This window comes from Lampetra fluviatilis, chromosome 65 (assembly GCF_964198595.1).
Source record: "Lampetra fluviatilis chromosome 65, kcLamFluv1.1, whole genome shotgun sequence".
NCBI lineage: Eukaryota > Metazoa > Chordata > Hyperoartia > Petromyzontiformes > Petromyzontidae > Lampetra > Lampetra fluviatilis.
Window position 1 is genome coordinate 2,065,201 of NC_136339.1, and position 72,089 is coordinate 2,137,289.

The following is a 72,089-nucleotide window of genomic DNA, read 5'->3' on the forward strand; positions in this document are numbered from 1 at the left end:
TGTGAGCGCGGTGAGTGAGTGAGTGAGTGTGAACGTGGTGAGTGAGTGTGGTGAGTGAGTGTGGTGAGTGAGTGAGTGTGAGCTTGGTGAGTGAGTGAGCGAGCGAGCGTGGTGAGCGTGGTGAGTGAGTGAGTGAGCGAGCGTGGTGAGCGTGGTGAGTGAGTGAGCGAGCGTGGTGAGTGTGGTGAGTGAGTGAGTGTGGTGAGTGAGTGTGAGCGTGGTGAGTGAGTTTGCTACTCACGAAGTTGCAGTCCGCGATTTTGGCTATCGGCGAATCGCATCTGGCACTCTGCACGACTGCCGCGTCGAGAAAGATAAAGTTACGAGAGATAAAGTGATGAGAGATAAAGTGATGAGATATGGTTCATGGATTTAATATCTTATTTAAGTATTTTTATTTAAGGTAATTCATAGAAAAAAAAATTTCGTTAGCCAAATATCATTATACGCAAAATGTGAAAATCACGAGCACCTCCATAAGGTAAATCCCCCTGCAAATATCGAGGGAACGCCGTAGTGCATGCTTGTATTCCCCCGCGAATAGCGAGAGAATTCCGAGTGTACTCAGGGAATATCATAGTGCACTCTGGCACCCCCCACCCCCTCCCCGCGAATAGCGAGGGAATGTTGAAGTGTACTCAGGGAATGCCGTAGTGCACGCTGGCATTTGCCCCGCGAATAGTGAGGGAATTCCGGAGGGTACTCAGGGAAACGGTTACAATTCCCCCTGGAGCGCAAATGCTGGTGCCTTTGCGCCTCAGGAGGCAGCTCGATCAGGATGCCACCGAAGGAGGTGTTCTTCTAACACCATCCAACAAAGTGAGCCAAGGCCTGACGTTGGTAGGGGCCCAAAGTATCATCAGGAATGCTCAGCAGCCTTTTATTCAAATGTTAAATGCTGGACTGTGGCCCACTGTCATACAGGCGGGCACGGTCCTAGCTCACGCATCGCCAGCAGATGGCGATGTAGTAATGACGGACCTCGTAAAAATGGCCGCATTGCGTGCGCTCATTAAGGAATTTTCGGACTTCTTCAGTAAAATACGACATTTGCCGTACGTCATTGGTGCACCATCATATCGACATAGACATTCGGCCCCCATTCGTCAGAACCCGTACAGCCTGAGCCCGACTGAGAAGGAGCATGTTCGCTATGCAGTCGGGAAGATGCTGGCCACGGATATTATCGCCCCTTCCAACAGTCCGTGGGAGGCTTCAATTGTCCTTGTCAAAAAGCAGGATGGCACCTTGAGGTTTTGCGTGGATTCCGAAAGTTAAATAAGGTATCTGTTTACACTATGAGACCTCATTTACCAGTGGCAAAATATAGTAATAGGTTTTTACCCTTTCAACTGGTACAAAACTGACACCTTTATACAAGGCATCATGTTTGCAATAACCACAACACAAGCAGTCATAATGCAAACAAAGGCGTCATCTGGTCCAACACCAATAGAGACTAGGCTCTAAGAAAAGCTGTCTCGGGTGTGGACCAATCAACTTCAAGGACAGTGCATATCATTATCAGAGTTGTTTCTTTTTGTTTGCATTTTGACTGCTTGTGTTGTGGTTATTGCAAACATGATGCCTTGTATAAAGGTGTCAGTCTTGTACCAGTTGAAAGGGTAAAAACCTATTACTAAGGTATCTGTTGCCGACGCGTGCCCGTTTCCACAGATGGATGATTCCCTGGATGCCGTGTCGGGGGCACGGTCCGTGTCAACCCGTGACTTACTTTCCGGCTTTTGGCAGTTGCCCTCAGACATTGTGAGTGAATCCGGAATAGCGACGTACCCCGACAAAACGGTGTGTGTGCGTACGTGGCCGACCCCCAAGACGGTAGGTGAAGTGAAAAGTTTCATCGGGTTTGCCTCCTATTACCGTTGATTCATGCCCGGCTTCGCGATGATTGCAAAACCTCTGCATGTCCTCACTGCCAAAGGCCAGAAATGTCGATGGGGGACGGAAGAGGAGGCGGCGTTTGTCACGCTGCTGGAGGTTTTGGTCAAAGCACCTCCTCTCCGATACCCTAATTTCTCCCGACCTTTTCTCCTCGACACGGACGCCAGCGACACTGGGATTGGCGCCGTGTTGTCCCAGGTTGTTGACGTGGTTGAAAAGGTCGTGGCTTACAGTATGGGGGTGAGGTGTTATCCCTTGCGGAACAGCGGTATTGCGTAACGTGACGAGAATTGTTGGCCATCGTCTATTGTATCCAATTGTACCGTCCGTACCTCTATGGGATGGAGTTTGAGGTACGGTTGGATTACGCGGCTCTTCATTACGCGCTGCGGGTCGAACAACCGTCCGGGTAGCACTCGCGGTGGCTAGAGGACCTTCAGGACTATGCCTTTAAGGTATCCTACAGAAAGGGCATTCACCATAGTAATGCGAGCACACTCTCGAGGCTGGCACCTCGAGACTCATGTGCGTGCCTCACAGGTGCGGAACGCTGCAAACCCCGTGCTCTGGAGTTGCCTCAGGCTATGGCAGCGTCTGTGGACGTTCCACCTCTGGACACGGTTCAGAAACGTGATAGGACGCTCGGCCTCACACATGATGAATGGGGGCGCCTCCAGATGGAGGACACCTCCCTGCTCAAATTGCGGCACCGTGTCGGCAAGGCAGAGGGTCAGAGGAACAGACGAGGGGTGTTGCCGGTGATCCTTGACGGGGGCTTGCTGATGAGATGGGATGAGGAATCCCATCGATACGCCATCGTGGTGCCATTCGTTCTGCGGGGGAAGGTTATGCGTGCGGAGCACGAGCGGTTAATGCACCTTGGTATCCAAAAAACATTGGCTACTCTAAAATTTAAATTTTTCTGGCCCGGCATGGCCGACGACGTTTATAACGTGCTGCAAGATGGCACAGAATGCGCTCCCCGCAAAACTCCGACGAGAACGGATCGCCCACTGCTGAAATCCATCTGGGTGAACGAACTCGTCACGCTCGATGTTCTCAGTCCGTTTCCCACCACTCCGAGGGGGAATACATATTTATTGGTGGGGGTGGAGTATTTGTCGTGTTGGCCAATGGCCTGGCCGCTACCACACCAGTCGGCTGAAACCATCACGGACACGTTCCTTCATGGCTACGTATTGGACAAAGACGCCCCTGAATGTCTCCTGACAGACCAGGGCAAAACATTTTCGTCCAAACTGTTGCGAGCAATTGGGTACCAAAAAGGTGCGCACTTCACCTTATCACCCCCAGACGGATGGCATGGTGGAGAGGTTACACAGGACCCTGACTTCGATGTTGTGCCAACGTGTCAATGAAGCCCAGTCGGACTGGGACTCACATGTTCCGGGCGTGCTCGCTGCATATAGTTCCGCCCCGCACACTTCTACCGGGTTCTCCCCGTTCTTTTTAATGTTTGGAAAGGGAGCGTGACCCACCAATTGATGTACAGCTCAAGCCGCTGGAAGATTGTAAAAAGATACCGAACCCCATACGCCTTACCCTACAGCGATTGGCAGAAGCTATGGAGGCGTCTCGGGGGACCTCGGCCTTGCGGCAGGCGGCCAACGAACGGCTCGTCAAGCCCAGCCAGTCCACAACTCAATGGATGCCAGGGGATAAGGCGTGGCTCCACTGTCCCCATGTCCCGATGGGTACCTCCCCGAAATTACACAAACCATGGCAGGGCTCGGTCGAAGTGGTGGTGGTGAGGAGTCCGCAGTGCGTGCGGATTCAGTGTGGTCGCAGGCGCTGGTTTGTGTTCCCGTCGCGGCTAAAACGTTTTTTGCCACCTGCCGTTGGTCTTTCATCTCCACTTCCCGAGGGCCGGGTGTCTGGTCAGTCCGATTAGCTGGGGCGCGCCTCGGCTGAGGTCCTTCCTCAGGACAGTTATATTGTTCCGCCCACAGGGTCCAAGCGCCTAACGCCCTCAACGTCACCGGTCGTGCCGGCCCGGGGTGGACGGGGAGTCCGAAGCTGCCATCGCCCGACCCTCCACCGCATGACGATTTATCGCCTCGGGAGGTGCCTTGCTCATCGTGTCATCCACCCACCTCGCTTGACGGCCCGGCATCAAGGACACGGTCAAAGACTGCTCGATTTAAATAACTCTCCTCAGGCATCAAGTGCACCTAAAACCGTGGTTGGTGGTCGCCGCTCGAGCCAGATGGGTCAATGGCTGACCCGGGCTCATCTTGTGTTCGTGTGCGGCGTTATCATGCGGGGTGTAGAGGTGTGCTTGTCCAGAGGGTGGCCATTGTGAATTGTTACATCATTCTTCTCTCACTCTACCACTCCCTGGTCCTGTATATATTGTAAATATCATTTTATTGCTCGTTCGGGATTAACGATCGGTTCCGTGGAACCAATCACCCTCGTTAAGAGGAGGGGGTTTTACTGAATATCTATTTTTGTGTGTGATGAAATACCCACGGTGGAATGTGCCAACAACATTTCGCAATGCGACTCTGAATATAAATACATGTATACGTTTTGACTCTTGAAGGGTCTGTCTGTTAGGGGCCATCCATAAATGACGTCACGCACCTGGGGGGGGGGAGGGGTCAGACATTTGTGACGATGTGTGACGAGGGAGGGGGGGGGGGTTGAGAAATGTCACAGCTAAATAAATATAGACAACACGTTCTACTTAATTAAATAGACTTTTTGATAAATGTTTTTTCCTACAACATCAGAGTGCAGCGCCACATTAAATACGCACTACAATGACAATAGTTTAAAGCGATTTGAAGCATGCTTTATTTTCAAAATGGAAATATGGTTTTGGGGGAGGGGGGGCAGAGCTTTGTGACGTCATATTTGAGGGGTGGTCTGACCTTTTTGTGACGCCGTGTGACGAAGGGGGGGGGGGGTGGTCAAAAATCGTCCAAAATCGCGTGACGTCATTTATGGACGGCCCTGAGGCACTGATAAGGGATTGAGAGCTGTGGTGTTATCAGACCCCACGGTGGAAGCAAAGTGCAGTCCACAACTCGCATTGCTCACTCTTGGCCTCCGTGTGCTATGGAGAAGGGTTGGTGCCCGAAACGTCAGCTATCATATATCCCTTTTATACCTTTTTATGGCCACACACACAGGTGTTATTGACCTGTTAAATTCTACGGCATCAATAAAGTGGCTGTCTTTACCTTGCGGTGCCAATAAAGTTGTTGGGATTATTTAACGGTGACCAATAAAGTTGTTCAAGTCTCAGACACGCAACGGTGGACGTGGTCCAGATGTTAACTCCCTCGCCTGGTATACAGGAGGTCGTGGGTTCGATCCCGACCCCTGACGCCTGCTGCTGTATATTTGGAGTTTGCGTGTCTCTCTCTCTCTCATCATCACGGTGGCTAGGAGATGTTAACTACCTCGCCTGGTATATAGGAGGTCGTGGGTTCGATCCCAACCCTGACGCCTGCTGTATATTTGGAGTTTGCGTGTCTCTCTCTCATCATCATCACCGCGGTGGCTAGGAGATGTTAACTACCTCGCTTGGTATACAGGAGGTCGTGGGTTCGATCCCGACCCTGACGCCTGCTGTATATTTGGAGTTTGCGTGTCTCTCTCTCTTATCATCACGGTGGCTATGAGATGTTAACCACATCGCCTGGTATACAGGAGGACATGGGTTCGATCCCCACCCCTGACGCCTGCTGCTGTATATTTGGAGTCTGCGTGGTCGCGTGGATTTTTTCCTCCAGGCCCTCCGGATTTTCCCTGTGCACATTGATAGTAAACATGCGCTTAGAATATTCAGTTCATTTGGCTGCTGCGAAACACCTCAAACGTGACGACGATAAGCCACTTGGCTGAGCGATCATTTGTGACAGGCAGGTCGCTTCTACAAATAAGCTCAGTGGGCCTTACCTGGTAAAAAGAAATATAGTTTACTTTAATAATAATGATTTGCTTAACTGTCCTGTACTTTGCACGCCAATGGAGCCGGCCATAAATGACGTCACGCACCTGGGGGGGTGGGGGTCAGACATTTGTGACGATGTGTGGCGGGGGGGGGTTGAGAAATGTGACGTCACATCACAATGCGCAACTTTAAATAAATATAGACAACACGTTCTACTTCATTAAATAGACTTTTTAATAAATGTTTCTCCTACAACATCAGAGTGCAGCGCCGCATTAAATACGCACTACAATGACAATAGTTTAAAGCGATTTGAAGCATGTTTTATATTTTGGGTGGGGGGGGGCAGAGCTTTGTGACGTCATATTTGAGGGGAGGTCTAACTTTTTGTGACGTCGTGTGACGAAGGGGGGGGGGAGTCAAAAATCGTCAAAAATAGCGTGACGTCATTTATGGACGGCCCCTATCGTGTTTATGCAGTGCCGATAGCAAAGTAGCTGCACATGTAGTAGTAGCTACATATGTAGTAGTAGCTGCACATGTAGTAGTAGCTACATATGTAGTAGTAGTAGCTACACATGTAGTAGTAGCTACATATGTAGTAGTAATAGCTGCATATGTAGCTGTTACATGTTTAAGGTTAGCGATTTGCCGTATTATCTGGCTGTATAGCAAATGAATACATACAATTACTTTACTATGCAAGTTAAACATTTATGTGTTTTAATATTTAAGTTTTTTTTTTATTATAATTTAGGGCCCCTTTATAACCTCTATTATGGACATGCTACAGGCCCCGCACGAGCTTCCTCCGGCATTGTGGTTATGTATTGTGTGTTGTTGTTGTTGTGTTATGACTCCGTGCCCCTACTGGACACATCTGTGTGCACAAAGAGCTTCATAGCTCATCGGATTCCTCCTGCAATCTAAAAACACATTCCTCCTGCGGAGGGAGCTGGTAGGAACGTTGGGTTGCTCGGTCAATGGACAGGGTCAACGGCGGCGTGAGGGCGGGCACAAGCCCCACCCTCCTCTCCCCGCCCAGCCCCTCCCTCCCCACCCAGCCCCTCCCCTCCACCCAGCCCCTCCCCACCCCCCCCGCCCAGCCCCTCCCTCCCCACCCAGCCCCTCCCCTCCACCCAGCCCCTCCCCACCCTCCCCTCCCCGCCCAGCCCCTCCCTCCCCACCCAGCCCCTCCCTCCCCACCCTCCCCTCCCCTCCCCACCCAGCCCCTCCCTCCCCACCCAGCCCCTCCCCACCCTCCCCTCCCCGCCCAGCCCCTCCCTCCCCACCCAGCCCCTCCCTCCCCACCCGGCCCCTCCCCACCCTCCCCTCCCCGCCCAGCCCCTCCCTCCCCACGAGTAGCTGGCTGAACTGCTACACGCACCTTTACATCTACCGCACCTAGTTTACACAACAAAGGCTCTTTCCTAGCAGCGTCCTTCAGCCGCACCGAACCTCACAAAAATAATATCCAGGGCCTACCTTGGCTCCTCCCACCCTCAACCAGTATATATACAAGGACTGTTTTCTTGGAATGTTTCTCACTTGATACATCAACTCTCTTTACTTGACACAGCTATCGTGCTATAACGGTTCCACCTGAAGACGGAAGCTTGTGTTGCCTCCGAAACGTCGTGATTTTTATTTTAGTTTACTTTTATTAATACAATTTTTTTACCTACGTGACTTTACCGAAAAAAACCTAAGAATATGGTGTCAATAAAGTTTTTTGTTAGACCGTCGTGGGGGGGGGGTGTCAATAAAGTTTCTTTGTTTCGCCGCTACGTGAGTGGTGTGGTGGGTGGGGGTGGTTGTGTCAATAAAGTTGTTCGAGGCGAGTATCTGGCGCGTGATTGGACGCCGCCAGCGCTGGGCTCAGTGACCTCCCCCCACCTCAGCCCCTCCCCCCTCAGCGCCCCCACAGCGCCCCCCAAACTCCCCGCGTCCCGACACCTCGGACCCGGGTCCCCCCCCCATCCCCCCCCTGAGATTCTAGCGACGTGGAGACGAAGTAGATAGACGAAGACAAGAAGACGACGAGGAGGAGGAGGGGAGGAGAATAAAGACGCGCCATGTAGCGGTGAGAGAGAGAGGCTGAGCTGAGGAGGCAGCGCACAAGGCCTTGAAGCCTGCGGCAGCGGGCCGCACTCTCAGTGTTGTCCGTTCCCTAACGTTGTTTCAATGTCTCTTTTTTACTTTCATCATCGTCTCGCTGGAGCAACCGTCGTAGTTTAATTTGTTTTGTTTTTAACGCGAGAGACGCCTCGTCGATAATGCTCGAGAGAGTTTAAATCAAGCGGCGGCGACGGCTGTTGGGGGGTAGCTCTCGGGCCTTCCTTCGTTGTCGGGGTTGTGCGAGAAGCCTCGGTCTTGCCTAGGCCGCCCTGCCGAGGCAAGGCGAGGCAGTCCCCCCACCCCCGAGTCGAGGGAGCGAGAGGCCTCCGAACAAACCCTCCGTGTCCCTCGCTCCCATTCCTTCAAACAAGTTGTGCTTCGTTGTGTCGCTCCCGTCACGGTTCACATCGTTCTTGTACCACCGTCGTTTCTCGGCTCACGTTGAGGACTCGGGTCGGGTCTAGCGGACTGGACACGCTGTTCGACCACCACACGGGCAGGTTACAACTTACACCACACCACCATACTCACCACTCTCACCATACTACACTCACCATAATCACCACACTCACCACGCGACACTCACCACACTACACTCGCCATACTTACCACACTACACTCACCACACTCACCATACTACACTCACCACACTCACCATACTACACTTAACACGCTACACTGACCACGCTACACTCACCACACGACACTCGCCGCACTACACTCACCGCACCACATTCACCACACCACACTCACTACACCACACTCACCATACTACACTCACCATACTACACTCACCATACTCACAACACCACACTCACCACACCACACTCCCCACACTAAACTCACCCCACCACTCACCACACCATACTCACTACTCTACACTCACCCCACTACACTCAACACAACACTCACCATACTACACCACTGACCATACTCACCCCACCATACTCACCCCACCATACTCACCCCACACACACTCGCCACACTTTTGGACACAACACACCCACACACAGACTCACTCACCACACTACACTCGCCACACTCAGCCACCGCACTCGCCACAAGAAAACAACCACTCGACACCCTCATTCACCACACTCACCACACTCGGCCACAGCACACCTGCACAGTGACCCACTCAACACACTCACCCACCACACTCGCCCATCAAACTCGCCCACTCACCACACTACACTCAACCACTCAACACACTTTTTGCTCACAACACTCCAGGCCACAACAGAAACAAAGATCCCCCGTGTAGCCTTAACAGACTGTTGGGGCACGTGATGTTTGCGAGCACCTATGAAGGCCGGAACGGCACACGAGGGGGTGGGTGGCCAGCACCACGCTCGGGCGCCTTTGTCTTCCCAGTGGCGATGCTTAATACACACCGCACCAGGTACTCATTTGAGGCTAAGTCGACCTAGCGGACGCCCAGGACTGATTCAGATAAACCTCACTGGTGTTAGCCGCGAGCGGGAATCGAACTTGGGGAGCCGGGTTCGAAGCGCAGTGCCCTAACCACTACACTACCGCTCCCCGATATAGGCCACCACATCACACACACTGAGCCACTCAACGCACTCGCCCACCAGACTCACCCACCACATTCACCCACCACATTCACCCACCACACTCACCCACCACACTCACCCACCACACTCACCCACCACACTCACCCACCACACTCACCCACCACACTCACCCACCACACTCACCCACTCGCCACGCTCCAAGCCACAACACACACACACTGAGCCACTCGCCACACTCACCCACCATACTCACTCACCACACTCACCCACCACACTCACCCACCACACTCACTCACCACATTCACCCACCACACTCACCCACCACACTCACCCACCACACTCACTCACCACACTCCAGCCCACAACACATGTAGAGCCACTCAACACACTCGCCCACCACACTCAACCACCACACTCGCCCACCACACTCGCCCACCACACTCACCCACTCGCCACACTCCAGGCCACTACACACACACACTGAGCCACCCACCACACTCACTCACCACACTCACCCACCACACTCGCCCACCACACTCATCACACTCACCCACTCACCACGCTCACCACACTCACCCACTCGCCACACTCCAACCCACAACACATGCAGAGCTACTCAACACACTTGCCCACCACACCGCAGGTCCCTACATTTCTCTTTCTGCATCTTCCCTCGCACCGCTCCAGACTTTGGAATTCCTTTCCAGCGTTTCTTTACCCCAACCTCTTTATTTCAGGTCACGACTTTCGCCCATTCACCCACGCGCACCCATCCACTTATTAACCACTCACCCACCCACCCCACTCACACAGTCACTACACACTCACCCACCCACCCCACTCACACAGTCACCACACACTCAAACGCTGCCATTGCTGCTTCTGTCTCCCTCCTGGCACTCTTCCACTTTGGCATTTTCTCCCATCGTATCGAAGTCCCTCGCAACTTTGTTTAATTTTAAAACGCTTTCTGACTCTTGACTCATTGGTGCTGTACCCTTTTTGCCAATAAAACAGGAGGTGTTAAGATGTTCAAACACCACATTTTTTGCAAGGAATCAAGTACTGCAATAACCACCCGCGGTACTCGTGGTGAATATGCAAACAAACGCGCTCTGATAATATATAAGTTGAGCGAATTCTCTTTTACAACTTCAACGCGACCGTTTGTTGCTGCCCGCTTGGCATTTTTGGTTCCCTTTTGGCCCTGCGCTCGGCAACTGCGATATACAAAGCTTCTCACCACCTCCCCCCACTCCCACGAGACCCGTGGACCCTCCTCCCCAAAGTAACACCCTCCCCACTTCCACCGGGACCCATCCATTAGCCACGTTGGCGAGACCTTGACTACCTCGTGTGGCACGCAGGAGGCCCTGGGCTCGATACCGACCCTGACGCCTGCTGTATATTTGAAGTTTGCGTGTCTCTCTCATCATCATCACGGTGGCTAGGAGATGTTAACTACCTTGCCTGGCACGCAGGAGGACCTGGGTTCGATCCCGACCCTGACGCCTGCTGTATATTTAAAGTTTGCGTGTCTCTCTCTCTCTGATCATCATCACGGTGGCTAGGAGATGTTAACTACCTCGCCTGGCACGCAGGAGGCCCTGGGTTTGATCCCGACCCTGACGCCTGCTGTATATTTGAAGTTTGCGTGTCTGTCTGTCTCTCTTTTCCCGTGGTCGCGTGGATTTTTCTCCGGGTCCTCCGTTTTTCCCCCTCCACGTTTAGAAACAACGTCACGCGTTTAGAGTATTTGGCTGCTGCTATAAATGCCCACTTGATGATAAGCCACTTCGTTGAGCTATCATTTGTGGCCGGGTTGCTTCTGAAAAGAGGTACGTAGCTCAGTTGGGGCCCTTACCTGGTCAAATCTTCAGTTTAGCCCCTGAACGCAACCATCCCCTGGTTCTCTCCCAACCCCCCCACTCTCCGTCCCCCCCCCCAAAAGAAATTTGAGGGACCAAACGGAGCCCCCCACCTTCCCCTCTCTCTCCCCCCCCTCGTTCCCTACGACCCCCTCAATACCCGTCCGGTGTCTCGCAGGGACGTGATGTTGCGGAAGAGTTTGATTGAAACGGCTTAATTGCTGTGTCTGTCCAAATTAATGAATCCGGATCCTTTTTTCAGTCCAGTTCCTGATGAAGCGCCTGTCGCGGGGGGTTGTGTGGCCGCGCGCATACTTCATCACGTTGGTCAATGCGGGTAGTTTTTTGCGCACTTGTGAGGGCAGAGGAAGAACTCTGACCGGCTCGTGTTTCACTCGCCGCCGATGTTACCCGTGGCTCGTGATCGAACTCGGGTCGCCGGGCTCGCAGGACGAGTGCACGCAAATCGCCCCGCTGCATAAATCACAATCCGTATACATTTACAGAAGTCCTCTTGACGTTGTTTATAGGCTTCAATGCTTCACGGTGGAACTGTAATTATTGATTTAATCACTTAAGCTGGGTCACTGACCTGTCTCTGCGGATGTCGGTGGTGTGATTCCCCTCGCATGCATGGTGGGGATGCCTCTGCGGTCTGCCGTTTGATCCCACTGGCAGTGTGCTCGTTATTTAAAATACAACCAAGCGGCCCAGAGAAGCAATCCTGAGACTACCAGGCTTTTTGTGTAAAGTCAGGGCTGTAATTGTTGGACGTGACAATGATTGTAAGCTTGATTTTTAAAAAAGATAATCGTCTGGAGTCTGGAATTTATTTATTTAAATAAATGATGATTGTTGGGCTCAAGCCGAGAGGCCCAAAACGCCAAACGTCCAGAAACAAACAGCGGCTGCTGTTGTAGGTGTAATGGGTAAGAGTTGATAGATCGCTTGAATTGAGTATGGTGGTTGTTGTTATTTTGAGAACTTGGAGGTGGGGAGGAGGCTGTGGGAGGGAATTCCAAAGTGGAGGAGTGTGGGGGGGGGGAAGCACAACGATAAGTGTTGTGACCTGGGGTGGGTGGCGAGATGTTAACTTCCTCGCCTGGTATACAGGAGGCCGTTTGTTCGATCCCGGGCCGGACGCTTGCCGTATATTTCGAGTTTGCTTGTCTTTCTCCCCGTGGTCGAGTGGATTTTTCTCTGGGTCCTACAATTTTGTCCTACACATTTAGAATCGACGTGCGTTTTAGAATATCTGACTGCTTTAAATTTCCACTTGATATAAGCCACTTCATTGAGCTATGATTTGTGATAGCCAGGTCGTTTCAATAAAAGGGCTGTATACCTCAGTGGGCCCACCGTATGTATGTTGAACTTCTTTCGCACCATACATAGCCAACCGTGCCAATCGGGATGTGCAAACTGGCAAAGTGAAAACGATTAAAAAAAATTTTTAGTTGGTGAGTTTGCCGTAACGCCGCAGCATGCGCCGTGTTTGAACGGCGTGGATTAGACGAGACGGCCCGTCCCTGGTTGGCTGTTATCCTCAACATGCGAGGAGGAATCGATGCGCCGCTGTTGTTGGTAAATGTAACACGGTACAATTGCCTGTGCGTGCGGGGAGCATCTGTGATCCCACGCACGGAGTGCTTGACTCGCAGTCAAAAGGTCAATAGTTCAAACCTGGGTGTGGGGTCCACTTGGGCGATCATCCCTCCAAGAAGAATCCCGAGGTCGATAAACTGCGTTGCCACTTTGCGGGGAGTGGGACCCCACGGGCCGTTTGTTCGGAGCGATTGTTGCAAGGATCGTGTAATCTCCACCGCTGACTCGGGGCCTCTTCTGTTTAGCCTGGAGTTATGACGAACCGTAAGTGTGCGGTGTGCGAAATTAAAATACCACCGCGGTGGCTAGGAGATGTTAACTACCGCACCTGGTATGTAGGAGGTCGTGGGTTCGATCCGACCCTGACGCCTGTTGTATATTTGGAGTTTGCGTGTCTTTCTCATCATCACAGTGACGAGATGTTAACTACCTTGTCTGGTAAATAGGAGGTCGTAGGTTCGATCCCGACCCTGACGCCTGCTGCTGTATATTTGGAATTTGCGTGTCTTTCTCATCATCACAGTGACGAGATGTTAACTACCTTGTCTGGTATATAGGAGGTCGTGGGTTCGATCCCGGCCCAAGACACCTGCTGTATATTTGGAGTTTTCCTGTTCTCTCTCTCCCCGTAGTCGTGTGGATTTTTCTCCAGGTCCTGCGGTTTTTCCCTCCACATTTAGAATGGACGTGCATTTAGGGTTATTTGGCTGCTACTATAAATTTCCATGTGATGGGCCACTTCGTTGAGCTGTCATTTGTGACGGCCAGGTCGCCTATGAAAAAGCTATACAGCTCAGTGGGCCTTACCTGGTAAAATAAAATAAATGGTTAACTCTTAATCAGACATTGTTCTTATGAATGAATGTCAGGAAAGTGGTGCATTTTATTTCATATGGACACTGAAATTATATCATCACCTTTGTTTACAAGCACTGTATTCTTAGGATTATTAGACGAGTATGCCCCCCTCCCCTGTATTATCTGTCGTGGGCAGCAGTAGAGCAGTGGTTAGTGCATTGCGCTATGAACCCGGCTTACCCAAGTTCCCATTCCCGCTCGTGATCAATAACGGTGGAGTATGATCTGAACTTGTCCTGAACTCTGCACCTCCGATTAGCACGTTTATCTAAGTAGGGTGTGAAAGAAGTTCTATATACGTACGTGCCGGCCATCATAGGTGCTCAGTAGTGACACTTGCCTCAACAGCCCGTTGTTTTTGGCTTTGTTTTTTAGTTGCGTTATTGTTGTGTGTTGTGTTATTTCCCGCACCTCCGATGAGCACGGTTGGCTACGTTACGGTGTGAAAGAATTGCAACATGCATACGTACATACATCGTGCATTCTGCCTTTCTCTAAGCACTAAGAGACCCGTAAAACATTGAAAAAGATCAGGCTGAGAATGGGCGTTGTGATTGATTATTTTTCTGAGTTTTGGGAATGGGGGGGGAGCAAGCTAGTGGTGTGTGCCCTTTTGAAAATGTTAACGTTCACCAATCCCTGAATCAAATAGCGGAGGCAACGACATTTGCATACGACACTGTTTGCAGCTCAGAAGGAATAAAAACATACATTCCATCATCAACTTTGCATAATTTTACTATTAACTTTGTTATTTTACCAGGTAGGGCCCATTGAGCTCTGTAGCTCTTTCTTCTGGCCACAAATGATAGCACAACAAAGTGGCTTATCAAGTGGAAATTTATCGCAGCCAAACACTCTCAAACACGTGACTTTGTTTCTAAACGTGGAGGGAAAAAATGCGAAGGACCCGGATAAAAATCCACGCTATCACGGGGAGAGAGAGGGAGAGAAAGACACACAAACTACAAATATTCTTTGGCCTGCCAGTCCGGTGTTACTCTAGCTCATCAGCCATCATCTCTCAGCTGTGATTGGTCATGCCCATGGCTCGCTTACACGTTCTTGTTTAGTCTGTACGATATCATCGGCTTGCGTGCGCTCTCCGTTGCCAAGCATCTCTCCCCACCCCTTCCCGTCTTTCGACAAGATTCCAAATGTACACGCGGCGCATAACATAGATTTCTTGTAAACATCTGAGAGCCCCGTTGAATAGGGCGATCGTTTAGATTTGCAACGAGCATCTCCTTATCGTCTCCCGAATGAAACAGAAAAACCCCGAACACGTTGATAGGGGGAGAGATACTAATACAAATGTATTTAACTCTTTGTTTGTCTTACTCACTGTATCCTGATCATTCCGCCTGGCAAGCAGCATCGCCTTTAATGTCGCCCAGATCCAGAAGAAGAACTCTGGCGGGACACAGTGGCTCATAGTGGACATCCAGAATAAAAACACCTTCTTCTTGGTTCTTTCGGTAAAGTCACGTAGAAGGGAAGTAATAAAATAATGAAAATAAAACATAATAAAATAATTCTCACGACGTTTCGGCCACAAGGCAAGCAGCCGTCCTCAGGTGGAGAACAGGTCCGTCAAGTAGACAGAGTCTGAATGGACGAAAGAACCAAGAAGATGAATCCCTGCAGTCACGAAAGCTTTAAATCGAAATAAAAACACCTTGTTCTAGATCCTAACACATCACACACCCACACACCTCCTGCCTTCGACACTCCTCCTCGATGGCACTGGCTCGTAACCATCAACCGCATTGGAACATCAACGGTAATGGATGCCCATTGTCATTTTAATTAATTCATGAATCCCCCCCCCTTCGCACATGAAGAGAGCTCACGAGTGACGTGATCACATCTATCCCCTCTATTTAAGGAACGAAACAGGAGGATTTCTCCACAAAAGTGGCTGTCGGTTGTGATTACCGGCGAAAGGTCGTACTCGGATTGTAAATGTTGTGGATTTGCTCTCCAACACACCGGTTAGTGCTGTACTAGTAACGAATTGGCACGTTCTGTTTACGTGACACCAAACCTTACTAATTGTCTGTGTCGGCTGGTGGCGGGTTTAACGACACATTAATATATTTACGCGATCTAACCCAAGAAAAACTTTATTACGGATCAACAGGCTGATGCGCATATCTCTTTCATAAATGGGAAATTTCAGACAAGCCACGGTGCCATTGTCACCGTGCAACCAAAACTATGGTTAGCACCCTCCTCCTTGTGGCTAACGGACCTCGACATTGACATCCATTTCCTGAACATGCGGTATTGCCATTCCATCTCGTCACACGCAAAGCGCTCGCCACAAATGAACCACGATACCTCGCTTGCCGATCTCGTTCAGGAGCGTAAACCCTCGGCCACGCCAACTCCGGTCATCCTCGCAGTGGCGGCGTTTGGCTGGCCATCAAACAAAAACGCATCATCGTGCGGTGCTTTCGGATGCACTTCTGCAGCCATCTGGAACGCTCTTCCGATATTCGGAAGTCACTAGAGCCTCTCCTTCGGAACCTCATGACGCCTTTTGGCGTCATCTGGTCCAACACCATGTGAGACTAGGCTCTAAGGAAAGCTGTCTCGGGTGTGGACCAATCAACTTCAAGGACAGTGCATATCATTATCAGAGTTATGTTTTTTGTTTGCATTACGACTGCAGGTATTGTGGTCTATGCAAACATGACTCCTTGTAAAAAAAGGTGTCAATTTTGTTGCCAGAGAGAAGGGTAAAAAACCAATTATCAACTCACTAGAGCCTATGCACTTTTAAATCTTATAGATTTAAAACTAATTTCTTTTGAACGACTTTGTGTGAGTTTGTTGTCCTTCCCCCGCACCTCCGATTAGCACATTTGGCTATGTATGGTGCGAAAGAAATTCAACGTACGTACATTAACCTCCCTGTAGGATCCATTCCTTTGTGGGGATAGGAAAGAAAAAGCCTTGAATGTCGACGAAAATGTCGAGTCCTCGTTACTTACAACCACGAGTGTATAGTCGAGTGAGTTTTACCGTGCCCTCTTATGTACGTTGAATTTATTTTTTACCGTACATAGCCAACCTTCCTAATCGGAAGTTCGGGGTCCGTTCCACCACACAAGCACTGCACTCATCACACACACACACGTCGTAAGCTCTTTGAACGAACACTGTTTTAACAGTGTGTTGTGGGGAGAGGTCATCTCGCTCGTTCATCCCACGGCACCGCTCGACACGTCCGCGTGGCCTTGACGTTCACACAGCCTGGTGATACCACTGACTACTACTACTACGGGGCTATCTAACCCCACGAATCGTGGTGACGACGACCCCCGACGATGATTTGGGGGATGGGTGATTGCACCTGCCGTGGCCAGATGGGATGTAATGGGAGGCACGGGGAGCTTCCCCGCGGGCTGCATTGGGTTGGATCCTCGATGTTGGAGGGGCTTGATTCGCGACGATGCCATCTTGCGCAACGGTTGCCCACCGCCAGCATTCGGCGCTGCGTGGTTCTCTGTCCTTTGCGTCTGGCGACATGTTCAGAAGCTACACGACAACGTTTCGAGGTGTGCGAGCCGGAGAGTATTCCCCGGGAGAAGGAACGCAGACAACTGGTTTACGATGTGGTCCACAGTTCGGGTTTCTTGGCCACGCTTGGCTTGTATTTCATGTGATTTTGTATCGCTATGGGTGTCTATCTCTCCCTGGCGAGATGTTAACTACCTCGCCTCGTATGCAGGAGGTCGTGGATTAGATCCCGACCCTGACGCCTGCTGCTGTATATTTGGAGTTTGCGTGTTTCTCCCCGTGGTCGTGTGGGTTTTCCTCCGGTTTTTCCCTCCACGTTTAGAATCAATGCCACGCGTTTTGGCTGCTAGAATTGTCCACGTGATGATTAGCCACTAAGTTGGGCTATCATCTGTGGGCCAGGTCACTTGTGAAAAAGCGCTACGTTGCTCGGTGGGCCTTACCTGGTAAAATAACAATACTGTAGTTTTAAATAGTTGTCATGAGTGTGAATACAGTATAACCCCTCCTCTTAATGAGGGTAATTGGTTCCACGGAACTGGTCTTTAAGCGAGTATAGGAAATACACGTTAAAGGCTACTATATACACTACACTACAATACACTACTATATACACTACACTACTATATACACCACTATATACACTACACTGCTATATATACTACAATACACTACTATATACACTACACTACTATATAGACTACAATACACTACTATATACACTACACTACTATATACACTACAATACACTACTATATACACTACAATACACTACTATATACACTACACCACTATATACACTACACTACTATATACACTACACTACTATATACACTACAATACACTACTATATACACTACTATATACACTACACTACTATATACACTACACTACTATATATACTACAATGCACTACTATATACACTACACTACTATATAGACTACAATACACTACTATATACACTACACTACTATATACACCACTATATACACTACACTGCTATATATACTACAATACACTACTATATACACTACACTACTATATAGACTACAATACACTACTATATACACTACACTACTATATACACTACAATACACTACTATATACACTACTATATACACTACTATATACACTACAATACACTACTATATACACTACTATATACACTACACTACTATATACTATACACTACACTACTATATACAATACCCTACTACACACTACAAAGTGGGCTCTATGGAGGCCCGTCGTGAAGCGATTAGTCGTTAACAGGCGTGGTCGTCAAGAGTGGCTCTCCTGCTGCGTTTCTCTTGGCTCTCTCCGGGCCTCCCTGCATCTCCGTGGCCCTTACCCTCCTGCACGGGGGCAGCGTTCAGAAGCTCGGTGCCAGCGCCGACCTCCGTGCGCCGCGACCGAGAAGGCTTTCCGGAGTCTGTGCCGCTTTGCTCTTCCTACTCTTAGTTCTTTCGGTAAAGTCACCGTGTAGGTAAAAAAGGAAATTAAAATTAACAAAATAAAAATCACGACGTTTCGGAGGCAACACAAGTCTCCGTCATCAGGTGGGACCGTCACAGCCAGATTTGCTGCATCAAGTGAGGCAGGGATTCAAGATGCAAGCCCTTAAATACAAGTTGAGGGGGGAGGAGCTTATCAGAATGTGGTAGCCAATGAATGGAACGTATCGGCTACCACATTCTGATAAGCTCCCCCCCCCCCTTCTCCTCCCCCCTCAACTTGTATTTAAGGGCTTGCATCTTGAATCCCTGCCTCACTTGATGCAGCAAATCTGGCTGTGACGGTCCCACCTGATGACAGAGACTTGTTGCCTCCGAAACGTCGTGATTTTTATTTTGTTAATTTTAATTTAGTTTCTTACCTACGTGACTTTACCGAAAGAACTAAGAGTATGAATCCTTGCAGTCACGAAGGCTTCAAATCTAGAATTTGCTCTTCCTCCCGTTGGAGGGGCGCAGTCGACGGTGCTTCACCAACACGGCGCCTCTGCTAGTTTTGGTCGCGTGGCCACGGCCGGCGGGCCTCACGCCGCTGAATGAAATCGCGAATAATCAAATCGTTAATTTCGATTTAAAGCTTTCGTGACTGCAGGGATTCATCTTCTTGGTTCTTTCGGTAAAGTCACGTAGAAGGGAGTACAAATAAAATATAATAAAATAATTCTCATGACGTTTCGGCCACAACGTAAGCAGCCGTCCCTTCGCAAGCAGCCGTCCTCATCATCTGAGGACGGCTGCTTGCGTTGTGGCCGAAACGTCGTGAGAATTATTTTATGTTTTATTTTTATTAATCAAATCGTATTCGCGACGAAGGAGGAGACGTGCATTGGTGTGTGTCCGTGGCCTCGCTGCTGTGTTTCTATAGAATGGGCGTCGCGTGCTTCTCTGTAACAAGGCAGATCGACTTGAGTTTCAACTCCTGGTCATCATCATCATCGTCGTCATCATTGTCATCATTCAACCTCGCCATCATGTGTTCATCGATGCTCATGCGTGCATCTGTGTGTGTGTGCGTTCTTTGTATGCGTGTTATTTTATGCCCCAGCGTGCATCATCTGTGTGGTGTTCTCTGTAACAAGGCAGACAGACCTCAGTGGCCCCCCTCTCCCTGCCGGCAGGAGTGTTCATTTATCATTGACGCGGTGGCACAGACACTGTGCAGAGCACTCGTGACACGGTCCCAAGGTTCTGAGTTATGAAGTTCTGGCCATCATCACTATCGTCATCATCATGACTTACATCTTAATCATCATCATCATCATTCATCCTCACCGTCATATGTTCCCCGATGCTTATGCATGCATCTGTGCGCGCGTGGTCATTGTATGCGTGTATATTTATGCCCCAGCATGCATCATCGTGTTCGCTGTTGTTGTTTGCCTCCTCCTCTTTTGCTTGTGCATGCGCGTGTGTGTGCCTTTGTTTCTGTTGTCCTCTATGCTAGCCACTGATGGTTATGCATGGCTCTGTGTGCGCGTGTGTGTGCGCGAGCACATTCGTGTACCTCTATGCTTACGCTGGCATCTGCCGGTGTGTGCTTAATGCATGCTTGCATGTGTTCCTTATGCATTTGTTCGCGCGCGCGTGTGTGTGTGTGCCTGTATATTCCTTTATGCTTGTGTTGCACCCACACGTGTGTGCTGATACTTTAATCTGCGTTTGTCTGTGCTCCATTCGGGGTTAGCGCTCCGCTTGGCCGCGAACCCGGCGACCCGGGTTCGATTCCCGCTCGCGTCCAACACCGGTGACGATTATTCTGAACCGGTAATGGGCCTCCCCTGGGTCGACTCGGCCTCAAATGAGTACCTGGTGCGGTTTTGGTTAAAACCATCGCCACTGGGGAGACAAAGGCTGCCGGGGCTTGGTGCTGGCCACCCCACCCCCTCGTGCGCCACACCGGCGCTGCTCGCTAAACAGTTTGTTCAAGGCTATATGGGGACCTTTGTCTTGGTTGTCCTCTATAACTCTCGCTCTACACTGATGCTCATACCCCGACGTTTGTGCCTGCGTGGTGGTGTGGGCGCGTGAGGTTGGATCCCGTCATTGTCACCCCCCTCCCCCCCCCGTGTGGGTCATTGTGTGCGTGTCGCCCGGACACAATCGCTCTTCTCTCGGTGTTTTGTGTGGGGGTTGTGTGGGACGTGGGGTTTGGTGTGCTACGTGGGTTTGGTGTGGAACGTGGGGTTGGTGTGGAGTGGTTGGTGGGGTTGGTGGGGTGTGGGGTTGGTGTGGTGTGGTGGAGTTGGTGTGGTGTGAGGTTGGTGTGTGTGGCGTGGGGTTGGTGTGGTGTGGTCGGTGTGGTGTGGTGGGGTAGGTGTGGTGTGGTGTGGGGTTGGTGTGGGGTTGGTGTGTGTGGCGTGGGGTTGGTGTGGTGTGGTCGGTGTGGTGTGGTGGGGTAGGTGTGGTGGGGTTGGTGTGGTGTGGGGTTTGGTGTGGTGGGGTTGGTTTGGTGTGGTGTGAGGCGTGGAGTTGGTGGGTGGGTTGGTGTGGTGCGGTGTGGTAGGTGTGGTGCGGTGTGGTAGGAGTGGTGTGGTAGGAGTGGTGGGGTTGGTGTGGCCGGGTGGGAGACTGGGGTGTGGGTTGCACGGCGGGGAGAGCTTAACAAAGCGCGATGCTCCCAGACCTCCCACTCGCACGGGGAGCCGATGGAGAGGTGATGGAGGGGGGTGATGGGGGGGATGGGGTGGCAGGATGGGGGGGGGGCAGCCCATCCGTCGTGCCCGGGGCCCTTTCACGGCGCAAATAAAAGGGAGGTTTCCTTAACGCCCAGGCAGCCCGGCATTGTGCGAGCGCATAATGCACGCGGGGTTCAGTTCCCCACACTCCTCCTCCTCAGCTCTGCCGCGTTCTCTCGCGTTCTCTCGAGGCCTCTTTAGACCCCCCTCCCCCCACACAACCTGGGTGTGGGTTCCCGCTTGTGCCTGTGTCCTCACCGTGTTTCGGACTGTGCACTGTGTCTTTTGGGTGACTGTGTGTGCGTGTAATTTTTTGCACGTGTATTGTTGGCTTCTGCGTGTGTCTGGAGGGTTTACGTGTGATGGTTTGTCTTGGTTATCTGGTATTGGATTGTGTGTGTGTCGTGTGGGACTGTGTTTGGGTGACTGTGTGTTGGCATCTGTATGTGTGATGGTATGTCTTAGCTGTATTGGATTGTGTGTGTGTCTTGTGGGCTGTTTAGGTGACTATCTTTTGATAATTGGTTTTTTACCCTTTTATCTGGCAACAAAACTGACACCTTTTTTACAAGGAGTCATGTTTGCATAGACCACAATACCTGCAGTCATAATGCAAACAAAAAACATAACTCTGATAATGTATGCACTGTCCTTGAAATTGATTGGTTCACACCTGAGACAGTTTTCCTTAGAGCCCAGTCTCACATGGGTTGGACCAGATGACGCCAAAATGCGCACAACTAAAAAAAAGGTGTCAGTTTTGTTACCAGATAAAAGGGTAAAAAACCAATTATCATATTTTTTACTGGCAAATGAGTCTTTGTGTGTGTGTGTTGGCTGCTGTGTGTGGTGGTTGTGTGTGATGGTGTGTCTCGGTTAGCTGTATTGGATTGTGTCTGTGTCTTGTGGAATGTTTGGGTGACTGGTATCTGTATTGGGGGGGAGGGGACTTTGTCTCTGTTGCTGTGGATGAACTGGGGAGCGGTAGTGCAATGGTTGGCGCACTGCGCTATGAACACGCCACTGGGAAGACTGGGAAGACAGCCGGTCGTGGTGCTGGCCACCCACACCCCCTCGTGTGCCGTTCCGCTCTTCATCAGTGCTCGCTTAACAGCACTTGCCCCAACATTCTAAGGGCTACACGGGGGATCTTTGTCACGGCTTGCGTTTTTGCTCGTGACTCAGCCAGCCTCGAATGGTGGGACCCCTTTATGTGCGTTAGTGAAACATTCACCGGAATATCAGTTTAATAGCACGCGCACACACACGTCACGAGTTGTGTTTACACAAGACAAGCTGCTGGCAGGACGATTCGCTTTGGAAGGGATCGCTTTTTATAAAGTCACGGAGCGTAAACGTCATCACGTCAAATCCGGAGAGTGTATCTCTGTCCAGCGGCGACTCCTACAGAAATTACGTCTAGTCCAGGCTACCTCGCCCGGTATGCAGGAGGCCGTGGGTTCGACCCCAACCCTGACGCCTTCTATCTTACGGCTACATGCTAATCTCTCACATTAACATCACTAGCCCCGGCCACTTCTTTATAACCCTTGGGCTACACCCATTTCAAACCCTTTAAAACAGTCTGCCTCAGCAGCAGACCACGCTTTCATACCTGACGATGGACGCTTGTGTTGCGCCCGAAACGTCGGGATTTATTTTATTTTATACCCACGTGACTTTACTGAAAGAACCAAAGAGTATGGATTCCTGCAGTCACGAAAGCTTAAAATCAAGATTGTATATTTGGAGTTTGCCTGTCTCTCTCCCTGTGGTCGCGTGGATTTTTATCCGGGTCCTTTGATTTTATTTCCCCTCCACATTCAGAATCAAGATCAAGATTTTTAGAGTATTTGGCGACTGCTATAAATGTCCACTCGATAAGCCACTTCGTTGAGCTATCATTTGTGTTAGCCAGGCTGCTTCTGAAAAAGAGCTGAATAGCTCGGGTGTGGGTCTTACCTGTTAGTAATAATAATACTTGATTTGGCGCTTTCGTGAATGCAGGAATTGCTCTTTGGTGCATTCGGTAAAGTCACGTAGAAAGAGAAAATAACAAATTAAATTCAATAATAGCATACGACGTTTCGATTGCAACACAATCAATCATCATCAGGTAAAAATGAAATTTTTTTTTGCAATCTTTGGAAGAACGTAATCAACCAGGTAGGGTGTTGACTGGTACGTTAGCCGACTATCTGTGTTGTCTTGGTTCTTTCGGTAAAGTCACGTAGAAGGGAAATAATAAAATAAAATGTATTATTATTTATTATTTCCCTTCTACGTGACTTTACCGAAAGAACCAAGAAGATGAATCCCTGCAGTAACGACAGCTTCAAATCTTTGGAAGAACGTAATCAACCAGGTAGGGTGTTGACTGTTACGTTAGCCGACTATCTGTGTTGTATTGCATTATATTTCTAAGTTTACTAGGTTTTGTTTTCTCTTTCATGTGTACCTGATGATGATTGCTTGTGTTGCAATCGAAACGTCATATGCTATTATTTAATTTATTATTTTCTCTTTCTACGTGACTTTACCGAAAGAACCAAAGAGAATAGAAAACATCTTTAGTTGCTTTAGTCGAGTTAACTAGCAACTCTTGTGAACCCGGTTTAACCGCACGTGGATAAAACCTGCAATTGAACCCAGCATTTACGTATGTTGAACTTCTTTCGCACCGTACGTGCTAATCGGAGGTGCGGGAGAAGGACAACAAACTGAACGCATTTTAGAAACGTGCGTTTAGAGGATTTGGCCGCCATCAGTGTCCACACGATGATAAGCCACTTCGTTGAGCTATCGTCTTTGGCCAGGTTGCTTATGAAAAAGCGCTACGTAGCCTTATCTGGTAAAATAAATAGTTTATTGTTTTTTATCGGTTGCTAACACGTAGGTTTTCGACCATTGTCATCATTAATAGAGGTTGTTTGGGTTCGATCGCATACATATAAATGCGTCGCTAAAACCGCCGCCACCCGACATGGCTAATTAGTAAGGTTTGTCATGTAAACAGGACGTGCCAATTCGTGTTGGAGCGCAAATCGTTTCGCCAGTAATTACAACTTGCATCATCAGGCTACAGCGAAAAGAAGTTGAACATTCATGCACACATGGTTGGTTACGTACGGTGTGTAATAAGTTGAACATACATACACCCAAATGGCACGGTCGGCTACTTACGGCGCGAAAACATTTCTCCATTCATACAAACACGGTTGGCTACGTGCGGTGCGGAACAAGTCCAGCGTACAAACGCCGCACTGGTTCTGCGCTCTTGCAGACGAGCGCTCTCCCCCGTAGCCCCTCGTCCTCGTGGCGGCGGCCAGCAGCCCCACGCGTATCTCTGCACTCGGAATCGCGAGCAACGTGGCTGCAACGTCGCCGCAACGTCGCTGCAACGTCGCCCAACGGAGCACGTCGGTCGGGGTAAAACCGCGGCGGAAGTCGGCGGAGAGTGGCCGCAACGCGACGGCTGCTCCGGATAGCGCGAGCTCGGTTCCGATCTCCCGTAGCGCCGCGAAGCTGTCCGGCGCGCAGGCTTTCGGCAAAGCTGGCGGCGCGGCGCGGCGTTGTTTACGCCGCGTCTGCTTTTGAACCGTCGAGTTTTTTTGTACCGAGTTCATTGGAGGAGGGAAAAAAAACCAAATGGCTCTCCTTTGTGATTGTGGTTGCGCACGATCCCTTGTCATAGCGCCAAGGATGGATGGAAGGTGGTGCTCCTGTTTCAGAGGCAAATTACAGCCTGCGGTAGTTTCGCAGTATGTGGGGGGGAGGGGTTGACGTTGCTGCGCGTTTTCCCGGTTATTGAGTAATTCGCGGGTACCATTTATTTTTTCATTTGGATCGGGATCTTGGTGCACGCCCCTCCCTCCCTGCCTCCCTCCCTGCCTCCCTCCCTCTCTCCCCGCGCCACGGAATCATCTTCAGTGTCCATCGTGAAAGCGGATGGCGAGAAGAATTAGAATTGTTATTGAACACGCACCGCGCTATTTCACCCACTCCGATGTCCGTGCACCGTCCGTCCGTTTCCGATGGCGGGCGCTCGTGCGATACTGTGCGCAGCGTACGTCATCGTGACAGAACGGAATCGGGAGAAAAAATAAAAATAAAATAACTACACCGGTACGTTTTCAAGTCGAAAGACTTCTAAGTCGGAGAGACGTAACCAGTCTGTTGGTAGTACAAGCACTTGTTTCCATTTAGTGGTGGACACTGCCTGGGGTGGACTGCTCATCGTGGTGGGCACTGCCCATGGTGTAGACTTCCTATGGTGGACACTGCTCATGATGGTGGACACTGCCCATGATGGTGGACACTGCCCATGATGGTGGACACTGCCCATAATTGTCGACACTGCTCATGGTGGACACTGCCCATGATGGTAGACACTGCTCATGGTGGACACTGCCCATGATGTAGACTTCCTATGGTGGACACTGCCCATGATGGTGGACACTGCCCATGATGGTGGACACTGCCCGTGGTGGTGGAAACTAGAACACCCCAGGTGGTACTGACCAAATCGCCCCCCCACCCACCTCCCCCGCACCCACCTCCCCCCCCCACCTCCCAACCCCCCACCCACCTCCCCCCCCACCTACCTCCCCCCACCCGCCTTGGCTTACGAGCCACTCGGGGCCTGCTGACAATGGCGCGTTTGCGGGTGCTGGGCGGGAAGCAGAGAGATGGTAAATCACCGTCCCCTTCACAATGGGGGGGGCAGTGGTCGCGGTGCCAGCGCTGGCGGGGAGCCCCCGTAGCCCCCCCCCTCCCTTCGCACGTTCGGGCTGCCCCAGTTTTTTCCTGCTTCTGTTCTTTCATTGTTTGGGCAGCTCCATGAGCTCGGTTTCATCCAGAGGGCAACTGCCTCCTTGGCATCCTAAATTCTCGCTTGGCCCATCCACTTGATACCCATCGTGGCGGCGGCGGCGCTGCGGACGAACCGGGGAGCCGTAGCGTTGGCTGTTGGCGTGCTGCGCTACGAACCCGGCGGGCAGAGGTTCGGTTACCGCTCGCGGCCGACACCGGCGACGATGATCTGAACCGGTCCTCGTCCCGCTCGGTCGACTTGACCTCAAGTGAGCACCGAGTCGGGTTTGTGTCGTAAGCAGCGTCACTGGGGAGACGGAGGCTACCGGGCGTGGTGCTGGCCACCCGCCCCCTTCGTGTGCGGTTCCCGGCTTAGTAGGTGCCGCTCGCCAACAGCACTTGCCCCAACAGCCTGTTTAGGCACGCGGGGGGGGGGGGCTTTGTTGCTGTGGATGAACTGGTGAGCGGCAGGGTAGTGGTTGGCGCGTTGCGGTACCAACCACGATTATCTGAACCGTTCCTGGGTCCTCCCCTAGGTCGACTTTGCCTCAAATCAGTACCTGGTGATATGTGTAAACATCGTCACTGGGGAGACAAAGGCAGCCGGGTGTGGTGCTGGCCACCCCTCTGTATCACATACCATGCTGGCGTTCATATGGGCGCTCGTTAACGACACTTGCCCAAATAGTCTGTGAAAGCTATATGGGAGAACTTTGTCTTTGTGGTGGATAAACTAAACAATTTTACCGGATAAGGCCCTAAAGAGCTACGTAGCTCTTTTGTAGAAGCGGCCTGGCCACAAATTACAGCTCGGCGAAGTGGCTTATCGTCATCACGTGGAAATTTATAGCAGCCAATTACTCTAAAACGCGGTGACGTTGATGCTAAATGTGCAGGGAAAAACGGAGAACCCGGAGGAAAAAAACCACGCGACCATGGAGGGAGAGAGAGAGAGACGCCACCTCCAAATATAGAAGCATTGCCATGGTTGGGATCGAACCCACGACCTCCTGCATCCCGGGCGAGGTAGTCAACATCTCGCCACCGTGGCGTATAAACCATAGAAACACCACGCGCCCATCTGCTTCACGGCGGAGTTGTTACAGATTCCCTCCGACGCTGTAAGAAGCGAGTCGGCCGTTTGTGTGCCAGTGTCGCCGGGGTGGGGAGAGGGGGGGCTCCAAATCTTCCAAATTCTAAACATGAAGTATACTCTTAGTTCTTTCGGTAAAGTCACGTAGGTAAAAAATGAAATTAAAATTAATAAAAATAAAACAATAAAAATCACGACGTTTCGGAGGCACGTCGTGATTTTTATTGTTTTATTTTTATTAATTTTAATTTCATTTTCTACCTACGTGACTTTACCGAAAGAACTAAGAGTATGAATCCTTGCAGTCACGACAGCTTCGAATCTAGAATTCTAAACATGAAGGTTTAACACGTTGTAGTTGTATAGTAGGAGGGGAGGAGGCTTTCGCCACCAATATCATCCATCGTAGACGGCTTTTTTCTTGGGTTAGATCACACAAATATAAATGTGTGGTTAAACACGCGATGACCACCTGACATGGCCAGTTAGTAATGATAATAATTCCATGTATGTAGCTGCTGTTCATCAAGGATCTCAAAGCGCTGTGCAGGACGCAGCAGCAGCAGACACTCTGCATGAAAATAATTGTATTATAAATACATTTGAAAGAATCCGTTTACTGAATAAACTAAAAGTTTAATAAGCGGAAGCGCATATAAGTAGTTTATTTAGACGCATTTTTAAAATTGCCCCACGGACTCTGACATCCTGATGTCTCGTGGAAGAGCGTTCCGTCGCCTGGGGGGCGACACGGAAAAATCTCCGTCACCCGTGAGACCGAAGCCTGGGAATGCAGGGTTTGTCACGTGTACAAAACGTGCCAATTGGATACTGGTTCAGCACTAATCGGGCTGTGTGCGTTGCAGAGTTAAACCCACTACGGCCATTTACAATTCGGATGACCGTGAAGTTTTGCCAGTAATTACAACAACAAGAACAACAACCGGCTTCATGCAGGCGACGGTCAGAGTTGTGGAGAAATCTCCCCCTCCTGTTTCGGTCTTAAATAGAGGAGGGTGATGTTGTCACTTGTGAGTGCGAAGACCAGGTGGGGCGGGGGGTGGTTAGTATAGTCTTATGAAGGGCAGTGGATACCTGTAATTAGTGGGTTTATTGTCAAAATGACTCCGCAGATTACTCAGCTGGGGATGACACGGCAGCACAGATCATCGTCCCAGCCCCGCTTACTGGGCAGCCTCGCTTGCTGGGCAGCCTCGCGTCCAATTGCAGACCAGGTGCTCATGTCTGCCACTTGGGGGGGGAGGGAGGAGACTAGGCCACTACTATACACTATTATACACTACACTACACACTACACTACACACTACACTATACACTACACTATACACTACGCTACACACTACACTATACACTACACTATACACTACTGCTGTACTAGTATACTACACTGTATACTACACTATACACTACGCTACACACTACACTATACACTCCACTATACACTAGTGCTGTACTAGTATACTACACTATACACTACACTACTATACACTACACTACTATACACTACACTACTATACACTACACTACTATACACTACACAATACACTACACACTACACTATACACTACTATACACTACACTATACATTACACTATACACTACACTGTTGCAGCCTCACTTCGGTTCTCCATCGCCATCGGCCCCTCGGTGTTGTAACTCTCTCTCCATATCCCCTTTGCACATCCGCACCGTCGAATGCACTTGGTGCTTTCAAGGCGCGTCTGAAGGCCTCTCTCAAATCTGTGTCTGGGTCTCTCAGCTCTCGACCAGACCCCGCGCTTGGCTCCACACCTCTCGTCTGCAGGATCTGGCGCGTTGTAAACGTCATCATCTTCTTGGTTCTTTCGGTAAAGTCACGTAGAATGGGAATAACAAAGTAAATATTTAATTATGTTTTATTTTTATTATTTTATTACTTCCCTTCTACGTGACTTTACCGAAAGAACCAAGAAGATGAATCCCTGCAGTCACGAAAGTTTTAAATCGAACGTCATTATGATTATTATACTCGAGTAATCGGGTTTCTTTTATAAAAGCCCAGCGTGTCCGTCAACTAAATTACAAGAGAGCCTTTGAAAAGGCCTGAATCAATAAGTTATAGGAATTCATATCCTTTGGGTGATATTGTTATTATTTTGCTCCGACTTACGATATTTCGATCTTACGATGGCAATAGCGATACGACAAAATTGCCATCAACAACCCTAACATCGTTCAAGTGTACAGACGACGGACAGAGTCTTGGCGGGTACAGTACAATATGATACGTTACGATACGTTCAATGCATGTAACGATAGGTAGCTTTAGCGATTTCATTTTAGGGTTTCCACGATACAATACGTTCAATGCATGTGAAAAGTTTTTATAGCAGATGGGATTGTTTCCTGAAATGTTTTTTTTAATTAAATTGCAGTTCATATAGGTAGGCAAAGAATTTACCTTGTTTTTTTTTACTTTAGATTTTGCCGTGCAATACAGTATTGTAATTAATAAAAACATACGGTATATAGTTTATACAGTACGGTACTGTAAATTGCTCTTGTTTTGCTAAATTATCCCCATTCTTTAAGACTCCTGGGTAGGCTAGGCCATCTTCGACTTACGATATTTTCGACTTACGATGGGGTCGTCGTAACGCATCTCCATCGTAAGTAGAGGACTACCTGTAATCTCTCGTGATATAGAGATGGTTTTTTCACAGATGTCCAGTAGTGGGCGTTCGGGAAGGATCTGTAACCCTGGCCTCGCCAGAAGGCGGTCACGGATAAAATGTGGACTCTGCCCGTTCCGTCTTGTCTGGCATAGAGCGTTTCTCCCTCTTCACACCTGTAGGTTTTTCTGTCCGGGGTGTTCTGGCCGAAAACCTCCTTGGTACGTAGAGGACTGCGGAGCTTGGGCAGTTGCTGGCACCGGCTCGCTGCTGGGCTGCCTTTCCCCCGCGGCTCTGTGGTTCCTCCTCGCATCTCTAGCGAGGCGTTCTCTCTCTCTCTCTCTCCATGTGTGAGAGTGAGCGACTACCATGCGGTGTCGCGTTACGAGCTGCCATTGTTATTATTACTGTGTGGGTGCCGTGAGTAGCGTGGTGAGAGCGTATCTCCTGCCTGACTTCCGATTCGTATATTTTTTAACTTTTGTTTTTACGTACCTCGGCATACCGCTTCTTCCGTCGTAGAATGGCGACCATCGATGTACGCACGGTCGTGTTCTCTCCCAGAGCGCCGCGTGTGGTTTTCACAACGTGGATTGGATGGGGAACGCATTTTTTGTTAATGACGCGGATTACTAAATTGTGATGCAACGTGGCGATCGGAACTCAGCCGCGGCGTGAGCAGGAATAAGCAGCGGTCGTAACACGGCTGCCTCGGCGTAGCGTCACCACCGCACACGGCGTTGGGATGCTGCTGGATGCTTCTCCGCTGGTGGTTCGTAACCTTTACTGCAGCCTTGCCACGGCCTTTGGTCCTCAATCGTTATAAAAAATGTACAATGTTAATAACTTCATAGGTTTCAATGAAACTAAGTAAGTTTTGTTGCCTCACGTTGCCCGTAGCTTAATTTGGGTTTTTCGATGACCTTCAAAAATAAATCTGGCCGTGTTTCGCTACCCCCCAGGGTTTGCGTGCAGTCCAAGTTAAGAACTACACTGGTCTAGACGCGATCCACACGGCGCCTTCGTCTTTGATCGGGCCCTGCGCTACGCATCTCGGTGCCCTTGAGGAACGCAACTACTATCATCGCCACGTTACAGGAGAACAGACTGGATGTATTTGTAGGAATCGGTTTAACCTTTGTGGCGCTAAAACAGGAGGTTTTAAGATGTTAAAACACCAAACAGAAACCTTTTTGCAAGGAATCATGTCTGCATTAAACACAATACTTGTGGTGAGCATGCAAACAAGAACGTGCTCTGGTAGTATATGGATTGTCTTTGAAACTGATTGGTCCAGACCAGAGACAGCTTTCTTTAGAGCCTCGTCTCAAACAGTCCTCTGGTTTTACTGCCAGAAAGGGTAAAACCTATTCCTATATGTAGTTACTGGCAAGAAAAGGTCCCATGATGTATCTGCTCACCCCGAGCCATGCTGTTTGCCTTTTGGCATGAACTCGCTACACTTGAGATCATGGTGGTTTAATCACATCACTGTTTATTTAACCAGGAAAGTCCTGCTGAGCTATGTAGCTCTTTCTCAGAAGCGACGCTACCTGGCAGTCACAAATGACAGCTCAACGAAGTGGCTCATCATCATCATCACGTGGGAAATTATAGCAGTCAGACACCCTAAAACGCGTGTTGTTGATTCTAAACGTGGGGAAAAAAAAAAAAAACCCGGAGAAAAATCTACACGACTTGGGATGAGAGAGACTTGCAAACTCTAAACATACAGCAGGCGTCAGGGCCTGGATCGAACCCACGACCTCCTGTATACCAGGCGAGGTAGTGAACATCTCCTAGCTACCGCAGCACCCATGCGGTGGTTGGCACCTGGACTCGAACCCAGGGTCCCAGCCGGTGGGGCCGACTCAGCGGCTGTGACCTTTGCGCCACCCCGGGGCCAGCGAGCTCGCCCGCCCTGTAACCTTAACAACAAACAAGCACAGCCCACCCATCCACCCCCCCCTCCCCCCTCTCACGTTCCAGTGGGGGGGGGGCGGGTGGGGGAGAGTTGATTAGTTCACACAAATTCTGCAGGGCCATTCTCCAACGTAAATTGCAGTGGGGGGGGGGGGGCGGCGTTCATTATTTTTGTTGTCGTCGTCGTACAGTGCGTCCTCCTCTGCGGCGAGCGTTTCCACGACGCCCGTTGGATACATCGCGACGGATGGATGCATTAGAGACGACGCGTTGTTTTTATAGCGCGGACGCCAAGTGGGTGTGCACACGCCATCGAGCGAGGGGAACTCCGCCGCAGCGCGAACAGGAGTAAGCGGCGGTCGTAGCACGGCCGCCTCCTCCTCGGTGTAGCGCCATCTCCACACCAGTCGTTGGGATGCTGCTGGATGCTTCTAGAGCAGTGGTTCGTAATCTTTACTGCAGCCTGCACTCCCCTTTGGTTCCCAATCTTTAAAACAATGTACATTGTGAATACATACATAGGGGCTTGATGAATGAATGTAAGTTGTAACTTGCGCTGCGTGTGGCTTAATTTGTGTTTTCGATGATTTACCTTCTAAATGAATCTGTCCGTGTCTCGCTACCCCCAGAAGGGGCATCTCGCACCGCCAGGGGGTGGCATGATGCTCCCCAGGTTAAGAGAACCACACTGCTCTCGACGCTACCTACGCGCCTCGGTCTTTGTTTGGGCCCTGCGTTATGCATCTTGTGCGTTATAGCTGTACTGTGCTTAGCCCCCTATATAAATAACTGGCTTGTATAGCCGGCGTTGCCCGGTCCAAAACAATATTTCAAAACTACTCTTAAAAATCTAACAGCAGTGCGTACTGACTGTGGTGGTACCTGCTATGATTACAGCAGTGCATACCGACTGTGGTGGTACCTGCTATCACTACAGTAGTACATGCTGACTCTATAGCGGAATTTAAGTACTCGCCTGACAGAGTGGCGTGGTGAGGCCTAGTCCCGTGCAGAGCCTCCGGCCTTGCCTAGATTGTCCAGCCGGCCGAGGTGGCACCTTGGCAGGCTGGGGCTGGGCTGCTACCCCTTACCCCACCCCCCCCAGCCATGATCTGCCCAGCCGCTCTGCAGTAATATCTATGGCCTATAGTGGTAGCATCTAGCGACTGTATATAGTAGTAACTGCACGCATCGGGGTGTGGGGGACATCACACAGTGGAGATTTAAGCTCAACGTTTAGTGTATTTTTAAAGCATTTTTAACGCGAAAGAAAATGTCCCCCTCACTCCCACCGAAGGCGCGCGACTTGGCATGGGCCGTCCCCCACACCAAAGGTGCGTGACTTGGTATGGTCGTGCACGCGTCATAAATAAATAAATAAAGAGAACGCAAAAAAACGTACGAAATCGCTAATTAAACTAATTAAAAATTGACGGATGTGAAAAAAGAATAGCGCTTGCTCACGGCGGGGCTTAAGCCACAAACCGACAAACAGATAATTTTTGATTTTTATCTGAATAGATCATTATTATTATTATTGATAATGCAATTTTTTCCATAACGCAGCGTCCTTCAAGAACGCAACTACTCCCTGTCGCGTTGTCGGAGAACGAGACTCACATTGTACTTTGAAAAAATTACCCAGGAAAGCCTTCCCGAGTTTAGACTTCTTTTTTACAGGAGGGTCGTGGCAATTTTTTTAAGTCGGGGGGGGGGGGTGGGGGGTTTGTGCGATATTCCGCTGCTGCTGCTGCGTGCGATCCCGCCCCGCGTAGCCACCCCGCACTCACGTTGGTTTGGCTGTGTCCGCGTTCGCAGGGCTGCGAGCGACGTTGGAACATCGCCGCCTCCCTCCCTCCCTCGTCTCCTGCGACGGACGCGACCATCGCCAGGCAGCCCGGTCGCTAGGGCAGCGTGGTCGCCATGGACACGGAGTCGCAGTTCTCGGGATACTCCTACAGCTCCGGCTACTCGCGGGGTTCCAGGCATCAACGGTAACGACATTGGCGGCCGGGGGAGTTTGTACGGACGGTCGTGTGCTCCCGCAGCGCGGCAGGAGCTGCCGTCGCTGAAGGACGCCGCGCTGTGGGGAAAGTGGCGTGATAACGACGAGCTTTGACTCGGTGGGGATTAAGGGGTTGGGTGAAAGAGGCACAGTTACACGGTGTTAGTCGCCAAGCGATAAGAGAGCGTAGCCGTGGGCGAGGATGAGGGTGATGAGGGCGATGAGGGTGATGAGGGTGAGAGGATGATGGGGAGGAGGATGATGGGGAGGAGGATGATAATGATTATGAGAACGAGGATGACAATGATGATGAGAAGGAGGATGATGGGGAGGAGAAGGATGACAATGATGATGAAGATGATAATGATGATGGGGAGGAGGGTGATGAGGGCGATGAGGATGATGAGTTGCTGCGTGTGTCGCTGTGTTGCTCTGCGTGCGTGTTGCGCTGCTGTCGTGACGCTGGTGACATTTCCCCCCTCCTACTCCCTCACTCCTCCTCCCTGCCGCCAGTGACCGGAACCGGCACAAGCACCGCGGCCGCGAGGGCAGCGGCCGAGGGGACAAGTCTGTGACCATTCACATGCCGAGCGGCGGCGGCGGCGGTGGCGGGGGGGGCCAGGCGGCCGAGGCGCTCATCGACAAAGACGGCGGCGGCGGTGGCGGCCGCCCCGCCGAGGATGTTATTCAGGTCGAGATTTTGCCTCAGGTCCTGCACCCACCTCGAGGGGCGCACGAGCAGGGCCCACATGCGCAGCAGTAGCCACAACACGCAGCAGTAGCCTGAAACACACACGCAGCAGTAGCCTCTACACAGACACGCAGCAGTAGCCTGAAATACAGACACGGCAGTAGCCTGAAACACAGACACGCAGCAGGAGCCTCAACACAGACACGCAACAGGAGCCTCAACACAGACACGCAGCAGGAGCCTCAACACAGACACGCAACAGTAGCCTCTACACAGACACGCAGCAGTAGCCTGAAATACACACGCAGCAGTAGCCTGAAATACACACGCAGCAGTAGCCTCAAGACACGCAGCAGTAGCGGCTTCAACACAGACACTGCTGGCCTACTCGCACCACCGACCCAATCTCTCTCTCATCTCTCTGCCAATTCTCCTCCGTCTCACCTCACCCCTCAACCTCCCTCTCCTTCCACCACCTCATCACTCATCTCCACTACACCCCCCCCCCTACCCCTCTCCTCCATCACTTACCCCCCTCCCCTCAAAGGCAAAGATCTCCCTCGTAGCTTTAAAAGACTGTTGGGGCAAGGGCTGTGAGCGAGTATGGCACACGAGGGGGTGGGGGTGGCCAGCACAACAATCCGCCTCACCTCATATTCCCGCACTGTTTTGTGGTGATGTTTACTACACACTGCACCAGGTACTCATTTTCAGCCAATTCCACCTGGGGGGAGACCTAGTATCATCGTCACTGGTGCTGGTAGTCGTGGGCAGGAATCGAAACCGGGTCGGTACTCATTTGAGGCTGGTCGCCATGCTGGTGAGATGTTAACTACCTCGCCTGGTTTGCAGGAGGCCGTGGGTTCGATCCCGACCCTGACGCCTGCTGCTGTATATTTGGAGTTTGCGTGTCTTTGATCATCATCACGGTGGCTATGAGATGTTAACTACCTCGTCTGGTATGCAGGAGGTCGTGGGTTCAATCCCGTATATTTCGAGTTTGCGTGTCTCTGATCATCATCACGGTGGCTATGAGATGTTAACTACCTCGCCTGGTATACAGGAGGTCGTGGGTTCAATCCCGTATATTTCGAGTTTGCGTGTCTCTGATCATCATCACGGTGGCTATGAGATGTTAACTACCTCGCCTGGTATACAGGAGGTCGTGGGTTCGATCACGTATATTTGGAGTTTGCGTGTCTCTGATCATCATCACGGTGGCTATGAGATGTTAACTACCTCGCCTGGTATACAGGAGGTCGTGGGTTCGATCCCGTATATTTGGAGTTTGCGTGTGTCTCTCTCTCTCCGTGGTCGCGTGGATTGTTCTCCCGGGTCCTCTGGTTTTTTCCTTCCGTGTTGAGAGCATTTGGCTGCTGCTAGACATTTCCACGCGACGATGATGATGAGCCCACTTCGTTGAGCTCTCACTTGGGATGGGCAGGTCGCGTTCTGAAAAAGAGCTGCATAGAATCTCATTGTGGGCCTTGCCTGTAAAATTAACACGATGTATCCATAAAGCCGACTTGTTAAACCAGCTGGACTTAGGGGAGTCCCAGGACAGGTGCAGATAATCGTCACCGTGAGCAGCAGGGAGTCGAACTCGGGTTGCCGGCGTTTGTGGCGCAGCACATTAACCGCTACACTACTGCCCCCCCCTCACACACGCACACAGACAAAGATCACCCGTATAGCCTTAATAGTGCTGAAAGCGAGCACCTACAAAAATAAAGATCCCCATATAGCTTCAACAGATTCATATTCTTAGGTTTTTTCAGTAAAGTCAGGTAGGGGGGAAATAAATAAATAATAAAATACATAATAAAAATTGTCTAAAAAATAATAGAAATAAGATAAAAAATCACGACGTTTCGGAGACAACACGAGTCTCCGTCATCAGGTGGGACCGTCACAGCTGAATTTACTGTATGACTGTACAGACTGTTGGGGCAAGTGCTGTTAGCGAGCACCTACAAAGACAAAAATCCCCATATAGCCTCAACAGACTTTTGGGGCAAGTGCTGTTAGCGAGCACCTACAAAAATAAAGATCCCCATATAGCCTCAACAGACTGTTGGGGCAAGTGCTGTTAGCGAGCACCTACAAAGACAAAGATCCCCATATAGCCTCAACAGACTTTTGGGGCAAGTGCTGTTAGCGAGCACCTATGAAGGCTGGCACAGCACACTATGGGGATGGGTGGCTCATTTGAGGCTGAATCGACCTAGGGGAAGCCCCGGTCCTCGAGGAAGCTGTTGGCTAACCGCTACTCACTCCCCCCCCGCCCGCCCCACACGCATCCATGTCTCCAGGACGACAACTGGGGTGAGACCACCACAGTGGTGACGGGCACGTCTGAGCAGAGCACGTCGCGCGAGGACTTTGCGGCCCTCTTCCGCGAGCCCCCGGCACCCGAGGGCCGCGGCGGCTGCGCGGGCCGCCACGCCGGCCGCGCCGCCTCGGCCCTCCTGGGGGCCCTGGCCCTCCTGTCGCCCGTCGCCTTCCTGGCCATCCCGCACGCGCTCTGGCGCGACGAGCTGCAGCCCTGCGGCACCGCCTGCGAGGGCCTCTTCCTGTCGCTCGCCTTCAAGCTGCTGGCGCTCGCCGTGGGCACCTGGGCGCTGTTCGCCCGCGGGCCCCGACACGCGCTGCCCCGCGTGCGCGCGCTGCGGGCCCTCGTGCTCGCCCTCGGATTCCTGCTGCTGCTCGCGTTCTGGCTCTTCTTCGGCGCCCGCATCCTGGCGAGCCGCGACCCCGACTACCGCGGCATCGCGCAGTACGCGCTCTCGCTCGCCGACTCTCTGCTCTTCCTGCACTACCTGGCGCTGGTGCTGCTCGAGCTGCGCCAGCTGCGGCCCGCGTTCGCCGTCAAGGTGGTGCGCGCCACCGACGGGGAGAGCCGAGTCTACAGCCTCGGGCAGCTCAGGTACCGGGGGGGAGGTGGTGGTGGCCGCGGTGGCCGGTGGGGGGATGTTGACTGCCTCTCGGCCCTGGCGTGCGGGAGGTCGTGGGTCTCCGATCACCGGAACCCCCCCTGACATGATGCCCGTCGTGTATTTGGACGTATTTGCGGCGTAACGCACCGGTCCTCACAAAACCGGTGCTGAAATCTTAGATTCTGACTGACAGTCGTCTTGCGACCGCTTTCCGCATCACGAGGACTGATTTTTGACTCGCCATCACCAACCTCGCAAGATTTTCTGACCAGGGGTTGCAAAACGCGGGAAAATAAATTATTATTGCGAACATATATATGTTATATATAGTTTAACTCGTAGGCTTTAGCGACCAATATCACCCATAATATAGGTTTTTTTTGGGTTAGATCGCGTAAATATGAATGCGTCGTTAAACCCACAAATCTGGCTGTCGCCTGATGAAGCCAGTTGTAATTACTGTCGAAATGTCGTATTCAGATGTGCTCTCCAACACACCGGTTAGTGCTGCACTGGTAACGAATTGGCCGTGTCGGGTGGTGGCGGGCTTAACTATATCATGGTTATATATATTTATTTTTACCGCCAATCCGTTCAATCCGGAGTGTGCGCGTCTAGATCTGGGTCTCTCCCCCCGTGGTCGCGTGGATATTTCCTCCGGGTCCTCCGCTTTTTCATCCCTCCACATTCCGAATCGACGTCACGCGAAACATTCCAAACGGCGACGACGACGATAAGTCCCATTGAGCTACATAGCTCAATGGGACTTACCTGGTTAAATCAAACATTTTAAAAGGTTAAAATCGAATAAAAATTAAGGCGGAACTAGTGGAGTCCGTAGTTTTAGCGTAACGCCTTCTCCTGGCCAACCAGGGGTACGGCTCCTCTTCGACGCCCACGGTGAAGGAAGGGAGTTTCACACCCCATCCGTGTGCGATCCACCAACCCTCGCTGCTGCTGCCTCCACAGCGCTGGGTTACAGCTGCCACGTGCAGCAGCGTAGCCACCGCCGCCGCTACCACCAACACCACCACTACCACCACCACCGCTACCACCACCACCACCACCGCTACCACCACCACCACCGCTACCACCGCTACCACCACCGCCGCCGCTACCACCACCGCCGCCGCTACCACCACCGCTACCACCACCACCACTGCTACCACCACCACCACCGCTACCACCACCACCACCGCTACCACCACCACCACCACCGCCCGGCTAATAAATATCCCTGTGCATCCCCCTCCACCTCCACACCACTTTGCATCACCGTGACCTCCCACGCACCGCACTGTGGCCTCTCTCACCCCTGCCCCTCTCCTCCCCCTTTCCCTCTCCCCGTGATCTCCCACCACCCCCCACGACCCCCCCGACAACCTCCCAGGGGCGTACCCAGTGTCATCATGTTGTGCGCAGTGCAATAGGCCAGATGCTGTAAATAGTTTTAGTTTTAACATCCGGTCTTTAACGTGGTAGGTAGTTGCGTTCCTGAAGGACATCGCGTTATAGAAAACTCTGCGTTATAATAAATAATAATGTAGGGGGTAAAGCTCAGTCCGCGATAACAGGTTCGATGCGTAACGCGGCCGAACAAAGACGTGGGTAGCATCTAGACCAGTGGATCTTCACCTGAGCTTCACGCACCCCCTGGCGGGTGCGAGACACAGCCAGATTTTTTAGAAAGTAAATCGTCGAAAACACAAATGAAGCCACGGGCAACGTAAACAACAACTTTGGTCAGCCAAAACCCATGTAGTTATTACCATTGCACATTTTTTTGTTACGATTGACAACCGAAGGGGTGGCAAGGCTGCAGTAAAGGTTACGAACCGCCGGCGTAAAAGCATCCAGCAGCATCCCAACGCCTTGTGCGGTGGTGAAGCTACGCCGAGGCGGACGTCTTATGACCGTCGCATCTCAATTCGCCTGCGATAGAACGCGTTCCCCAACATGTCTCATCGCGTTCTATACAGTGAGGGAAAAAAGTATTTGATCCCCTGCTGATTTTGTACGTTTGCCCACTGACAAAGAAGTGATCAGTCTATAATTTTAATGGTAGGTTTATTTGAACAGTGAGAGACAGAATAACAACAACAAAATCCAGAAAAACGCATGTCAAAATGTTATAAATTGATTTGCATTTTAATGAGGGAAATAAGTATTTGACCCCTCTACAAAACATGACTTAGTACTTGGTGGCAAAACCCTTGTTGGCAATCACAGAGGTCAGACGTTTCTTGTAGTTGGCCACCAGGTTTTCACACATCTCAGGAGGGATTTTGTCCCACTCCTCTCAATTCGTCTTCGATAGAACGCATTCCCCAACACGTTCATCGCGTTCTATATATATGTATGTCAGTCCGATTTGCGTCGTGAAAGCCACGCGCGATCGCAGGACTGACCGTGCGTGTACCGCGTCCGCGTCCGCAGCATACAGAGCGCGAGCGTGTGCGTGCTGGAGAGCTACTACCGCGACTTCTCCGTCTACAACCCCGCGCTGCTCAAGGTGCCCAAGTCGCGCGCCCTCAAGCACCTCACAGGCTTCAAGGTGTACGACGTGGACGGTGAGACGGTGGGGGGGGGTGGGGGACAAGCGGGGGTGCCTGTGTGTGCCTCTGCGTGTCTGTGTGTGTTTGTCTGTGTGTGTCTGTGTGTGAGTGAGTGGTAGTGTAGCGGTTAGCGCGCTGTGCTACGAACCCGGCAGACCGATTTCGATTCCCGCTAACGGCCAACACCGGTGACAATTATCCGAACCGGTCCTGGGCCTCCCCTAGGTCGACTCGGCCTCAAATGAGTGCCCTGTGCAGTGTGTAGTAAACATCGCCGCCGGGGAGACAAAGGCGGCCAGGCGTTGTGCTGGCCACACCACCCCCTCGTGTGCTGTTCCGGCCTTCATAGGTGGTGCCACTCCCTAACCACACTTGCCCCAATAGTTCAGGCTATACAGGGTATATTTGTCATTATGTGTGCGTGGAGCAGTAGTGTAGTGGTTAAGGCACTGCGCTATGACACCCGCGACCCGAGTTGGAATCCCGCTCGCGGCCAACATCGGTGACGGTCCTGGGCCTCCCCTAGGTCGACTCATCCTCAAATGCTTAGCTGGCGCGGTGTGTAGTAAACACCGCCATTAGCGGAGACGATGGCGGCCGGGCGTGGTGCTGGCCACCCGCCCCACCTCGTGTGCCGTGCCGGCCTTCATAGGTGCGACTGGCTAACAGCACAAGCCCCAACCGTCTGTTACAGGCGACACGTGGGGGTTGGGGGTATCGTTTTCTCATGTGTTTGTGGCGCTAACGCGTCGTCGTCGTCGTCTGCGCCGCAGGCAACCCGAGCAACAACGTGGCGGGGCAGTCGCGGGCGATGATCGCGGCGGCTGCGAGGAGACGCGACTCGGGCCACAACGAGCTCTACTACGAGGAGATGGAGAACGAGCGGCGCATGCGCAAGCGGCGCGCGCGGTACGCTCGCACCAACAACAACAACCACGACAACCACAACAACAACCACACCAACAACAACAACCACAACAACCACCACAACCACCACAACAACCACAACAACACCAACAACCACAACAACACCAACAACCACAACAACAACAACAACCACAACAACACCAACAACCGCAACCACAACAACACCAACAACAACCACAACACCAACAACCACAACAACCACAACAACACCAACAACACTCAACGTTTTATTGTTACCAGGTAGGGCCCACGCTCGGCTACTATAGATCCCGATACCCATCAACCCCTTACCTGTCAACCCCTTGCCTGTCAACCCCTTGCCTGTCAACCCCTTGCCTGTCAACCCCTTGCCTGTCAACCCCTTACCTGTCAACCTGTCTACCCCTAATCAGCGCCTACCTTATCACAGACCAATTCAGACCTTATTGGTCACCCCGTGCCTCTTATAAATCTCAACGTTCATCCTACAAAGACCCTGCACAAGGGAGAAACGCAAACATTGACACATTTTATTATTTTGCCCGTATTGAAACGGCTCTGCGGCATATGGACCTGAAAACTCAATTTCCCTGTACAAGAATATTGGTAAACCGTATGGGTTGATGGGTATACGCAGTGGGTTCCACAGAGGCACACACTTGAACTTGGAGGCGAGACGTTTATTACAACACCCCAACAGGGTTTCTACATGAAGGTACACTGGTTAGCTAGACCACAACGGGGCGACTACATCACCGGGTCGGTCCACGATGCTGAGCGCAAAGACCGAGGATCGAAGAGACGCAGCACCGACGGGTTCCATTTCAACAGACAGCCGCGATCGCTCTCGGGACCTCCCTTTTATGCTTCCTAGAGGCGTGGCCGAAGGCGGAGCGAGGCCACGCCCCCTTTAGATCTCACCGGAAGGTTTTCGACCGAGCACCACGTGTCTCTCAAGCCGCCCTTTGGGCCCCCTGGCTACCCTGTCGCGGTCACGTGCCCTCTCGGGTTCACCCAGACTGCCACCTGCCCTCTCTCTGACCGTCACCAGAACCAGGGCAGCTTCCATGCCGTGCCTCCTCTGGTGTCAGGGAGAGGCTCCAGACGCACTAGACGCCATAGTGACTCCATTGACGTCACTCCATATATACTTCGCTCTTTTTCAGAAGTAACCTGGCCGTTGCAAATGATAGGGCGATGAAGTGGGCTTATCCATCATCATCATTGTCGTCGTGGTGCGAACATTTCTAGCAGCCAAATACTCTAAATGCGTGTCGATTATAAATGTGGAGGGGAATATCAGAGGGTCCGGAGAAAAATCCACGCGACCACGAGGTGGTTAACATCTTGGCATCTTGACGATGAGAGCGAGAGACACGAAAACTCCAAATGTACAGCAGGTGTCGGGGACCGGATCGAACTCGAAACCTCCTGCATACCAGGCGAGGTAGTTAACATCTTGCCACGACAACCGCTGCCCCACCACTCCTCCTTCAAGGCGTCGAGTCTGCACTAACGGCACACAACACTTGTGGCAAAACATGCAAACAAAGATGCCCTGATAATCTTTATATATAAAAGGGAAATGTGTGAATATGTGTGTCTGTTGGAAATGTTTAGCATACTTCCCGACATGCAAGAAACCTGAAATTTGGCATGTGGGTAGCTTCCAGACTGCACACAATGCAAAAAGTATAAAAATAGACTTTTGTATTTTGGGGGGGGGAGGGGCGGAATAATGGATATATTTTGCACGGCAAGTGAGCGGTGACGTCACATCTGTGATGTCACCCGCATGCGGCAGCGTCACGCAGTGTGCCTGCTGACGTCACGCATCCCCCCCCCCACCCTCTGCGGAGGCCGTGAGTTAATCCAAGACAGGAATGCAAGTCTCGGGCGAAGCCGGGTAGTATGAAGCTCGTTATAATTTCTGGCCATTGTCTTTGAAACCGATTTGTCTGCACCAGAGATGGCAGCCTTTTGTACGGCCGAGTGTCGTACAAATCAGCCTCAAATGACTACACCAGATACTCATTTGAAGCTGATTCGACCTTCGGGGAAGGCCCAACATCGGGATCAGATATTTTTTTTTTACCGATCTTAGCCATGAGCGGGAATCGAACTCGGGTCGCTGGGTTCTGAGATTGGGCGGTGAACGGAGGCACCCACCACCACCACCCTGCTACCTGCGGAAGTCTCTAAACGGGGGAGAGTTAATCGCAGAGCTGCGCTCGTTATCCCCGTTGAGTTGGCACCCGTTGGCTGGCTCGGTCGCCCGCTCGCTCGCCCGCTCATTCACCCACCCACCTGCTCACTCGCCCGTCCACCTGCTCACTCGCCCGCCCGCTCACTCACCCGCTCACTCACCCGCTTACCCGCTCGCTCGGCCCGCCCGGTCACCCACCCACCTGCTCACCCATCTACCTATTCACCCGCTCACCCGTCTACCTATTCACCCGCTCACCCTCCCGCTCACCCACCCGCCCGCCCGCCCTCCCCCAGGCTGGTGGTGGCGGCGGAGGAGGCGTTCACGCACGTGCGGCGCCTGCAGGACGAGGAGCAGCGTGCCGGCACGGGCCTCACTATGGACCCGCAGGAGGCGGCGCAGGCCATCTTCCCCTCGATGGCGCGAGCCCTGCAGAAGTATCTCCGCGCCACCAAGCAGCAGCCCTTCCACAGCATGGAGGGCATCCTCAAGCACCTGGCCCACTGCATCGCACACGACATGACGGCACGGGTACGCCCCCCTGAGACGTTGCGGGGGGTGGGGGTGGGTGGGTCACGGGGGGGGGGGAGGGGGGTTGAGAGAGAGGCCACAGGGGGGTGCGTGGGAGGTCACGGTGATGCGATGGGAGGTTAGTGGTGTGGAGGTGGAGGGGGATGCATAGGGATATTACTGGTAGGAACCTCCTGGTTACACCAGCCCACAGGGGATTATTGTGTCCGTCCGTCATGCATCCAAAAATGGGAGGGGGTGGAGTGGGGAGGGTGGGGAGGGGCAGAGTGGGGAGGGTGGGGCTGGGTGGGGGGTCGGAGGGGTGGCGCTGGGTGGGGAGGGGCTGGTCACCCTGTGGTGCCCTTATAAAACTCAACGTTTAACCTACTCACGCCGGCTTGTGCCCGCCCTCACAGTCGGCCATATTTGCGGAATACACCACGCCGCCGTTGACCCTGGCCATTGACCGAGCAACCCAACGTTCCTACCAGCTCCCTCCGCAGGAATGTGTTTATTAGCCGGGCGGTGGTGTTGGTGGTAGCGGTGGTGGTGGCTACGCTGCTGCACGTGGTAGTTGTAACCCAGCGCTGTGGAGGCAGCAGCAGCGAGGGTTGGTGGATCGCACACAGATGGGGTGTGAAACACCCTTCCCGTGGGCGTAGAGGAGGAGCCGTACCCTGGCTCGCCAGGAGAAGGCGGTACGCCAAAAATGTGGACTCCACCAGTTCCAGTTCTGTTTCTATTCAATTTTAACATTTTTAATTTTTATTTAACCAGTTAAGGCCCACTGAGCTATGTAGCTCTTTTTCAGAAGTGACCTGGCCACAAATTATAGCTGAACGATGACGTGGCTTATCATCACGTCGACGTTTATAGCAGCCAACTGCTCTAAGTGCTTGACGTTGATTATACATGTGCAGGGAAAAACTGGAGGACCCGGAGAAAAATACACAGGGAGAGAGAGAGACACACACAAACTCCAAATATACAGCAGCAGACGTCAGGGTCGGGATCGAACCCACAACCTCCTGTATACCGGGCGAGGCAGTTAACATCTCCTAGCCACCGTGATGATGATGAGAGAGAGACATGCAAACTCCAAATATACAGCAGCAGGCGTCAGGGTCGGGATCGAACCCACGACCTCCTGTATACCAGGCGAGGCAGTTAACATCTTGCCGCTACATCGAGATGGGATCGAGGGTTTCCCCCTTCCTCGCACACGCGCGTGCATTTTCTCGGAGCGCTCCCGTTTCCTCCCACATGCAAACACTCGGTAATTGCTCGATAACACCTTCGTATACAGAGGACTGCAGAGCTTGGCCGAGGGGGGGGGAGGGGGCAATTGTTGGTAGCGCCGGCTTGTCTGTGGATCCTCCTCTCTGCCTACGCGAGGGAGCGAATGCCGTGCAACGGCGGCGGTACCGGTAACCCTTTCCCGTTGTGATGACGTACGTCTGTACATCATCGGAACGGAATCGGAAGAAAAATGTTCACTTTGTTGGTACCGAGGCTCCCACAGGGCCGTGAAGCGGTGGGAGGGCGCGCGTGGCACTGGTCTCAGCCCAGAGCCACGCCAATCAACATTGATCAAACTGCGCCCACTGTTGTGTAAAGATATTGCAACTACTGTACTGTAGAGGCGATCACGTGGATGCCACACAATTGTTCGGTTTAAGCACCGCGTGACTTGTACTACACATTTCCTAGAATAACAACGGTGTACAACTGTTTAAAGATTATTAATGTGCGCCATAGTGGCAAATCCACGCATTACTGACTCACGTCAGAACCTCGGGAACCGCGGTCACCCCGCGCGCGTATAACCGCGAGTCGACCCTAATAACAAATGACGGTAAATGACGGCGACAATCGGCGCGCGGATCTTCCGCAGGCCTTCCTGGAGAAGTACCTGAGCCCGGGCCCCACGGTGCAGTACGAGCCGGACAAGTGGCAGAGCTCCCAGTGGCGCCTGCTGAGCGCCGAGCCTGTGACGTCGGCGCTGCGCGACGGCACCGCCTTCTCGCTGGCGCGCGCCGACCTCTGCCTCGTGGTGACGGTGTCACGAGCACCACGCTTCACCCTCTCCGAGACCTTCCTCGACCCCAAGTCGCACAAGTTCGTGCTGCGCCTGCAGTCGGAGACCTCCGTGTGAGGCCGGCGCGGCCGACGACGGGTGGGGGAGGTCACATGGCGGGGCGGGGGGGGGCAGTGTCTCATGGGTAAGGCCTGCGGTGTGTGGAACTTGACAAGTGTATCGGTTGCCACCTTTGTCAGGGTTTGACCCGAGGGTTTGTTTGTATTTTTCTACTTGCCTGCTTACCACCCCCCATCCCTCCCCCACCACCGGGGAGAGTCCGGGAGTTTGGCATCATCGTTGTTCCTTCCTCGACCCCCAAGTTGCACAAGTTTCTGCTGCGCCCACAGCCGGGAGACTTCCGCCTCTGCCGCCGCTGCTGCTGTGGTGGTGATGGCGGTGGCGGTGTTCAAGGGCCGGGGAGGTCACACGGCAGAGGAGGTCACACGGTAGAGGAGGTCACACGGCGGAGGTGCAGTGGGGGGCGGATGGAGGAGTGTATTGTGGGTAAAGCCGCTGTGTCGCTGGGGGACTTGACGCGTGTATGGGGTTGCCATCTTTGTCTGGGTTTGACCGCTGGAGGTTTTTTTTTTTACTCGCCTACCCTCGGGAGAGTCCGGGAGTTTGGCATCGATGTTCGTTTGGCAGGAATTGATCTGTGCCGAGATCTGGCGGTGGTGGAATTGTATCCAACGGTATCGTCGTAGACCGCACGATTTTGATAGTGGACAGAGTGCTTGGCTGAGAAATACGTCTGGGGGATTTGTCTTGTTGGGAAAGGTTGGCAACCGTAACCCCACCCACCCATTTCGTTCACTCACCCATTCAACACCCCATCCACCCACTCGAATACTAACACATTCACCAACTCGCCCACCCACTCGTTCATTCACCCGTTCACCAACCCACCCACTCGTTCACTCACCCATTTACCAACCCGCACACCCGACTGGCTCGCTGACTTACACATTCACCCACTTATTCGCCCACTTGCTCGCTCACCCACCACCTAACTAGGGTTTGCCACCTGGTCCGTGTCTGACCTAGTCAGTACGGTCTGAGATATGCCATCGGTTCGCGTGGCAGTAATGGATTTGTAACCGACATCTATCTAGCGGTATTGCCGTGCTGAACTTCATTGCGGAAAACTTGTGCACGGTTTTTTGACAATACACCTGCTGCCGACGATGAGACATTATATATATACATCGGGGTTTGGTCTACAGTGTAAAAAAAAAAAGGGGTCAACTCCACTTCGTTTTTCTAAGTTTGTGAAGATCAAAGGACGACCGCGGGCGGCTTGTAGAGTTGTCCCATCGTGGGGCAGAGGGGGGAGAAGGAGGCATCGTCGGTAGCGTCTGGGCGATGCCGAAAGCCAACGAGCGGGCAGTCGTATCTGTGTTTGTGCGCGCGCGTGTGAACTTCTGTCGTGCCCATCGGAGGTGCGCGGGGGGGGGGAGACAACAAACTAACACACAACAAAAAGCTGTTCTATATTAATGAGATTGTGTTTGTGTGTGTGTGTAAGTTGGAGCCTCTTTCGCAACGTACATAGCCAGCCGTGCTCGCCGGAGGTGCATGGGGGGAGGGGGCGGGGGCGGAAAACAAACTCACACAACAAGCAGTTGTAGAGAAATGAGGGTTTGTGTGTATATGTTTGAACTTCTATCGCACCGTACGTCGCCAGCCGTGCTCATTGGAGGTGCGTAGGGCGGGGAAAGACAACAAACTAGACGTGCAACAAAGAGCAGTTTTAAAGCAGTGACTTTTCAATCTGATTGGCAGCCCCAAATCAATGTGGACATTCCGCTTTGCTATGATGGGGGGGGGGGGTGGATGCAGTTTATAATCTTTTAGGGACGACCACTGTTGACTTACCTCAAAGTATTTTAATAACTTTTTTAGTGAATTACGTCAAGAGGCGGCACGGTCAAGTTGCATTTCGTTCGCTTCTGTGGAACTTGGGACCGTTTTAATCAAAATCAAACTCCCTTGGCGGTGGCAGCGGCGGCGGCGGTGGTGGCGGCGGCGGCCGTCTCTCGTCTTGAGGCCGGCGCGTGTGTTTTTCTAACGGTGATTATCAATGTCGGCTTGTGACGCGTCGTCACTGCGTAGCATTGGCCCGCTCTCGCACACGCAGCAGGAGAGCGGGGACGGCCGAGAGGTGCGATGAGGAGAGACGGGCGGCGGGAAGTTAGCAGCAGCAGCAGCAGCATCGTGGCCATGACCTGGGCTCGCTTCGGACAGTCAACCCTAACCTCCGAATTCCTCCGTTATACAGGGACGAACAATTTGGGTTCCAGAGGTCTTCGTAAATAGATTTCTTCGTCAGTCCCAACTGGTTCTTCACGTTCTGCAGATGTCGATTCCACTGGTTCTTCACGTTCTGCAGATGTAGATGTCGCTGCTTCTTCACATTCTGCAGATGCCACTGGTTCTTCACGTTCTACAGATGTAGATGCCACTGGTTCTTCACGTTCTACAGATGTAGATGCCACTGGTTCTTCACATTCTGCAGATGTAGATGCCACTGGCTCTTCACGTTCTGCAGATGTAGATGCCACTGGTTCTTCACATTCTGCAGATGCCACTGGTTCTTCACGTTCTGCAGATGTCAATTCCACTGGTTCTTCAGGTTCTGCAGATTTCAATTCCACTGGTTCTTCGCGTTCTGAGATGTAGATGCCACTGGTTTTTCATGTTCTGAGATGTAGATGCCACTGGTTCTTCATGTTCTGCAGATGTAGATACCACTGGTTCTTCATGTTCTGAGATGTAGATACCACTGGTTCTTCGCGTTCTGAGATGTAGATGCCACTGGTTCTTCATGTTCTGAGATGTAGATGCCACTGGTTTTTCATGTTCTGAGATGTAGATGCCACTGGTTCTTCATGTTCTGCAGATGTAGATACCACTGGTTTTTCATGTTCTGCAGATGTAGATGCCACTGGTTCTTAAAGTTCTGCAGATGTAGATGCCACTGGTTCTTAAAGTTCTGCAGATGTAGATGCCACTGGTTCTTCACGTTCTGAGATGTAGATGTCACTGGTTCCTCACATTCTGTAGATGTAGATGTCACTGGTTCTTCGCGTTCTGAGATGTAGATGCCACTGGTTCTTCACGTTCTGCAGATGTAGATGCCACTGCTTCTTCACGTTCTGCAGACGTAGATGCCACCACCGCCATCTGTTGCGCGTCGGTTGAACTTACGACTCTCGGCCCGAACGGGCAACTAGACCCTACGGCCAGGTTTGTTCGTATCGTTGAAAGCTCGTACGTCGAATGTTCATATCTCCGAATGTCCGTAAGCGCAGGAGTCGCTGTAGGAGGCGTCATCGGCAGCAGTGTGCCTGAGCGGTTAAAACACGCAGGGAGGGGGACATTGGGGAGTGGAGTTTCACTTGTCGAACACTTGAGCTCACACGAATCTCGCTTCTGTGACACGATGGTGGAGGGGGCGGGTTGGGGTGAGGAGAGGGGGAATTGGGCTCTCATTAACTCCTGAGAACTGGATTCAAGACAAAACGATCGCGGGCAAAAATCCAAACTCCGTGTCCAGCAGGCGTTGGTGGTGGCAGCAGCTTCTCTTGTCATTGGGAGAAGTCAACAGTGGTGGTGCCAGGGGGTGGGGTGGGGGGTGCAGGATATTGGGTTGTGGACTCTTTGAGTTGTGAGCCAGGAGGACTGCCTATGGAGATAGACAGAGCTCCCCCCGCCAACACACTTTGGAATTCGATTTCATTTTTTCCGTTGAGTTTTAAATTAAAGGGGGGAGAAGAAAAAAAAATCCGTATCTTTAAGACAGCCTCCCCACCCCCCCCCCCCCCGAGCCTTCGGCAAAGCCTCTGTGGCCAATTCCACATTCTCACATTCTCCTCCAGCCCAAATCAACGAGAACAAATTCACTGTCTCTGTCTCCTTCGCTGCCCACTGGGCCTAGTTAGACGCGCGGTGGGCATCCTCGCCGATTCTTTGATTTAAATCTCGATTCTTACAATGGCGCCGCTCGCGATATCCCCTCATGGCGTATCCCCACCTCCACGCGCCCGTGAGAAGCGATCGGCGACGTTTGAGACGTGGATCGGCGAGCGCCGTACGACGGAGAATGAACGAACTTGAACCGAATCGTTACGGCCCGGGGTGGGCATAACCCCGATGCCAACTCCCGTGAGTGGCGGTGGGCTGGGTGTGTGGGGGGACGACGCTTGTGCCTGCGTCGTTGCGCGTGTCCCCCCAAGGGAGGAGGGTAGACATGGCGCCGTCCTGCGGCGATTGACCGCGCCGCGCCAGATCGTCCGTCCGTCCGCGCTGATGCAGGGCTTCCGTGTGGGACTGCGATGGCTGTGTGAGCGCGCATGCTCCACGGGCGAGCGGGCGAGCGAGAGCCACTTTTAGTCGTCGATCTCTGTCAGTTGTGCGGCGTTTTTCCGATCCACGCAGTTGCGAATGGCAAACACGCAACTGCTGGATTCACCTCTCATACCCCAGCAGGCCAACGGATGGGGCGCCCACCGGTACGTCCGCGTGCATGTTGGAACTTCTTTCGCGCCGTACGTAGCCGACTGTGCCAAGCGGCGGTGCGGGGGGTGGGGTGGGGGGGGTGATGGACACCTGAACGTTGACCGCCGTAGCTGCTTTTGGCGCACCCACCTCCAGAGAGGAGCGACCGTTCGTTTTGTGGCCGCGTCTTGCTGTACCGCGTAGCCTGATGATGTAGATGATGTTCCTGTCATGGCCGCTGATTCGGGTCACAGCGGTCGGCCTCCAGCGACGTTGGGCCATCGGTATCGTGACGTCACCACCCCCCCCCCCCCCGTTTTTTTACTGGAATGACGTCCTTCTCATTTGTCGTTTGTGTTTTTAATATTTTAGTTTTGTGTTATCCTCGATAATGAACGTAGCAGATCGTTTGTGTATAGAGATGAAATGTAAGAGCCATCGTCGTCGTCGTGTACATAAAGGGGCTTGCGTGTCCTGTAGCGTGTCGTAGTGTTTCTAACCCCACCTCGTCTGCTCTGCATTCCTCAGACTTGGGGGTAACGTCTAACACATGAATTGCCTTTTTTTTTAATCTCACTCTCTCTCTCTCTCGCTCTTCTTTATTTTTTGCGTCCTGTGTTTTTAAAAACAACACTAAGTTATTCGATCGCTCGAGATTTTTCTTTTTTGATTTGAGACACAAAATACTTCTGCGTCCGGGGTCAGGAGGGGGGAGCGTGCCTCTCCCGCGCGAGTCGGAACCGTTGACGGTTTTTCTCTACACACACACGCACACACACACGCGCGCACACACACGCTCACACGCGCAAAGACAAATATGGAATCGAACTCGGGGTCGCCGTGTCCGTAGCACAGCGCGCTAGCCGCTACACTACCCGCTACACTACCGCTCCCCGCACACACACACACACACGTACACTTATATACTGGTAGCTGCGTTCCCTCACTACTAGCTGCGTTCTCGATGGATTCAACAACGCGCCCTCCTCCTCCCCATGCCGTTGTGAAACGGGGTGGGGGGGGGGTCCAGACCCTGCTCAGAACACAACAAGCCGTGCCTTGTTTACATTTTTACATTCAAGTTAAGCGCCCACTTCACCTCCGCACCAACTCGCTTCCCATTGTCGTCTTAGGATGGAAGCTTTTCTTCCGGTCCGTCCATCCGTCGCTTTGTCGTGAACTGATGTAGCAAAGATTACCCCCCCCCCTCCTGCATTCCCCGCGTACCCCCCCCCCCATCCTCGCATCGCCCGCGTCTCGTGTTATGACATCAGAGGAACAGTTCCCACTATTAAAGGATTTTTTTAAATTTTACCAGGCATTGGTCGCGTGGATTTTTCTACCGGGTCCCTCCCGGCTTACCCCCCCCCCTTTTCACATTGTAGAATCGACGTCACGTGCTTGTAGAGTGCGTTCGGCTGCTATAGATGTCCACACCACGACGACGATGATGATGATCATCAGCCGCCACTCGTTTGAGCCGTGGCCGCGTGGATTTTTCTCCCGGGGGTCCTGCCGCTTTACTCGGCGATGATGGAGAGGCAACTTCGTTGAGCCGCTGTCACTTGCGATGGCCAAGAGCTGCGAAGCTCAGTAGGGCCTTACCTCGTGAAATAAAAAATGTTTGTTTGTTTCGCGCTCCCAGGATGGGTGGGAATTTGGAGTTGTTATGCAGTGATGCCACCGCCGCCGCCACCACCACCGCTGAGGCTGTCTGCGCTAGCGGCCAACGCAGCGTGACCGGCGATCGCCAGCTGCGTTACCCGCGAGTCTGAGACAGGCGTCTGAGACGCACGTTGAACCACGGTAGGAGCGGCAGCAGGGGACCGCTCGCGATGTGCGCTGTGATGAAGCTTACGGCTCCTCGTCGTCATCATCATCGTCGCTGCGACCACCCCTCTCATCCCGCATGCCCCCCCCCTCCTCCTCTGTGCACGCTCCCTGTGCAGAAACTTAGCATTTTGCCCGAAAAGTGCGAGTAGCCAGAGTAGTTGGTGCCGGAATCTGTTCGCTATCAAAACTAAAACACCCTTCCACGGACGGTTTTTTATTTTTCTATTATTATTGTTGTTGTTGTCACCGTCGGTGTAGTTGTATTTTTTTAATGATGTCAAACATTTTCAACTACTGATGTTAAAAACAAAAACTATAGTGTTAACGGTTACCGTGTGGTGTGGGGGGCGGTGGGGTGGAGGTCATGGAGTCACGTGGGGGTCACGTGGGGGTGAATGGGGGGGATGGGGGGGTGCTAGGGTTTGTGTCGTTTTTATTCTTTTTCTAGAAAAATTGTCCACGACTCTCTATTTTTATACCAAGCTCTTGCTGATACCCCGGCGCGTTTCGACGTCGTCATCGTTTCTCGCCCCCCCATCTCTTGCTAACCACTTAAAATAATTGGGACTGCCGATGTTGTCGAATAGTAAAGTTAGCCCTGCTAGGATGACGACGAGAGCGAGGTTGTTGTTAACACCATTGGAACCTCCTTTGCCAGTAGCAAAATATGATAATTGGTTTTGACACTTTTATCTGGCAACAAAACTGAGGTAGAATCAGCGGTAAGACTCCTTCCACATAACGAGGCAGAGATGGCTCGACACGAGGTTGCCAAAATAATTGAGAATAGCAAAGTAACAAAAGTAAATATTCGCTCGAAGGAAGCAAAACCCTTAAAAGAGCTCCGATTAAATAAAGATATTCACATCCTGGCAGCTGATAAGAGCGGCACTACTGCAGTGATGTCACGAGCCGATTATGATAATAAAATTAAAGATTTACTAGAGCAAAGTACCTACATTAAAATTAGACGAGATCGAACTGATACTATAGAACGCAAGACTACTGCAATCATTGCAAATTAATTAATCCCTAAGACTGAGCAAAACCAAATTAAGCCAAGGGCTTCAATACCACCGTGACTGTATGGGCCACTAAAGATTCATAAAGTCGGCATCCCATTACGACCCATAGTACAATTGGCTCTGCCACATATAAATAGCAAAATATATAAATATAAACAAATACAGCCCTACATCGGTAGGACATCTTCATTCATTAAAAATTTAGAACATCTTGTGAATGTGATTAAAGATATCAAACTTAACCCTAATGACATTCTGGTGAGTTTTGATGTGCTTTCTCTATTCACAAAGGTTCCAGTGAACGAGTCTCTTAAATTACTTGATACACTCGTAAAGAATACAGGTTTACCAGAAGACATCCCGAAACTAGCTGACTATTAAATTTCGATTTAAAGCTTTCGTGACTGCAGGGATTCATATTCTTGGTTCTTTCGGTAAAGTCACGTAGAAGGGAAATAATACAAACAAAACAATAAAAATTCTCACGACGTTTCGACTGCAACACAATCATCAGGTGTGAAATCCACAGCAAGAAATTTTGAAAAAAGGCTGACCATTGTTTAAATAACACTTCTTATGGAGAGGTGATTGCTTTAAACAAAAGGAAGGAGCTGCAATGGGCTCTCCTTTATCTCCTACTGTAGCAAATCTGTACATGGAAAACTTTGAAACAAGAGCACTCGCCTCTGTACATTCACTTTTTGGTTTAGATATGTTGATGACACTTTGGTTGTCTGGCCACATGGTAAAGATACACTTTTAATGATTTTCTAAATAATCTCAATGCACAAAACCCGGCCATCCAGTTCACCATGGAAATGGAGGTGAATAACACACTCCTGTTCCTGGATATTTTGCTTGGACATGTTCGAAATGGCAAAATAACACACAGCGTTTACCGAAAGCGAATGCACACTGATGTCTATCTGAATTAATATTCACATCATCACCCAGCTCAGAAATCCTCTCTTATCAAGACGCTCATACATCGGGCTAAAACATTGTCAGATGGTGAAAGTCTAGTGAGAGATTAAACATGTTAAAGTAGCACTACGACAGAGTGGCTACAATAATGCTCACATTAACAGACCACTAAATGCCAAATCACGAACGCAAAGCAACACTGCTGAAAGCGATGAGATTGTTAAAATAATCAAAATACCATTTATCTCAGGAGTAACTAACAAATTAGCCCGTATTTTGCAAAAGCAAAACATTAAAGTAAGATTTAGTACAGTACACACAATTCAAAAACTAGTATCTTGCACTAAAGACGAATTGCCTAAATTATCAACAGAAGGTACATATCGGATTAATTGTAAGACTAAAAAGAACACCAAAGAAACACAACTGTCGGCAGTGGCAGAACATGCTTGTCAACAAGGACACTCAATTGATTTTGATAACGTTGAAGTGTTGTGTAACACTAATTATTACTGGCCAAGACTAATTAGATACTCCATTGAAACTTAGAGAAATACAAAACATTTTAATCGCTCTGACAGCTACAGGCTTAGTGCGGCCTGGAAGCATATTATTAAATAAAATATGTATTACAATTCCTTATAGGGGGAACAAATACTAATTAATAACAATTGAATACCAATCTATTCTATAATTGCAATACCCTCCCCCTCTCTGCCTCAAATCACTGCACCTGATTGGGTTAAATGATGACGTCACCCTGCTGCTTCTGCTGCTGCTGCTCTATTTAAGACCGGGAGCAAGTGTAGGGCTTTACCAATCTGGCAAATTGCCCGATGATGCTGGATGTAATTACCAGCGAAACGTCGTACTACTCAATTTTTTTAAAATGATGTTGAATCACTCTTCTACACACCGGTGGGCTAAAGTAGTGAACTATTTGTCTTTTGTAAACGTGACACTTTTTTTTACTGTTTGGCCGTGTCGGGTGGTGGAGGGTTACGACACATTTATAAATAACACGATCTAACCCAAAAACGTTTATTATGACTAATATTGGTCGCGAAAGTCTACGTGTTAAATTGCTATTATATGTTGAACTCCACTGGGTGTCTGTGTGATTGTTAATCTCTACATGAGTCTGGGTCTTTATGCGAGTCCGTGGGTCTCAAAGTGTACGGACGTATCTTTAACTTATTTCATGCCGTACGTAGCCCACCGTGCTAATCGGAGGTGCGGCGGAAGGGCAGCAGACTAAACACAACAACACGCAGTTCTGAACAAATGAGTTTGTCATTCGAGATTATTCACAAGTGCATAGCGCGGCTTCCTAATACCGGATGGAAGAGCGTTCCAGACGGCCGCAGAAGCGCGTCCGGAAGCGCCGCGCGCAATGCCGGCGAACGCCGTCTGTGGGAGGGTTCGCCCAAAGAATCCGCTGCTGCGACGACCGGCCCTAGTTTGCGTGATGGTGGTCTTGCGCTCCTTGACGAGAATAAGTAATGCTCACGACACTGCACCGCACTGTGGCATGATGAGCTATGTTTTACGTGTGTGTACGTGCGTGTGTCCGTCGTTAAATCGTAGTTGGCACAGTAGGGGGCACAGGTGGTGCATCAGCCAGTCATCTCGGTCATCTCAGTCAGTCGACCCGTGGCACCTGGGTCTGCCCCGTGACCTCCTGCCAGCGGGCGTTCGACACTTCACGTGGCCTCAACGTGCACATGGCCTGGCACAGGCGTCGTGGTGACGTCACCGCCACTTAGTGGCGACTGGCGGTTGTTGTTGTGCGTAGTTGGGGGAGCAGTCGTGTCGTAGTGGTTGGCTCTGCGCTACGAACCCGTCGGCCCGAGTTCGGTTCCCGCTGACGCCCATCACCGGGTGACGATTATCTGAACCGGTCCTGGGCCTCTCCCCGAGGTCGTTGCATGCTGGGCGGGGGAGGTTTTGTAGCGTGCGGCCGTTCGCGACTCGCGTACCCAGGCGGTTGTTTGCCAGTTTCTGGCGGCGAGTGAGAAGTCGTCTGGAGGAGAATCGTCGATGACCACCCGTTTTTTTTAGGTTTGAGCAAAAAGGCATCCACGCAAATTTGTGTGAAAGTTAAGAAACCCTGACCCATAACAAGCAACGAATGAGACTTACTTGAAACTCGAGACAGATATTGAATCTCCCGATAGGCCAAACCCCAGAAAAACTGCGTTTTGGGAGTGGTGGCTGAAGAGAGATGAGGACATTTAACTTTCCTGCTGTCCCACTTAGGAATACAAAGTTTTTGCCAGAACGAAATCTCTTTTGAGACTCCTCTCGAACCTGCGAGTGAACCTCTCCGCTGCTCGTTTCGTGGCGTAGGGAGAGAGAGGAGGGGGTGATGGGGGGGGCATCGGCTCGTACTTCAGAGCTCACAAAACTCCGTCACTGCATTTGTTTATTTTGTACAAATGAATATTTTAAATACCGTGCGACATTTGTCCGTAGTCCGGCAAAACAAAAGGGGGCGGGGGGCCGAGGTGCGTGGGTATGTTTCACGACTGCAGTATAACCGGGTTAACTAAGAGAAACCCATATGGGGTTTTATTTTAGGAGTTAAAATGCCTTTTTTTTACCTACCACACACCCAGCCACCGCGAATTGAGAAATAGTATGCAAGGTGTTGATTTTGTAATCCACAATTGAGGTATTTGTGGATCAGATCGCGTAAATATCTCAATGTCGTGTCGTTAAACCCGCGGCCAGCCCACGGCCAATCGGTAAAGGTGTTGTCACGTTAACAAAACGTGGCCCATTCGTTACTAGTAGGGCACTCATCGGTTATGCGTTCGAGAGTTAAACCCACCACAACATTTACAATTATAGTGTAGTGTGTTGTACGGTGGAGTATACTAGTACAGCACAGACCGGTAGTTGTGTATTGGAGAGTCAAACCCACCACAACATTTACAATTATAGTGTCGTGCAGGGGCGGTTTCTTCATTTGGGCGATTGGGCGACGCACCACCAATGTCATTCAACCACAGAGTTTCGCGAGCCGTTACTGTGCCTCTGGATATAGTCCAATCAGCGTCATGCTACGTTCTGTGGAGTACCGCCTCTTTTTGGGCGATTTCACTCTGGCTGAGAATCGCCCAGAGTGTTCCCATAGACTTACATTCAAAGATGTTTTTTTTCGAACAGCGGGCGCTGCAATGCATTCTCTATGGCTTCCGGGAGGGCTCGCACTAACGTGCTTACGTCATCATACGTGCTTACGTCATCATACGTAAGCACGTTTCATCCAACAATATTACTTGTCGCCACCTAGTGGAATCTTTAATAAAAGAAACTGAGTGGATTGTAATAATAGTGAGTATAGAAACAAACAAGATGTATTGTAAGAGTCACTTTATTTTGCATTAATATTAAAGAAGTGAAGTTGCCTTTACATGCTTAAGCTGTTAATTTATCCATTGCATGGGTGGACCTTATCCTTATCAATCATCCAGACATTTGCCCCCCCCTGAGAGATTTTGCAGGAGCCGCCACTGGTGTCGTGTGTAGTGTATTGAGTAGTATACTAGTACAACACTCACCAGTAGTTGTGTATTGGAGAGTCAAACCCACCACAACATTTACAATTCGAGTACCGTGGGACGTTTCGCCGGCAATTACAACGACCGGCATCACCAGGCGACAGCCAGAGAGAATTGTGGAGCACTCCTCCTGTCTGTCGGGCGGTGGCGGTTTTAACGACACACTGACATTTATGCGATCTAAGCCTCCGATGGATACTATCGATCGCGGAAGCCTACTACTACTGCTACGTGTTGAACTGTCTTTTTGTACGTCCGTGTTTTAGCGTTTTTGTTCACCAACTCGCTGTTTGGCAAAGTGGCGTCTGATAATTTTTAATATTTCACTTTAGGCGAAGCGCCATCGTTACGTGGCGACGTGCGAGCCACGGGAAAAGGTTTCCCGCCAGAGTGGCAGTCACTGTAGCGGGATGGGTCGCTCTGTAGTGGGATGGGTCACTCTGTAGTGGGATGGGTCACTCTGTAGCGGGATGGGTCACTCTGTAGCGGGATGGGTCACTCTGTAACGGGATGAGTCACTCTGTAGCGGGATGGGTCACTAACGGGATGAGTCACTCTGTAGCGGGATGGGTCACTCTGTAGCAGCATGGGTCACTCTGTAGTGGGATGGGTCACTCTGTAGCGGGATGGGTCACTCTGTAGCAGGATGGGTCACTCTGTAACGGGATGAGTCACTCTGTAGCGGGATGAGTCACTCTGTAGCGGGATGGGTCAGTCTGTAATGGGATGGGTCACTCTGTAGCGGGATGGGTCACTCTGTAGTGGGATGGGTCACTCTGTAGCGGGATGGGTCGCTCTGTAACGGGATGGGTCACTCTGTAGCGGGATGGGTCGCTCTGTAGCGGGATGGGTCGCTCTGTAACGGGATGGGTCAGTCTAACGGGATGGGTCGCTCTGTAACGGGATGGGTCACTATTTCAGAATGTTTGCCGGTCCACAGCGGTTGTATCAATGAGGGTGGGGGGGGGGTCAGTGTTAATCGATCGATACGTCCACTCTGTTATTGTACGTATAGTACGTTTGTGTGTGTGTACTTTGAGTTTCTTTCGAGAGCGTAAATAGCGGCAACCACGCCAATCGGAGGTGCGGGGGAAGGACGGCGAACTGGGCACGCGGAAAGCCGAGAAATGGGTTTGCGTCCGTCGAGTTGACGACGATGTAAAGAGGGCATCATGGGCTACCAGTGGCTCCAAATGTCGGAGGGAAGAGCGGTCCCAGACCGGGGGCCGCAGAAGTGTGGCGTGGCGTGGTGTGGTGTGGCCAGGGTCTTCGACCTGTTGATTTGGTGACCCCCCCTCCATGACCTGCATTTGACCTCAACCCCCGCCAACCTCTCCCCCCCTCTTCCCCCCCCACCGACCACAGCCAGCCACAGCGCCGCCGGTCGCTCGTCAAGTTGTTGTAGAAGTGAAAGCTATCTCGATTATATATATATATTTTTGTTGTCGTTTTGAAACTAACAATCTTCGTTATTGTTTACTCGATTGCCTTTTGTATCGTCACGGGTTGGGGTTGTGTTTGGGGGGGGGGGTTTCTTTCCCCACCCCCCCCCCCCCAAGATCAAACTCCGCGTTAAGTCGGTTTCCCCGCGGCGCCCCTGGCGTAGCGCGGGCGGAGAGGGTGGACGGACAACAAAAACTGAAACGCTAAAAAAAATCTTTGGTGAAATGGCAGCCAGGAGGCGGGGGGGGGGGGGTTGGTCGTGCGTTTCGTGATCGTGGACCCTGTGGTCTGCTCGGACCACCAGAGACGCGTCCGGGGTGACCTCGCGATGATGACCTCGGGGGAGGATGTGGATGTTCAATTAAACCTCGGACCGCCGTGAATTCGATGCATTTCAGTCATTATTGCTGAAGGTGACCGTTTTTTTAAATTTAGTTTTAATAAATCCATTTCCCATTCTTTCTTACCGGCCTCTTGTGGATTCTGTGAGCGTGTGAGCGTGTGTGATGTGTGTGGAGTTGGCACAGCAGAGGGTACAGCTGTGTGTGCGTCTCCCGGTCATCTCGGTCAGCCAACCCACATGGCACCTGCTGGGTCTGTCACGTGACCCTACTGTCGGCGAGCCTTCGACACTTCGAGTGCACCTGGCCTGGCACAGGCGCCGTGGTGGCATGTTGCGGTATTGTGTGTGGAGGAGGCTCGTGAAGGACGCTGCTGCTGCTACTGGGAGGCAGTCGCTCTCCGGCAGCAGCGGAGGGCAGAGGAGCGATGCTCACAACAACGAGCGGAGCGCCGGGTGGCTAAACCGCAGCAGCAAGTTGACACAGTGGGGGTACAGCTGGTGCATCGGCCACTCATCGCAGTCAGCCGACCCACGGCACCTGCTGGAGCTGTCCCGTGAGCTGCCAGCGGGCGTTCGACACTTCAAGTGCACCTAGCCTAGCACAAGCGCCGTCGTGACGCCACTGCCACTTGGCAAAGTGTGTGATCAGAGGAGAGCGGTAGTGCAGCGGTTAGCACGCTGCACTACAAACCCGGCGACTCAAGTTCGATTCCCACTCACCGCCACTAACACCAGCGAGGGATTATATTTATCTGAACTGGTCCGTCGCTTCCCCTAGGTAGACTCAGCCTCAAATTGTGTCTGTATCTATATATCTGGATGGCTTCATGCACGAATCTTTGTTGATAGCCAGTGGGTTTGCAAAGTACCTTCGTCTTAGAGAAATCAATTTCCTGTGAGCCCACCACATTAAAACAATGATCAGCCACGGCCAAGGTATTGGTCCTACCGTGTTTCAAAACTGCCTTATGTTCACGAACACGGTCCGAGACATTTCGCTTAGTTTCCCCAATGTTTAGTGACATGACGTCACTACCGTGTTGGATCTGTACACACATGACATCACTGCTATGTCGGGTTGGACACATGACTTCACTGCCTGGAGGCTGTCGAGTGCCACAGGGTTCGTGTCAGGCCGTGGCACTCAAAGTGAACCAGACTGGACACGTGACCGGATCAAGGTGGGGGCCAGGGGCCCCAGGGGGACCTTGGGGGTCACGTGGTCGGGGAGCAGAGCCTTCTCGAGGGTTCGAGAAGGTGTGCGTGGCCTGGGTGTGGCCGGCCACGCCTAGGCGCATATCAGCAGGGCTCCACACGCAGAGCGGGGTTGTCCGTGTGCAGGATGATGAAGACGCCTCGTGAAGACTGAAGACAGAAGCCTCAAGTCGTCGTGGCCAAGCAGAAGCCCTCCTGGCTTGGCCACGTTGAGTAGTACCCGAGTGTTGGCGAGATTAGGACGGTGATCACCACCTTATAGTGTGTGTGTTCCAGAAGTATTGCAGTTGTGTTAGATAAATAGTGTTGTCTCTATACGAGTGTGTGCGCCTCTGTCGAACCATTGCAAATGTAACTAGCTGCCAGGTAACTCCTGTGGAAGGATGTTAACTACCTCGCCCGGTATACAGGCGATCGAGCATGCGATCCCGACCCTGACGCCTGCTGTATATTTGGAGTTTACATGTCTCTCTCTGTGGTGAGATGTTAACGACCTCGCCTGGTATACAGGAGGTCGTGGGTTTAATCCCGACCTGACGCCTGCTGCTGTATGTGTAGTTCGCGTGTCTCTCGCTCTCTCATCACGGTGGCTAGGAGATGTTAACTACCTCGCCTGGTATACAGGAGGTCGTGGGTTCCATCCCGACCTGATACCTGCTGTATTCGTGTAGTTTGCGTGTCTCTCGCTCTCGCTGTGGTTGCGTGGATTCTTCTCCAGGTCCCCCGGTGCAGCAGGTAAAGCCCACACGGAGCTGTGTAGCTCTTTCAGAAGCGACCTGGCCATCACGAATGTCATCTCCACTTAGTGGGCTTATCTTCACGTGGGAATTTATAGCAGCAGCCGAACACTCAAAACGCGTGATGTTGATCCTAAATATGGAGGAAGAAAACTGGAGGACCTGGAGAAAAATCTACGTGACCACGGGGAAGGAGCGAGAGAGACGCAAACTCCAAATATACAGCAGCAGCAGGCGTCAGGGTCAGGATCCAACCCACGACCTGTAGACCAGGCGAGGTAGTTAACATCTCCTAGCCACCATGATGATGATGAGAGAGACACGCAAACTCCAAATGTACAGCAGCAGGCGTCAGGGTCGGGCTCGGAACCACGACCTCCTGCATACCAGGCGAGGTAGTTAACATCTCCTAGCCACCATGATGATGATGATGAGAGACACACAAATTCCAAATATACAGCAGCAGGCGTCAGGGTCGGAATCGGACCCACGATCTCCTGCGTACCAGGCGAGGTAGTTAACATCTCCTAGCCACCTGTGGCGTGCAACTTCGGGGCTGAGACCAGAACGAAGCGAAGGACCGGGTGGACGCCATCGGGCAACTCGCCACGATGGCGAGATGTTAACTACCTTGCCTGGTTTGCAGGAGGTCGTGGGTTCGGGGCTATCTCTGGGGAGCAGAGAGGGCATCGGGATTTGTAACGCCAGGTTCCCGATGATGCAGTCGGCTTGGAGGCTCCTGGGCTCCGTGCCCCCCACTCGGAGGGGAGGCATCGTCACGGCGACGGTCCGCAAGGGTCTGGCCGCATCAGCCGCTCTACCGGTGACGGAGTTGTTGCACGGCTTCAACAGCGTCCACACGAAGACGACAGATCTACGGATTCACACACTGAACCACACACTCAGAGAGACCCATACTCACAGATTTATACTGGTAGGAACCCACTGGTTCCACCAGCCCACAGGGGATTATTGTGTCCGTCTGTCCGTCGTGCAGGGAGGGGCTGGGTGGGGAGGGTGGGGGTGGGCTGGTCATCCCGTGGTGCCCTTCTAAAACTCAACGTTTGACCTACTCACGCCGGCTTGTGCCCGCCCGCAGTCGGGCATATTTGTGGAATACACCACGCCGCCGTTGACCCTGGCCATTGACCGAGCAACCCAACGTTCCTACCAGCTCCCTCCACAGAAATGTGTTAGATTCACACACTCAACCACACACTCACATAGACCCATACACAGATCTATAGATTACACACACTGAACCACTCAGAGGCCAATGCTCACACAGCTGGGTTAGCAACTGCTTGGATAAACTACAAACCAAGACAATATATATTTGATTTATTTACAAAATGTCACAAATTCAGTTTCGAACCGTTTTAGCAAAAATCCCAAAACAAATTAAGTGAACTTGTTACGAATAAAAACGTTCAACAGTGGAAAAATACACCACGCAAAAACAAAGATCCCCCATACAGCCTTTATAGACTTGGGGCAAGTGCTGTTAGCGAACGCCTATTATGGCCGGCACGGCACACGGAGGGGGTGGGGGTGGCCAGCACCTACGCCCGGCCGCCTTTGTCTCCCCAGTGACGATGTTTACTACACACCGCACCAGGTACTCATTTGAGGCCGAGTCGACCTAGGGGAGGCCCACGGACCAGTTCAGATCATCGTTATCACCTGGTGTTGGTGGCCGTGAGCGGGAATCGAACCTTTAGGTCGCCAGGTTCACGGCAGTGCACCAACCACCGTGCCACCGCTCTCCATAAACACCAAAGACAAAGATCCCCCGTATAGATTCAGCCGACTGTTGGGGCAAGTGCTGTTAGCGAGCACCCATGAAAACCGGTACTGCACACGAGGGGTTTGGGGGCTGGCCAAGACCACGCCCGGCCGCCTTTGTCTCCCTGGTGGTGAGGCTTACACACCTCACCAGGTCGTCATTTGAGGCCGAATAGACCTAGGGGCAGGCCCAGGACCGGTTCAGGTGAATCGTCACTGTGGTGTTGGTGGCCGTGAGCGGGAATCCAACTACCTCGCCTGGTACACAGGAGGTCGCGGGTTAGAGCCAGACCCTGACTATGCCCGCTCTACATTTGGAGTTTGCGTGTCTCTCTCTCATCATCATCATGGTGGCTAGATGTTAACTACCTCGTCTTGCATTCTTGGTTCTTTCGGTAAAGTCACGTAGAAGGGAAATAATAAAATGATAATAAAAATTCAAATAAAACAATAAAAAAAATGTTTTATTTGATTCTTATTTTTTTATTATTCTTTTATTATTCCCCTTCTACGTGACTTTACCGAAAGAACCAATACTATGAATCCCTGCAGTCACGAAAGCTTTAAATCGAAATTTACCTCGTCTTGTATACACAGGTGGACGTGGGTTTGAGCCAGACCCTGACGCCTGCTGCTGTATATTTGCAGTCCGTGCATCTCTCGCTCGCGCTTTACCCGTGCTCGCGTGGATTTCTCTCTCCGGGTCTTCCGGGTGTGCCCCCCACCGCCCCCCCCCCCCCACATTTAGAATCAACGTCACGCGTTTCAACTATTTGGCTGCTGCTGCTATAAATGTCAATGCGACGACGTCTACGACAAGCCACTTCGTCCGTAGAGCCCCATCGTTTGTGACGGCCAGGTCGCTTCCGAAAAAGAGCGACGCAGCTCAAGTGCGAGGCCTCACCTGGTGACAGTGAAACGGAGATTTTAAATAGTTTAGGTGAATAGTGTCGCGCACACACACGCACACCGGTGTTGTCGACCTTCGAATATTTGTTCAGGAGGCCGGACATTCACCGAGTACTTTAAATATACCGTCCCTGGATTGTAAACCAGCTATTTTAGATGATTTAGAATCACGCTGCTGCTATGATTGTCCACGCGATAACGATAAGTCACTTTCGTCGAGCTTTTCGTGTCGGCGTAGCCAGGCGGTCGCTTCTGAGAAATAAGCTCATAGCTCAGAGGGCCTTACCTGGCACCGTAGAATAGTTCTTGTTGGTGATTTGCTTCGACCAGAAAGACCACATTTCGAGAAACCAGATTCAAATCAGCTTAGCCAATTGCAAAGTCAGCCCAGCCAATTTAACTAAACACGCAATTATTGTTGCTTTACCAGGTAAGGCCCACCTAATGATGTAGCGCTTGTTCAGAAGCAAGCTGGCCACGATTGAGAGCTCAGTGAAGTGGCGGCGTATCACGGGGAAATGCAGAGCAGCCAAACACTCTGACATCGCACGATTCTAAAACGTGGAGGGGGGAAAAAACGGAGGACCCGGAGAAAAATCCACGTGACCACAGAGAGAGAGACACGCAAACTCCAAATATACAGCAGCAGGCGTCAGGATCGAACCCACGACCTCCTGTATACCGGGCGAGGTAGTTAACATCTCACCACCATGCTGATGATGAGAGACACGCAAACTCCAAATATACAGCAGGTATCAGGGTCGGGGTCGAACCCACGATCTCCTGTATACTGGACGAGGTAGTTAACATCTCACCACCATGCTGATGATGAGAGACACGCAAACTCCAAATATACAGCAGGTATCAGGGTCGGGGTCAAACCCACGATCTCCTGTATACCGGGCGAGGGAGTTAACATCTCGCCACCATGGCACCCAATTGCAATCTTAGCCCAGCTAAAACTATAAATCGGAAACATACCAACCCTCAAAAGTTCCATGCAGCCTAATCCAACAAAGCCCCAGCATCAAGGAAGAAGCCAGACCCAGACCAGCCGAGTCCAACCGTCATCCAGTAAACCCAAATCACAACACTCAAGACGGTCAGCTTCAATCAGCGACGAGTCGACAACCCCAAAGTGAAACCCAGGATTTTGTCGGCACCGGCGGTTGGAGTGGCCCCGGCGGCTCCGTCATGGCCGCTACGGAGACTCCACCTCCTCATCCTCCCTCCTGCGGATGCCAATGGAGGCGACGAATGCGAGCACCAGGGCGGACGACAGCAGCGCCAGCGTCACCGTGATGGCCACCATGGCGGCAGAACGCCGCGCGGGCCGCAGCTCGGGCCCGGTCAGGGGGGCCCGCACTGGGGGGGGGGGGGGGGGGGGGGCAAAGACAACGGGGCCGGTAGCTCCCCCGTGTGAGTGTAGCTCACGAGACCGGTCGGGTCACGTGCAGGTTCAGTTAAAGGTGCAAGTGCCCCCCGTTTTTGGTTTAGCTCAAGAGACGATTCAGGTCAAGTGCAGGGGACTCCATTGAAGCGTCCAATGGACACAACTACAGCGCACGATGCTCGTGACCATCAGCGTGGCAATGATGGTGCAGTTAGCCCACTGCGCTACACATCCGGCGAACCAAATTAGATCCTCGCTCACCGTTAACACCAATGACAGATTATCCCAGTCCTGGGCCGCCCCTAGGTCGACTCAGCCTCAAATGAGTACATGGTGTGTAAACATCACCACTGGAGATGAAGGTAGCCGGGCATGGCGCTGTCCACACACCCCCTTCGTGTGCCACGGTGCTGCTCAAAGCACTTGCCCCAATAGTCTGAAGGCTACATGGGGGATCTTTGTCTTTAGTGGTCACCAAGCAGTGATGGATGGTGGATGGCGAGGGGCAAGGGCTCACGTGGTAGGGTGTGGAGGGGCTCTGTCCATCCCGTTTCAGCCACGGCCGAGTTCCCATCGAATACGAACATGTTGACCCTAAGTGAGCAGACACACACAGGGAGAAAGAGACCTCGACCAATCAGCCATAGCAGAGGTCGTAATCGGGTACCCGATACCCGTACCCTACCCGATACCCATACCCGGGCGGGTACGGGTACCTGTTTGCGACCCTGGTGCGGCCGGGTATGGGTAGGCCGTGAGTCACTGGTGAGTAACCGTTTGTCACTCATTTCCCAACGTCTTGTCTCTTCTCACAATTCAAGTGCCTAGAATCAACCCACCCGCGCCTGCAACATGGCTTCATCACAGAGGTCGCAATTGGGTACCCGTACCCTACCCGATACCTGGCCGGGTACGGGTAGCCAGGTATCGGGTAGGGTACGGGTACCCGTTTGCGACCCTGGTGCGGCCAGGTACGGGTAAGGAATCAAAACCCGTTTGCCACCTTTGAGCCATAGACACGTCAAACAGACTACAGGTAGCGCAGACTAAGGGAGAGCTCCACTTGAGTGTCAGAGAAACCGATCCCAGGAGTGTTAAACCAGCGCGTTGTATAGTCTGGCTTAGCCCAGCCAACACCAGACCAATGTTCCGGATAAGATTCATCAAGATCATCTCTTGGGTCTTTAACCAGCTCTGTCCATAGACCATGAAGACCAATTCTAGATTTGAAGCTTTCGTGACGGCAAGGATTCATACTCTTAGGTTGTTTTTTTTGGATACAGTAAATCTAGCTGTGACGGTCCCACCTGATGACGGAGACTTGTGTTGCCTCTGAAACGTCGTGATTTATTATTTTATTTCTATTATTACTTTTATTAATGTTATGTTTTACCTACGTGACTTTACCGAAAAAACCTAAGAGCATGAAGACCAATCTTATAGAAACCAGATTCTCACTCAGCCCAGCCAATAGCAAACTCAGTCCCGGGATCGAATTCACGCCCCTCCTGTATACCAGGTGACGTAGGTAACATCCCGCTACACAGGTGAGCCGCACCGAGCAGGGGTCCACGGGGAGAGCCGAGTGACGCGGAGTGTGGGGGCCAGGGGGGGCACACGCACGGACGTCACCTGTAGGTCTTGTCTGCCTCTAGCCAGGGGTTGCAGACGCCCTCGCCCGGGCGGGAGTCCAACTTGCCGTCCGCGCAGTCATCGGCTCCCAGGCGGAAGACGTCGTCCGCCCGTGGCGCTCGCCCCGCCAACTCGCGCTCCACCAGAGCCTTCCACCTGCCACAGAGCGGCGCTGAGATGTCAACTACCTCGCCCGGTACGCAGGAGGTCGTGGGTTCAAACCCGATCCCCTGACGCCTGCTTCTGCTGTATGTGAGGAGTGTGCGCCGCTCTCTTTCTTTCTCCCTCCCCAGGGTCCGTCGGGTTTCCTCCCCCCCCCCCCCCCTCCGCATTTTAAATCGACGTCACGCGTTTAGAGTATCCAGCTGCCGCTATAAATTTCCATGCAACGATGACGATAAGCCACGCCTCGCTCTGCGGTATTCATCCGCAACCTCACCACGCTGCACCACTTGCTGCGCTTACGTAAACTAAACATAAACATTTTCAGCAGGTTTTATTTACTTTTAAACACGAATTGTGGGGGAGCATTTTCACGAGTTCAGTTTTTTCTGTAAGTCGGGATCTTCTGCACTCAGGGGACTTCCTGTATAGCTCTTGTTTAGAAGCGACCTGGCCATCCCAAATCAATAGCTCGACGAAGTGGCTCGTCGTCGTCATCACGTGGACATTTGTAGCAGCAGCAGCAGCCGCCAAAAAATCGGGTGCAGACGTTTTTCGCCGGTAGCCACACAACCGGCATCGTCAGGGCGAGTTGAAAAGGAAAAGAAATAGAAAGAAAAGAAAAAATGTAAAAAAATTGTGAACTGGACCGGGTTTCGCCTCTACCCTTACCTCAGCTTTGCCGTCGCCTCCACAACCGCGACGCCTCCAGTCGGCCTCTTGAAGAGCACCACGCTCCCGCCAGATGCCGCCCGCAGCCTCGCGGTGGCATTAGCCAGGGCGGCCCACTCCTCCGCGCTCGCCCCCGTCACGTTCAGGAGCAACGCGATGCGGCTGCGGAAGAAAGCGGTCACCTCGCGGAGGGCCTGGACCTCGAGCTCCGTCGCGTTCGACCTCCTCGTCGAGTTCACGAGGCCTTGAAGGCGCCTTAGAATCTTCCGCGTGACCTCCGCCAGCCGACGCTCTTCGCCCGACACGGACGTCCCGTCGGTGCCGTTACCCCGACGACTCGACTCCGCGGGGCCGTCGCGACCAACGGCGCCCGCCCACCACCGCACCAGCGCCACCTCGGCCCGGGTCACGTTGGCACGGGCCGCCAGGGTGGAGATTCGGTCGATGGCCCGGCCGCTCACGTCGCGAAGCCACTCGAGCTGGGCCCGCGCCAGCGACGAGAAATTCCCCAGACCGTCGGTGTCATTGGCGTTGAATCTGCCTGCGGTCACGGTGCCGTTCTTGTCACCGCCGACTCCCGACTTGGCGTCCGACAACCGACGGTGGCTCAGGTCGTTGTCGTCTCCTTCTTCTTGGGTGCCGCTCGGTCGGTTTCGCGAGCCTTCGCTGGATGTTTTTCCCACCGCGGGCTTGCCGAAACCAACCCCGGAGGGATTGCCATCGGGTTGTTGGGGTTGTTGTGGTTGTCGTCGTTCCAACGTCTCGCCGAGTCGCAGGATCTTCGGAGGCAAATGCGCGTTGCCTTGGGGTCCGCTGGACGCAACGGACGAAGGTTGCGACCCGACCACGGAGTGAGAGGAGTTCGTCCCATTCCCATCACCGTCTCCCAGTGGGTCCTCGGCCTCCTCCGCCAAGCTGGGAGGTTTTACTTCTCGGACGTCGCGAAACATTTCAGAGGCGTTGGCCCGACCCAAGGTCGCGAGGTCTGGACCGGCCAGACTTCGAGCGGGGTCACGGTCGGAGATGACGGTCGCCCCGAGGGACGCGCCCGCCACTTCTGGACGCGGCCTCCCTGCTCCACCCTCAGCGGGGAGGCCGCTTACGAAGGCTCTTGCCACGTTACTCGGCGATACCGTCGCCGCCGCCTCGCCGCTCGCCACGCGTGGCGAGGTCCCGATGGGGCGCGCGAGGTCACGCAGCGCCATGCCGAGGGCGTCTAAGAGTTCGCGACCCGTGGTGGAGATCCTGGCTGGAGCGCCACCCGACGGACCGGACGTCCCGTCGCCCGGACACTCGCTCGCGCACGGCGCGCCGTCGCTCCTGGCCTTGTGCGCTGGCGTCGGGACCGCGAGCGGATCGTCGTCCGTAAACCCGTCCAAGGCCCCCTGCAGGCTCACGCTCGGGGAACCGTCGTGCCAAGGTTGCAACTTCTGCGGCGAGCCGTTCGACATTTCGTCAGACCCCCTTGTTGTTGTTGTTGTCGTTGTTGTTCCCGAGGACTCCGTCATCCAGCCTGGCACATTGCCGATGGAGGAGTTGTTACTCAGGGGCTCCTCCTCCCGGCTCTGTGGGATTCTGCCGAATGCAGCCTCGACGCCGACAGAGTGGCCTACCTGCCAAGGAGCTCTGTCCGATGTCGTCAATGTCGTCAATGTCGTGGTTCCCGTTCTCAACGTTTGGTTTTGCCGGGTCCACGGGGTCATGGCTTCTACGTCGCCTTCTGAATGAACGTTGCTGCCACCGTCACTTGCCGAGCCATTGCCGTTGCCGTCACCATTGCCGGAGTCCACCATTGTCTCGTTCGCGGACCCATTATCGTTTTCCGGGTGACGCTGCTGCTGCTGCTGCTGCTGCTGTTGTTGCCGAGGATCATGCCCATCACCAATTGGTTCCGAGAATCCCTCGTCCACCAACAACTCGACTTTGCCGGGCTCCAAACTCGGCTTGGCGTTCTGCGCTCCCGCCGCCATCAGGAATATCCCGTCGTACAGCGACACCATCTCCTCCTTCAGCTTTGCCGTAAACGTCCCCAGCAGCTTCTTCGCCGCCGCCGCGAAGAGCGAGAAGCCCCTCACATGGCTCAGCCTCCGGTCGATGCCCTCAAAACAGTCCAGCAGCCGGCCCACCACCTCCACCCGTCTCACCAAGGCGTCTAGTCCACGCGAGGCGTTCGCGGCACCCGCGGTGCCGATACTTCCACCGCCGCTGCCGCCCCCCGCTCCATCGCCGTCGCCCGTAGCCCAACCGCCATCCCGCCGCTCCGCAGGGCCTTCACGCCAACCGTCTTGCCCGTGGGCAGAGGGGCCCGCCGCCGCGCCTATGGACGTGGCGCCGCCCCGACCGTCAGCACCGCTGGTAGAGTTGGCGGCATGGCCCGGTGGCGTCGGCCGTCGAGCAGAGTGGCTTCCGCCAGGTCCAGCAGAGCCTGGAGCGGCGGTGATGGGACACCCTCGTACGAGCTCCAGAATCAACAATTCCAGGTCTTCTTGCTCTTCTCCTGTCCGGCGACTCGGCTCCTCGTGTGAAGTGGCCACGGTGACACCTGTGGGATTCTTTAGATTTTCTTTAGAAGATTTAAAGCCCGTAGACCCGGCTGCCACCTCCTCCTTCTGCCCCTCCTTCCCATTGCTCCCCCTTTTGACCGACGGAGGCTTGTGGTCATTTTGCATCTCCTCATCGTCATCGTCATCATCATCGTCGTCGTCGTCGGCGTTATCGTCGTCATCGTCGTCGTCATCATCATCCTCATTGTCAGAATCTTTAAAGGAGACTTCCACTTGTAAAAGCGTCTTTTTCCCCACCGCATCCTTTGCCGCCGACATCGCCACGTCAGACTCCTGTGGGCGCTTCGGACGCCCGTGCCCGGCAAGGATCCCTTTCTTCGGCTTCTCCGGCGGGCCACGGCCCAAGTTCACCCCCCCCAGCTCCCCCCACCCCACCCCCTCCCCGCCTGTTATAGGCCCCGTGTCCCGCATGCCCGGGGCTCTGCTCAGGGTGGATTCGGCCACGTCGCCGGGTGGCGAATCGTCTTCCAAAGCCTCGTTGGGCAGGAACCGCAGGAGGTCGGCACTTTCACTGGCGGTCTCGGTGGTGGCCTCAGTGGCGTTGTGAGAGTTGTGCGGCGACGAGATCGTAGCGGTCTTTGTTTTGTTGGATGTGATGGTAGGAGATGAGGACGCCAATGATGGTGATGATGGGCTCTTGGACATTGGTGTCGTCCTTGTTGTCGGCACAGCGGTGGAGCGTTCCGTGTCTGGCCACTGCACCTCGCACGGCGGGATAGGGAGGATGGCCACGTAGTATAGGCGGCTTGAATTGGCTAGACCCGTGTGGTAGCCCGGTATTGTTTCGGGATGGTTGAGGTCTGAAGGTGCACAAAGACAAAGCTTGTATATAGCCTTAACAGACTTTAGGGGCAAGTGCTGTTGGCAAATAGCACCTGTGAAGGCCGGCAATGGAGCACACGAGGAGGTGGATGGCCAACAGCACCACGCCCGGCCGCCTCAGTCTCCCCAGTTTGCACACCGCACCAGGTTATCATTTGAGGCAGAGTCGACCTAGGGGAGGCCCAGAACCGGCTCAGATAATCATCACTGGTGTTGGCCGTGAGCGGGTATGGAACTCAGGATGCCGGGTTTGTAGCGCAGTGGGCTAACCGCGACACTACCGCTCCCCATTGAACGTGAACACACACATGGGGAGCAGGAGATTAATCTTCTCACTCAATATTTTACAAAACGATGAAAATAACAGCTGCCTTCAGACTTGGGATTATAATCCTGATCATTAGCAGTCGGTATATGGTGCTACCTACCACTGGAGTAGAAGTTCCACCTATCCATGCTAGCCGTACATACGTATGAACTTCTTTCGCACCATACGTAGCGAGTTAAACTAAACACAACAAAGCATTTCTAAAGAAATTAGTTTCCAATCTAGTATCGTGGTCTAGTGTATAGCAGTGCACACTTTAGTGTATGTATGTTGAACTTCTGTCTGCACAATACGTAGCTAACCGAGAAAGAATTGGGG

General features: G+C 52.2%; 1 protein-coding gene across 2 annotated transcripts; it reads left to right on the forward strand.

The window, feature by feature from the left end:
- Positions 1-7,792: 7,792 nt before the first annotated feature.
- On the forward strand, positions 7,793-51,732 carry LOC144952068 (vang-like protein 1). Of its 2 annotated transcripts, none has more exons than XM_078882467.1 (8): positions 7,793-7,910; positions 33,851-34,026; positions 34,551-34,746; positions 37,041-37,654; positions 40,101-40,234; positions 40,993-41,128; positions 43,628-43,862; positions 45,736-51,732. In XM_078882467.1, exons 2-8 carry the CDS (start codon positions 33,956-33,958, stop codon positions 45,994-45,996), a joined length of 1,647 nt encoding a protein of 548 aa, XP_078738593.1. In that variant the 5' UTR covers positions 7,793-7,910; positions 33,851-33,955; the 3' UTR covers positions 45,997-51,732. The 2 variants fall into 2 exon arrangements, with proteins under 2 accessions (XP_078738593.1, XP_078738595.1); XM_078882469.1 differs by having other exon boundaries at positions 34,551-34,728.
- The last annotated feature ends 20,357 nt before the right edge of the window (positions 51,733-72,089 follow it).

Excerpts from the sequence above, each read along its gene's own strand:
- LOC144952068 (XM_078882467.1), top strand. The coding sequence starts at position 33,956 with ATGGACACGGAGTCGCAGTTCTCGGGATACTCCTACAGCTCCGGCTAC. Across the intron at positions 37,655-40,100 it reads TACAGCCTCGGGCAGCTCAG|CATACAGAGCGCGAGCGTGT; the intron begins GTACCGGGGGGG and ends CCGCGTCCGCAG. Across the intron at positions 43,863-45,735 it reads CACACGACATGACGGCACGG|GCCTTCCTGGAGAAGTACCT; the intron begins GTACGCCCCCCT and ends GATCTTCCGCAG.